This window comes from Hyla sarda, chromosome 1 (assembly GCF_029499605.1).
Source record: "Hyla sarda isolate aHylSar1 chromosome 1, aHylSar1.hap1, whole genome shotgun sequence".
Taxonomy (NCBI): Eukaryota; Metazoa; Chordata; class Amphibia; order Anura; family Hylidae; genus Hyla; species Hyla sarda.
The window spans coordinates 380,148,692-380,220,780 of NC_079189.1; the positions used below are offsets into that span (position 1 = coordinate 380,148,692).

The following is a 72,089-nucleotide window of genomic DNA, read 5'->3' on the forward strand; positions in this document are numbered from 1 at the left end:
CCCGGAGCGCTAGGCGTAACAATATGATTAATCCATCATGCATACATACACTGTACAGCAGTCATATATCCATCATATACACATATACTGTACAAGAGTCATATATCCATAATACATACAAAAACTAAACAGGAGTTATACATCCGCAACACATGCATGCATATACCGTACAGCAGTCATACATCCATCTACCCCTGGGCAACACCATCTGCCCATCTGGCGAGGACAGGTGAGTATGACTTCCTATTCTTTCCATTGCACGGATCCCCCAACACACGATAGTTTCAACAAACGATGGTTCATTTGGAATGGATTACAATCGTATGTTGAGGGACCACTGTACTGTACCGCAGTCATACATCCATCATACATACATATACTGTACAGCAGTCATAAATCCATCATAAATGCATACACTGTACAGCAGTCATATATCCATCATACACACATATACTGTACGAGAGTCATATATCCATAATACATACCGTATTTATCGGGGTATACCACGCACCGGCCTATAACACGCACCCTCATTTTACCAAGGATATTTGCGTAAAAAAAGTTTTTTACCCCAATATCCATGGTAAAATGAAGGTGCGTGTGTGCTCGTGTATACCCCGATACACCCCCAGGAAAGGCAGGGAGAGAGAGTCCGTCGCTGCCCGCTTCTCTCCCCCTGCCTTTCCTGGGGTCTAGAGCCCTGCTGCCGCCACTTCTCTCCCCCTGGCTATCGGCGCCGCTGCCCGTTCTGTCCCCCTGACAATCGGTGCAAGCGCCGATAGCCAGGGGGAGAGAAGCGGCGCTGACAGCCAGGGGGAGAGAAGGGGCAGCGGCACCCATTGCCGGCGCCGCTGCCCCGTTGCCTCCCCCCATCCCCGGTGGCATAATTACCTGTGTGGGGTCCGCGCTGCTGCAGGCCTCCGGCGTGCGTCCCCTGCGTCGTTGCTGTGCACGGCGCACTGACGTCATGCGCCGCGCCGTGCAGCGCATAGCAACGACGCCGGGGACGCAAGCCGGCGGCCTGCAGCAGCGCGGACCCGACCCAGGTAATTATGCCACCGGGGATGGGAGGAGGCAACGGGGCAGCGGCACCGGCAATGGGTGCCGCTGCCCCTTCTCTCCCCCTGGCTGTCGGCGCCGCTTCTCTCCCCCTGGCTATCGGCGCCGGCAATGGGGCGCCGGCACCGATAGTCAGGGGGACAGAACGGGCAGCGGCGCCGATAGCCAGGGGGAGAGAAGGGCCGGCAGCAGCGCTCTAGACCCCAGGAAAGGCAGGGGGAGAGAAGCGGGCAGCGACAGCCTCTCTCCCCCTGCCTTTCCTGGGGGTGTATCGGCGTATAACACGCACATAGACTTTAGGCTAAAAATTTTAGCCTAAAAAGTGCGTATTATACGCCGATAAATACGGTACATAAACTAAACAGGAGTCATACATCCATAACACATGCATGCATATACTGTACAGCAGTCATCCATCCATCATACATACATATACTGTACAGCAGTCATAAATCCATCATAAATACATACACTGTACAGCAGTCATATATCCATCATACACACATATACTGTACGAGAGTCATATATCCATAATACATACATAAACTAAACAGGAGTCATTCATCCATAACACATGCATGCATATACTGTACAGCAGTCATACATCCATCATACATACATATACTGTATAGCAGTCATACATCCATCGTAAATACATACATTGTACAGCAGTCATATATCCATCATACACACATATACTGTACGAGAGTCATATATCCATAATACATACATAAACTAAACAGGAGTCATACATCCATAACACATGCATGCATATACTGTACAGCAGTCATACATCCATCATACATACATATATTGTACAGCAGTCACACATCCATCATAAATACATATATACTGCACAGCAGTCATATGTGGTGTCCCAGCATGGGATATGCTCCTACAGTCCTGTCAAGTTGAGTCCCTGTACGTCCTCAGGGCTCTCCTGCAGTGTTCCCCCATAATGTGAATAGGTTGAATATTAAGTGTAAAGAACATTTGACGTTGGTCACATGATTGTTAGTCACATGATAATGTTTGTCACATGTTTAAGTCATATGTTTGTTACCCAGAGAGCACCAGGTGGCCTGCAAGTAGCCTATGGGCTCCTTGCACAGCCCCCCTTTATAAGATAGGGAGGATCTGCAATCTCTTAGCTCTTGTGATTCTTTCCTGCTGAGGTTCAGTCCAGTCCAGAAGTCTCAGGGTCAGTGTTCAGCACATCTGGAGGCCTCAACCTAAATTGCAGCCACAAGTAAGTAAGTCAAGTCATCTTTATCATCTGTTCTCATCTTCAGTCAAGTCAAGTCAATTGTAGTCAGCGTGGCCTGCACCTATAGTCTGTCAAGTCACGGCAAGCTGCGAGGTCCCCCGTGTTACTGGTCACCTCTCTGGGATCCTGGCCGAACCGTATAGACTGTACCATCTGTCTACCTCAGTAAAAGCTACTGTTAACCTAACCTGGCCTTGGACTATTATTTGCCCCTGCCTAACTTAGGACTAGTGGTACTACCTTCAGGAGATTAAGGTTACATCACGCCCTCGCGTCACAAACACAAAGGGATTCATACCATCTACTCCTGAGCAACACCATCTGCCCCTTACACCTCACCTCACACCCCCGTGGCTCACCCCACATACATCCATTGTACACCCATATACTGTATAGCAGTTATACATCTGCCTTGTAAACACATGCATGTACTGTGCATTATTCATACATTCATTGAGCATACATCACTTATGCAAATGTATGACTGACATCCACGTACGACCCTCGATACACAGTAGCAGTGAGGATGGCAGTCGTGACAACAAGGAGCCCTGTATGGAGGGGCCCTGGAAGCCTTATACACAGCTCCTCAAAGGATAACAGTGCTGTCCCCATACATGCTCTTGCCTCACCTGCTGCCCCCTCACCTTCCCCGGTCTTCTCGCCCCTCAGTACTCTGACTTGCTGCCCCGGGCCGTGCCCCCTGATTGGCCAACTGACCTGTTGAAAACATGTCATTGCTTTATATGCAAAACTATACAGACTCTTCTATAAGCAATCACTGTAAAGATGCATTTCTTGTTTGATTCTTCTTTTACATATCTGACACTCATGTAATGCTTATATTGCTGCTTTTTATTGGTACCATTCTGATGGAACTTTTTGATTGCTTTTATTCATTTTATTATGATATTCAATGACCAAAAATCATCAATTCTGGTGTTTGGTATTTTTTCATGTTTACGCTGTTCACTATGCGGGATCATGAAAATTATATTTTTATATTTTGGACATTTCTGCTTGCAGTGATACCAAATATGTAATTTTTTTATTTTTTTATTTTTTTTTACTTTTTTGCTTTCTTTTTATGGGAAAAGGGGGGTGATTTATATATTTTTGTTAGGTTTTAAAAATATATATATATTTATTTTAAACTTTTTAAGTCCTCATAGGGGACTACTGTTTTCATAGCAATAATTACTATTCAGAACTAGGTAATATCATAGTACAGATCAGTACTATCGACAATCTTCTTGTACAGCCTTGCACAAAAAGATCAGCCATCCTGCAGGCCGAAGGAGGTAGGAGACCTCTGGTGGCTAATTACGCTTACTGGACCCTTGTAATTGCACTGCAGTGGTCTGATGAGCCTAATCAAACCCACCGGTATCTCCATTTTCACTAAAGATGTTGTGATCGGCATTGATCACAATCGATAAACTCTCAGCCATAATCGGTAAATCCCTGGCTGCTGATAGCAGCTAGAACTCACATGCTATGTAGCTAGCACAGCTCCTGCGCTCACTTCAAAGCAGCACAGCAAGTTTTCGTTGCTGTGCGCAGTTACTCGCTACTGCGCCATATGTTTACAGTGTATGTCCTTTTATATATAACATCTATGTAATCTATTTATCTAATCTATTGTCAGTAATAACATAAGGTAGAAAACGCATGCACACATTTCGGACTAAGAAATAATAGTTTAATTGGAAACTTTAGATGTTAAGATAGGCTATTGAACAGGTGAATCAATAACAAAGCCATTTAAGTTACAGTGTATTTCTGGACAGTAGGTAATGACAATAAAGATTTCATTTTGCAGCTTTGCCTATGACCTAGTTTTTGTATGCGATGCCTTCCTCTTAAGGAATAATGCACAAGTAATCTTAAAACACTTCATGTCTACTTATCCTTCTGTTCCAGCCATTAAAAGCATCATTAGGAAAAAGTGCTTCCACTCGGCTGTAATAATGATTGGACTGATCACTGACAACATGTTAGTAGTGGGGGGGGACATGTTACGTCAAACCGCCCACCTGAAGTAAAGTGACTGGTGCCACGCCCCTATTCTGGCAAAGTCTATGTAGGCCATGCCCCTTTATCCATAGCCACACCCCTTTCTCTCACATGCAATGACCATACACACAGGCTGAGGACCTAAATGCTTTATTAATGGAAGTAATCATATATTCAAACACATTTCATAAAATAAGATGTTTATTTTGTACATTTGTAATCTTAAATACATTTAAATGTTTATTTAAACATATAGTGAATCATTTTACTAACAGACATGTATAAATTTGTAAAGTTAAATTCCTTTTTATATATTGGTTAAAACATATAGAGGGAGATTTATCAAGGGATTTAAAGGTTTTTTTTTTGCTTACAAAAGTCGCACAAAAAGTCACATGGGTGCCTAAGCAATTTTTTGTGCGACTTTTGTGGGTAAGCAAAAAATACCAATGAGCCCTACGTAAGCAATTTAAAGTTTTCACTTTGCAGTGGTCGGGAATTTATCAGGTGCGAAAGCCACATGTAAGCAAAAAAAAGGTCGCCAACCCCCTTCAAAAAGTCGCAAGTATCAGCCAGATCAGACCTGGCTTACAAACTTGCCTTTGACAGCATTTTTTTTTTTTTTAAGTCGCAACTGCATGGACAAAGTCCAGCAAGTGTGGGTGGGCTGGCACTTTTTTGTGCTGTCTGATAGGACAGGAGAGAGCACAGAAGAGTACTAACAGAAATGAGAGAGAACAGAGGAGTGCTATTAGACAGGAGAGAGCATAGATGAGCCGATCAGACAGGAGAGAGCACAGAGGAGTACTATCAGACAGGAGAGAGCACAGAGGAGTACTATCAGACAGGAGAGAGCACAGAAGAGTATTATCAGAAATGAAAGAGCACAGAGGAGTGCTGTCAGACAGGAGAGAGGACAGATGAAACCTATCAGACAGGAGAGAGCACATAGGAGTACTATCAGACAGGAGAGAGCAGAGAGGAGTACTATCAGACAGGAGAGAACACAGAGGAGTCCAATCAGACTGGAGAGAGCACAGAGGAATGATATCAGACAGGAAAGAGAGAACAGAGGAGTGCTATCAGACAGGAGAGAACACAGAGGAGTCCTATCAGACAGGAAAGAGCACAGAGGAGTGCTATCAGACAGGAGAGAGCACAAAGGAGTACTATTAAACAGGAGAGAGCACAGAGGAGTACTATCAGAAAGGAGAGAGCACAGAGGAGTCCTATCAGACAGGAGAGAGCACAGAGGAGTGCTATCAGACAGGAGAGAGCACAGAGGAGTCCTATCAGACAGGAGAGAGCCCAGAGGAGTCTTATCAGACAGGAGAGAGCACAGAGGAGTCCTATCAGACAGAAGAGAGCACAGAGGAGTGCTAACAGGCAGGAGAGACCACAGAGGAGTCCTATCAGACAGCAGAGAGCACAGAGAAGTACTATCAGACAGGAGAGAGCACAAAGGAGTGCTATCAAACAGGAGAGAGCACAGAGGAGTACTATCAGAAAGAAGAGAGCACAGAGGAGTCCTATCAGACTGCAGAGAGCACAGAGGAGTGCTATAAGACAGGAGAGAGCACAGAGGAGTGCTATCAGACAGGAGAGAGCGTATAGAGTAGTGCTATCAGACAGGAGAGAGCGCACAGAGGTGTGCTATCAGACAGGAGAGAGCAAAAAGGAGTCCTATCAGACAGGAGAGAGCACAGAGGAGTCCTATCAGACAGTAGAGAGCACAGTGGAGTGCTACCAGACAGGAGAGAGCACAGAGGAGTCCTATCAGACAGGAGAGAGCACAGCGGAGTGCTACCAGACAGGAGAGAGCACAGAATAGTACTATCAGACAGGAGAGAGCACAAAAAAGTGGTATCAGACAGGAGAGATCACAGAGGAGTACTATCAGACAGGAGAGAGCACAAAGGAGTGCTATCAGACAGGAGAGAGCACAGAGGAGTCCTATCAGACAGGAGAGAGCACAGAGGAGTCCTATCAGACAGTAGAGAGCACAGTGGAGTGCTACCAGACAGGAGAGAGCACAGAGGAGTCCTATCAGACAGGAGAGAGCACAGCGGAGTGCTACCAGACAGGAGAGAGCACAGAATAGTACTATCAGACAGGAGAGAGCACAAAAAAGTGGTATCAGACAGGAGAGATAACAGAGGAGTACTATCAGACAGGAGAGAGCACAAAGGAGTGCTATCAGACAGGAGAGAGCACAGAGGAGTGCTATCTGACAGGTGAGAGAGCACAGAGGAGTGCTATCAGACCGGAGAGAGCAAAAAAACAGTCCTATCAGTCAGGAGAGAGCACAGAGGAGTCCTATCAGACAGGAGAGAGCACAGTGGAGTGCTACCAGACAGGAGAGAGCACAGAGGAGTCCTATCAGACAGGAGAGAGCACAGTGGAGTGCTACCAGACAGGAGAGAGCACAGAGAAGTACTATCAGACAGGAGAGAGCACAGAGAAGTGGTATCAGACAGGAGAGATCACAGAGGAGTACTATCAGACAGGAGAGAGCACAGAGGAGTGCTATCAGATAGGAGAGAGCACAGAGGAGTCCTATCAGACAGGAGAGAGCACAGAGGAGTACTATCAAACAGAAGAGAGCACAGAAGAGTACTATCAGACAGGAAAGAGCACAGAGGAGTACTATAAGACAGGAGAGCACAGAGGAGTGCTATCAGACAGGAGAGAGCACAGAGGAGTACTATCAGACAGGAGAGAGCACAGAGGAGTCCTATCAGACAGGAGAGAGCACAGAGGAGTACTATTAGACAGGAGAGAGAACACAGAGGAATGCTACCAGACAGGTGAGGGCACAGAGGAGTACTACCAGTCAGGAGAGAGCACAGAGGAGTACTATCAGACAGGAGAGAGCACAGAGGAGTGCTATCAGACATGTGAGAGCACAGAGGAGTCCTATCAGACAGGAGAGCGCACTGTGGAGTGCTACCAGACAGGAGAGAGCACATAGGAGTATTATCAGACAGGAGAGAGAACAGAGAAGTGGTATCAGACAGGAGAGAGCACAGAGGAGTGCTATCAGACAGGAGAGAGCACAGAGGAGTCCTATCAGACAGGATAGAGCACAGAGGAGTCATATCAGACAGAAGAGAGCACAGCGGAGTCCTATCAGACAGGAGCGAGCACAGAGGAGTAATGTCAGACAGGAGAGAGCACAGAGGAGTCCTATCAGACAGGAGAGAGCACAGAGGAGTCCTATCAGACAGGAGAGAGCACAGAGGAGTAGTAACAGACAGGAGAGAGCACAGAGGAGTGCTATCAGACAGGAGAGAGCACAGAGGAGTGGTATCAGACAGGAGAGAGCACAGAGGAGTCCTATCAGACGGGGAGAGAACAGAGGAGTGCTATCAGACAGGACAGAGCACAGAGGAGTCCTATCAGACAGGAGAGAGCGCAGAGGAGTCCTATCAGACAGAAGAGAGCACAGAGGAGTTCTATCAGACAGGAGAGAGCACAGAGGAGCCCTATCAGACAGGAGAGAGCACAGAGGAGTGCTATCAGACAGGAGAGAGCACAAAGGAGTACTATCAGACAGGAGAGAGCACAGAGGAGCCCTATCAGACAGGAGAGAGCACAGAGGAGTCCTATGAGACAGGAGAGAGCACAGAGGAGTACTTACAGACAGGAGAGAGCACAGAGGAGTACTATCAGACAGGAGAGAGCACAGAGGAGTGCTATCAGACAGGAGAGTGCACAGAGGAGTATTATCAGACAGGAGAGAGCACAGAGGAGTCCTATCAGACAGGAGAGAGCACAGAGGAGTACTATCAGACAGGAGAGAGCACAGAGGAGTGCTATCAGACAGGAGAGAGCACAGATGAGTCCTATCAGACAGGAGAGAGCACAGAGGAGTACTATCAGACAGAAGAGAGCACAGAGGAGTACTATCAGACAGGAGAGAGCACAGAGGAGTACTATAAGACAGGAGAGAGCACAGAGAAGTGGTATCAGAGAGGAGAGATCAGAGAGGAGTACTATCAGACAGGAGAGAGCACAGATGAGTGCTATCAGACAGGAGAGAGCACAGAGGAGTCCTATCAGACAAAAGAGAGAGCAAAGATGAGTACTATCAGACAGGAGAGAGCACAGAGGAGTACTATTAGACAGGAGAGAGCACAGAGAAGCCTTATCAGACAGGAGAGAGCACAGAGGAGTCCTATCAGACATAAGAGAGCACAGAGGAGTACTACCAGACAGGAGAGAGCACAGGGGAGTGCTATCAGACAGGATAGAGCACAGAGGAGTACTACCAGACAGGATAGAGCACAGAGAAGTCCTATCAGACAGGAGAGAGCACAGAGGAGTACTATCAAACAGGAGAGAGCACAGAGGAGTACTATCAAACAGGAGAGAGCACAGAGGAGTCCTATCAGACAAGAGAGAGCACAGAGGAGTACTATCAGACAAGAAAGAGCACAGATGTGTATTATCAGACAGGATAGAGCCCAGAGGAGTACTACCAGACAGGAAAGAGCACAGAGGAGTCCTATCAGACAGGAGAGAGCACAGAGGAGTACTATCAGACAGGAGAGAGCACAGTGGAGTGCTACAAGACAGGAGAGAGCACAGAGGAGTACTATCAGACAAGAGAGAGCACAGAGAAGTAGTATCAGACAGGAGAGATCACAGAGGAGTACAATCAGACAGGAGAGAGCACAGAGGAGTGCTATCAGACAGGAGAGAGCACAGAGGAGTCCTATCAGACAGGAAAGAGCAAAGAGGAGTCCAATCAGACAGAAGAGAGCACAGAGGAGTACTATCAGACAGGAGAGACCACAGAGAAGTGGTATCAAAGAGGATAGATCACAGTGGAGTACTATCAGACAGGAGAGAGCACAGAGGAGTCCTATCAGACAGGAGAGAGCACAGAGGAGTACTATCAGACAGGAGAGAGCACAGAGGAGTGCTATCAGACAGGAGGGAGCACAGAGGAGTCCTATCAGACAGGAGAGAGCACATAGGAGTGCTACCAGACAGGAGAGAGCACAGAGAAGTGGTATCAGACAGCAGAGATCACAGAGGACTACTATCAGACAGGAGAGAGCACAGAGGAGTGCTATCAGACAGGAGAGAGCACAGAGGAGTCCTATCAGACAGGAGAGAGCACAGAGGAGTCCTATCAGACAGAAGAGAGCACAGAGGAGTACTATCAGACAGGAGAGAGCACAGAGGAGTACTATCAGACAGGAGAGAACACAGAGAAGTGGTATCAGAGAGGAGATAGCACAGAGGAGTACTTTCAGACAGGAGAGAGCACAGAGGAGTACTATCAGACAGGAGAGAGCACAGAGGAGCCCTATCAGACAGGAGAGAGCACAGAGGAGTCCTATGAGACAGCAGAGGAGTCCTTACAGACAGGAGAGAGCACAGAGGAGTACTACCAGACAGGATAGAGCACAGGGGAGTGCTATCAGACAGGAGAGTGCACAGAGGATTATTATCAGACAGGAGAGAGCACAGAGGAGTCCTATCAGACAGGAGAGAGCACAGAGGAGTACTATCAAACAGGAGAGAGCACAGAGGAGTACTATCAAACAGGAGAGAGCACAGAGGAGTCCTATCAGACAGGAGAGAGCACAGAGGAGTACTATCAGACAAGAAAGAGCACAGATGTGTATTATCAGACAGGATAGAGCACAGAGGAGTACTACCAGACAGGAAAGAGCACAGAGGAGTCCTATCAGACAGGAGAGAGCACAGAGGAGTACTATCAGACAGGAGAGAGCACAGTGGAGTGCAACAAGACAGGAGAGAGCACAGAGGAGTACTATCAGACAAGAGAGAGCACAGAGAAGTAGTATCAGACAGGAGAGATCACAGAGGAGTACTATCAGACAGGAGAGAGCACAGAGGAGTGCTATCAGACAGGAGAGAGCACAGAGGAGTCCTATCAGACAGGAGAGAGCAAAGAGGAGTCCAATCAGACAGAAGAGAGCACAGAGGAGTACTATCAGACAGGAGAGACCACAGAGAAGTGGTATCAAAGAGGATAGATCACAGAGGAGTACTATCAGACTGGAGAGAGCACAGAGGAGTCCTATCAGACAGGAGAGAGCACAGAGGAGTACTATCAGACAGGAGAGAGCACAGAGGAGTGCTATCAGACAGGAGGGAGCACAGAGAAGTCCTATCAGACAGGAGAGAGCACATAGGAGTGCTACCAGACAGGAGAGAGCACAGAGAAGTGGTATCAGACAGCAGAGATCACAGAGGACTACTATCAGACAGGAGAGAGCACAGAGGAGTGCTATCAGACAGGAGAGAGCACAGAGGAGTCCTATCAGACAGGAGAGAGCACAGAGGAGTCCTATCAGACAGAAGAGAGCACAGAGGAGTACTATCAGACAGGAGAGAGCACAGAGGAGTACTATCAGACAGGAGAGAACACAGAGAAGTGGTATCAGAGAGGAGAGATCACAGAGGAGTACTATCAGACAGGAGAGAGCACGGATGAGTGCTATCAGACAGGAGAGAGCACAGAGGGGTCCTATCAGATAGGAGATAGCACAGAGGAGTACTATCAGACAGGAGAGAGCACAGAGGAGTACTATCAGAAAGGAGAGAGCACAGATGAGTCCTATCAGACAGGAGAGAGCACAGAGGAGTACTATCAGACAGGAGAGAGCACAGAGGAGTCCTATCAGACAGGAGAGAGCACAGAGGAGTCCCATCAGACAGGAGAGAGCACAGAGGAGTCCTGTCAGACAGGAGAGAGCACAGAGGAGTACTATCAGACAGGAGAGAGCACAGAGGAGTGCTATCAGACAGGAGAGAGCACAGTGGAGTGCTACCAGACAGGAGAGAGCACAGAGGAGTACTATCAGACAGGAGAGAGCACAGAGGAGTACTATCAGACAGGAGAGAGCACAGAGGAGTCCTATCAGACAGGAGAGAGCACAGAGGAGTCCCATCAGACAGGAGAGAGCACAGAGGAGTCCTGTCAGACAGGAGAGAGCACAGAGGAGTACTATCAGACAGGAGAGAGCACAGAGGAGTGCTATCAGACAGGAGAGAGCACAGTGGAGTGCTACCAGACAGGAGAGAGCACAGAGGAGTACTATCAGACAGGAGAGAGCACAGAGGAGTGCTATCAGAGAGGAGAGAGCACAGATGAGTATTATGAGACAGGAGAGAGCACAGAGGAGTCCTATCAGACAGGAGAGAGCACAGAGGAGTACTATCAGAAAGGAGAGAGCACAGATGAGTCCTATCAGACAGGAGAGAGCAAAGAGGAGTACTATCAGACAGGAGAGAGCACAGAGGAGTACTATCAGACAGGAGAGAGCACAGAGGAGTGCTATCAGACAGGAGAGAGCACAGAGGAGTATTATCAGACAGGAGAGAGCACAGAGGAGTCCTATCAGACAGGAGAGAGCACAGAGGAGTACTATCAGACAGGAGAGAGCACAGATGAGTCCTATCAGACAGGAGAGAGCAAAGAGGAGTACTATCAGACAGGAGAGAGCACAGAGAAGTGGTATCAGAGAGGAGTGCTATCACACAGGAGAGAGCACAGAGGAGTCCTATCAGACAAAAGAGAGAGCAAAGATGAATACTATCAGACAGGAGAGAGCACAGAGGAGTACTATAAGACAGGAGAGAGCACCGAGGAGCCCTATCAGACAGGAGAGAGCACAGTGGAGTACTACCAGACAGAAGAGAGCACAGAGGAGTGCTATCAGACAGGAGAGAGCACAGAGGAGTATTATCAGACAGGAGAGAGCACAGAGGAGTCCTATCAGACAGGAGAGAGCACAGAGGAGTACTATCAAACAGAAGAGAGCACAGAGGAGTGCTATCAAACAGGAGAGAGCACAGATGAGTCCTATCAGACAGGAGAGAGCACAGAGGAGTACTATCAGACAAGAAAGAGCACAGATGAGTCCTATAAGACAGGAGAGAGCACAGAGGAGTACTATCAGATAGGAAAGAGCACAGAGAAGTCCTATCAGACAGGAGAGAGCACAGAGGAGTACTATCAGACAGGAGAGAGCACAGAAGAGTGCTATCAGACAGAAGAGAGCACAGAGGAGTCCTATCAGACAGGAGAGAGCACAGTGGAGTGCTACCAGACAGGAGAGAGCACAGAGGAGTACTATCAGACAAGAGAGAGCACAGAGAAGTGGTATCAGACAGGAGAGATCACAGAGGAGTACTATCAGACAGGAGAGAGCACAGGGGAGTGCTATCAGACAGGAGTGAGCACAGAGGAGTCCTATCAGACAGGAGAGAGCACAGAGGAGTCCTATCAGACAGAAGAGAGCACAGAGGAGTACTATCAGACAGGAGAGAGCACAGAGAAGTGGTATCAGAGAGGAGAGATCACAGAGGAGTACTATCAGACAGGAGAGAGCACAGAGGAGTCCTATCAGACAGGAGAGAGCACAGAGGAATACTATCAGATAGGAGAGAGCACGGAGGAGTACTATCAGACAGGAGAGAGCACAGAGGAGTACTATCAGACAGGAGAGAGCACAGAGGAGCCCTATCAGACAGGAGAGAGCACAGAGGAGTCCTATCAGACAGGAGAGAGCACAGAGGAGTACTTACAGACAGGAGAGAGCACAGAGGAGTACTATCAGACAGGAGAGAGCACAGAGGAGCCCTATCAGACAGGAGAGAGCACAGAAGAGTACTTACAGAAAGGAGAGAGCACAGAAGAGTGCTATCAGACAGGAGAGAGCACAGAGGAGTCCTATCAGACAGGAGAGAGCACAGTGGAGTGCTACCAGACAGGAGAGAGCACAGAGGAGTACTATCAGACAAGAGAGAGCACAGAGAAGTGGTATCAGACTGGAGAGATCACAGAGGAGTACTATCAGACAGGAGAGAGCACAGGGGAGTGCTATCAGACAGGAGAGAGCACAGAGGAGTCCTATCAGACAGGAGAGAGCACAGAGGAGTCCTATCAGACAGAAGAGAGCACAGAGGAGTACTATCAGACAGGAGAAAGCACAGAGAAGTGGTATCAGAGAGGAGAGATCAGAGAGGAGTACTATCAGACAGGAGAGAGCACAGAGGAGTCCTATCAGACAGGAGAGAGCACAGAGGAGTACTATCAGATAGGAGAGAGCACGGAGGAGTACTATCAGACAGGAGAGAGCACAGAGGAGTACTATCAGACAGGAGAGAGCACAGAGGAGCCCTATCAGACAGGAGAGAGCACAGAGGAGTCCTATCAGACAGGAGAGAGCACAGAGGAGTACTTACAGACAGGAGAGAGCACAGAGGAGTACTATCAGACAGGAGAGAGCACAGAGGAGCCCTATCAGACAGGAGAGAGCACAGAGGAGTCCTATCAGACAGGAGAGAGCACAGAAGAGTACTTACAGACAGGAGAGAGCACAGATGAGTGCTATCAGACAGGAGAGAGCACAGAGGAGTATTATCAGACAGGAGAGAGCACAGAGGAGTACTATTAGAAAGGAGAGAGCACAGAGGATTGCTATCAGACAGGAGAGAGCACAGAGGAGTCCTATCAGACAAGAGAGAGCACAGAGAAGTGGTATCAGACAGGAGAGAGCACAGAGGAATACTATCAGACAGGAGAGAACACAGAGGAGTGCTTTCAGACAGGAGAGAGCACACAGGAGTCCAATCAGACAGGAGAGAGCACAGAGGAGTCCTATCAGACAGGAAAGAGCACAGAGGAGTACTATCAGACAGGAGAGAGCACAGAGGAGTATTATCAGACAGGAGAGAGCACAGAGGAGTCCTATCGGACAGGAGAGAGCACAGAGGAGTACTATCAGACAGGAGAAAGCACAGAGGAGTACTATCTGTCAGGAGAGAGCACAGATGAGTACTATCAGACAGAAGAGAGCACAGAGGAGTACTATCAGACAGGAGAGAGAACAGAGGAGTGCTATCAGACAGGAGAGAGCACAGAGGAGTATTATCAGACAGGAGAGAGCACAGAGGAGTACTATTAGAAAGGAGAGAGCACAGAGGATTGCTATCAGACAGGAGAGAGCACAGAGGAGTCCTATCAGACAAGAGAGAGCACAGAGAAGTGGTATCAGACAGGAGAGAGCACAGAGGAATACTATCAGACAGGAGAGAACACAGAGGAGTGCTTTCAGACAGGAGAGAGAACACAGGAGTCCAATCAGACAGGAGAGAGCACAGAGGAGTCCTATCAGACAGGAGAGAGCACAGAGGAGTACTATCAGACAGGAGAGAGCACAGAGGAGTCCTGTCAGACAGGAGAGATCACAGAGGAGTACTATCAGACAGGAGAGAGCACAGAGGAGTCCTATCAGACAGGAGAGAGCGTAGAGGAGTCCTATCAGACATGAGAGAGCACAGAGGAGTCCTATCAGACAGGAGAGAGCACAGAGGAATACTATTAGACTGGAGAGAGCACAGAGGAGTCCTATCAGACAGGAGAGAGCACAGAGGAGTCCTATCAGACAGGAGAGAGCACAGAGGAGTACTATTAGACAGGAGAGAGAGCAAAGAGGAGCACTATCAGACAGGAGAGAGCACAGAGGAGTGCTATCAGACAGGAGAGAGAACACAGAGGAGTGCTACCAGACAGGAGAGGGCACAGAGGAGTGCTACCAGACAGGAGAGAGCACAGAGGAGTCCTATCAGACAGGAGAGATCACAGAGGAGTACTATCAGACAGGAGAGAGCACAGAGGAGTCCTATCAGACAGGAGAGAGCGCAGAGGAGTCCTATCAGACATGAGAGAGCACAGAGGAGTCCTATCAGACAGGAGAGAGCACAGAGGAATACTATTAGACTGGAGAGAGCACAGAGGAGTCCTATCAGACAGGAGAGAGCACAGAGGAGTCCTATCAGACAGGAGAGAGCACAGAGGAGTACTATTAGACAGGAGAGAGAGCAAAGAGGAGCACTATCAGACAGGAGAGAGCACAGAGGAGTGCTATCAGACAGGAGAGAGAACACAGAGGAGTGCTACCAGACAGGAGAGGGCACAGAGGAGTGCTACCAGACAGGAGAGGGCAAGGAAGTGCTACCAGACAAGAGAGAGCACAGAGGAGTACTATCAGTCAGGAGAGAGCATTGAGGAGTGCTATCAGACAGGAGAGAGCACAGAGAAGTGGTATCAGACAGGAGAGATCACAGAGGAGTACTATCAGACAGGAGAGAGCACAGAGGATTGCTTTCAGACAGGAGAGAGCACAGAGGAGTACTATCAGACAGGAGAGAGCACAGAGGAGTCCTATCAGACAGGAGAGAGCACAGAGGAGTACTATCCGACAGGAGAGAGCACAGAGGAGTTCTATCAGACAGGAGAGAGCACAGAGGAGTCCTATCAGACAGGAGAGAGCACAGAGGAGTCCTATCAGACAGGAGAGAGCACAGAGGAGTACTATCAGACAGGAGAGAGCACAGAGGAGTTCTATCAGACAGGAGAGAGCACAGAGGAGTCCTATCAGACAGGAGAGAGCACAGAGGAGTACTATCAGACAGGAGAGAGCACAGAGGAGTACTATCAGACAGGAGAGAGCACAGAGAAGCACTATCAGACAGTAGCTACTGAAACTACTTTGCAGTGGCCGGGAATTTATCAAGTGCGAAAGTCGTGCGTAGACAAAAAAAAAAGAAGCCACAAATCCCCTTAAAAAGTCACAAGAGTACGCTAGGTCATACCTAGCTTACAAACTTGCCTTTGACAGCATTTTTAAAAAGTTGCACATACCTTACAGAAAGGACATGGCGGGAGTTGTAGTCATGCAGCACAGGCGGGAGATGTGTGGGTGGGTAACCTTACCCCACCGCATAACTACAACTCCCAGCATGCCCTTACAGTAAGGACATGCTGGGAGTTGTAGCCTTGGGGCGGTTGACAAGCACATTTCCCACCCGTGTCGCATGACTACAACTCCCAGCATGTCCTCACTGTAAGGGCATGCTGGGAGTTGTAGTCGTGTGACAGGACAGGTGACAAGGTTGTCACCCACCCCCACATCTTCCTCCCATGCAGCACGACTACAACTACCAGCATGTCCTTACTGTAAGGGCATGCTGGGAGTTGTAGTCGTTCTGTGCGGATGGCGGGAGATTTGCAAGCGGGTGACAAGCTTCCCTGACTTGCTGGTCACCTGCCGGCACATCTCCCACCAGTCCGCCGTTGCATGAATACAACTTCCAGGATGCCCCCTTACATGTGGTGCAGATGGGAGATGTTTGGGCGGGTGACAATAAATGTACGAACCTATATTCCGTTTTTTTTTTTTCTCATTTCAGATCCGTGTATCCTGTGGACTACGTCGATGACCAGTGTTGTTTTTTTTTTTTTTTATGTTAATAAAATGGGTAAGGAAGGCTTGTGGGACAGTGTTTTTTGGAATAAAAGTTTTTAAAATGCGTTGTGCGTGAGCTCGCTATGAGGAATCGTCTGCAGCAGTCTTCACGGCTAGAAGCTCCGAAGCTCTGAAGAGGCCCATCAGAACGGGTGAGCAGGACATAGTCCCACTGTTCTTTCTCCTGCACAGGATATCTGCCTAGAGGCCAGCACCTCTGCTCTTCCCCGTCTCGGTATCACCAACGAATAATCCACTGTTTGCCACGGGCATCTTACCTGACCTAACTTATTTTTTCAGGAGAGTGCACAGCACTCAAGGTACTATTGAGGCACTGCCACTTGCATTTTTGTTCCCCTCACTGCATAGCGATGAAATTGACTATTGAACATCGAGATCTTTGCTTTCTTTATTTACAGGGAGCACGCAGTGCTCAGACTCAATCCCCATGTTGGAAACCATATATAATTGTTATATTACTGCTATAGTATTGTTTGTTATCTTGTAATGAATATTCTCACAGGTTACACAACACTACATGTTATAAACAGCTGCCATTAATACAGGGATAACTATTGAAATTATTTACCCAGTAGTCATATACTACATTTTATTCTTACTACTGATTTTTCCTGGGGGCATTATATATGACTGCAACATTCTCTTAATGATTATTTTTCGGTTTTTTTTATCCCTATTTTTATCTTTCTAATTTTATTTTATTTGGTGTCTTTAGGTAGGAGGTCACTATGACCCAGCATACTTCCTTACTTGACCTCACCCACTTCTGTTTAATAAATTCTGTTAATTTTTTAAATACAGTGGGGATCAAAAGTTTGGGCACCCTAGGTAAAAATTTGTATTAATGTGCATAAAGAAGCCAAGGAAAGATGGAAAAATCTCCAAAAGGCATCAAATTACAGATTAGAGATTCTTATAATATGTCAACAAAAGTTAGATTTTATTTCCATCACTTACACTTTCAAAATAACAGAAAACAAAAAATGGTGTCTGTAAAAGTTTGGGCACCCTGCAGAGTTAATATCTTGTACTGCCCCCTTTGGCAAGTATCACAGCTTGTAATTGCTTTTTGTAGTCAGCCAAGAGTCTTTCAATTCTTGTTTGAGGTATCTTTGCCCATTTTCCTTACAAAAGTCTTCCAGTTCTTTGAGATTTCTGGGCTGTCTGTCACGCACTGCTCTTTTAAGGTCTATCCATAGATTTTCAATTATGTTGAGGTCAGGACATTGTGAAGGCCATGGCAAAACCTTCAGTTTGCGCCTCTTGATGTAATCCCCCGTGGATTTCGAGGTGTGTTTAGGATCATTATCCATTTGTAGAAGCCATCCTCTCTTTAACTTCAGCTTTTTCACAGATGGCATTAAGTTAGCATCCAAAATTTGCTGAAATGTTATTGAATCCATTTTTTCCTTCTACTCGTGAGATGTTCCCTGTGCCACTGGCAGCAATACAACCCTAAAGCATGATTGATCCACCCCCATGCTTAACAGTTGGACAGATGTTCTTTTCATTAAATTCTGTTTCCCTTCTTCTCCAAACGTACCTTTGCTCATTCCGGCCAAAAAGTTCAATTTTAACCTCATCAGTCCACAGAACTTGTTTCCAAAATGCATCAGGCGTGTCTATATGTTCATTTGCAAAGTTCAAACGCTGATTTTTGTGGTGAGGACGTAGAAGAGGTTTTCATCTAATGACTCTTCCATGAAGACCATATTTGTACAAGTATCTCTTAGTGTGGAATAGTGTACCACAACTCCAGTGTCTGCCAGATCTTTCTGGAGGGATTGTGCAGTCAAACGTGGGTTTTAAATAGTTTTTCTCACAATCCTGTGAGCTGTTCTGTCTGATATTTTTCTTTGTCTTCCAGATCTTGCTTTAACTTCCACTATTCCTGATGACTGCCATTTCTTAATAACATTCCGAACAGAGGATATTGACATCTGAAAACGTTTTGCTATCTTCTTATAGCCTTCTCCAGCTTTGTGAGCGTCAACTATTTTCAGTTTCAGATTTCTAGACAACTGCTTAAAAGAAGAAATGGTGCTGATTGTTGAGGCAAGGTCAGATGAGTCTGGGCATTTAAAACCTTTAAATAATGATTGAAAACAATCCATGACACTGGCAGGTCTCAGCTTTGCAAAGGGAGCAGTACATGCTATAAGTTCTGCTGGGTGCCCAAACTTTTGCAGACGCCATTTTTTTGTTTTCTGTTATTTTGAAAGTGTAAATGATGGAAATAAAATCTAACTTTTGTTGACATATAAGAATGTCTAATCTGTAATTTGATGCCTTTTGGACATTTTTCCATCTTTCCTTGGCTTCTTTATGCACATTAATACAAATCTTTTACCTGGGGTGCCCAAACTTTTGATCCCCACTGTATATGGTCTGATCTACCTTTTTATTTCATTCATTTCTGCCCCACTCACACCCTATCCTTCTTTTCTGTACCCTTTTTTTTTCTCTTCTTCCCTCTCCTTCTGTGTCCTTTTGCCAGTACATCAGGAGACGTGGAGGAGGCCGTAGGAGGGCAACAACCCAGCAGCAGGACCACTATCTATACCTTTGTGCAAGGAGGAGCAGGAGGAGCACAGCTAGAGCCCTGCAAAATGATCTATCTCCAGCAGGTGGGGGTTGTGCTTATAGCCCAACACCATGCAGGACGTTTGGCATTTGCCAGAGAACACCAAGATTGGCAAATTCGCCACTGGCACCCTGTGCTCATCACAAATGAAAGCAGGTTCACACTGAGCACATGTGACAGACGTGACAGAGTCTGGAGACGCCGTGGAGAACGTTCTGCTGCCTTCAACATCCTCCAGCATGACCGGTTTTGTGGTGGGTCAGTAATGGTGTGGGGTGGCATTTCTTTGGGGGGCCACACAGCCCTCCATGTGCTTGCCAGAGGTAGCCTGACTGTCATTAGGTACCGAGATCCTCAGACCCCTTGTGAAACCATATGCTGGTGCGATTGGCCCTGGATTCCTCCTAATGCAAGACAATGCTAGACCTCATGTGGCTGGAGTGTGTCAGCAGTTCCTGCAAGAGGAAGGCATTGATGCTATGGACTGGCACGCCCATTCCCCAGACCTGAATCCGATTGAGCACATCTGGGACATCAGGTCTCACTCCATCCACTGCCACATTGCCCCACAGACTGTCCAGGAGTTGGCAGATGCTTTAGTCCAGGTCTGGGAGGACATCCCTAGGAGGCCACCTTATCAGGAGCATGCCCAGGCATTGTAGGGAGGTCATACTGGCACGTGGAGGCCACACACAATACACACAATACTGAGCCTCATTTTGACTTGTTTTAAGGACATTACATCAAAGTTGGATCAGCCTGTAGTTTGGTTTTCCACTTTGATTTTGAGTGTGACTCCATATCCAGACCTCCATGGGTTGATAAATTTGATTTCTATTGATAATTTTTGTGTGATTTTGTTGTCAGCACATTCAACTATGTAAAGACGAAAGTATTTCATATGATTAGTTCATTCATTCAGATCTAGGAAGTGTTATCTTGGTGTTCCTTTATTTTTTTGAGCAGTGTAAAATGAGGAATATGAAGGGGGGGGGGGCAGAAAAACACAGAATTTTCTATCACAGCTTGCATGCATCTTGGTATGCTATCCACCATCTTTCTCTTTATAGAATATACGTTTTCAATGGGGTTTAGGTCTGAAGATTAGGCTGGCCATAACAGGGTCTTGATGTGGTGGTCCTCCACCCAAACTTGGTTTGACCTAGTTGTGTGGTATAGAGCACTGTACTGCTGGAAAAGACAATTCTGGGAAATATGCCCGATTCTAGTCTTGCTGAAGCATCCACAAATCATCACTCCACATTTTACAGTGTGGCTCTAGGCATGTGTATCCCATGTGAAATTTACTGGAAGATCAGTATCTATCTACATATATATCTATATCTACCATATTTATCGGCGTATAACACACACTTTTTAAACTAAAATGTGCAGCTGAAACCCTATCTGCGTGTTATACACCAATAAATCCTTTTGCGTGAATGTGCTTTCTGTTTTTTTGTACACTCCTAGGGGGTGTACAATAAAGTAGTCCTCAGCTTTTAACTGCTGGGACCGCCTGCAATCTTGAGGACGGGGAATAATACATGCTATTCATGCATGAATAAGGGGTGCCACCCCTGAAACGTTGTGCCATCACTGGGGAAGCTACAGCGAATGTTATAACTTCTTGCTGCTAATTTGCTGCTATACCTTGTCCAGAGAGATGATTTCATGTGAAAAATGAAAAAAAATGAAAAAAAGTGAATAAAAGCATGAAGAGCACTTCTACTAAATCGTGAGTTATGTCTTGAATGTGAACTCACTTGTTGTGGTAAAGCTAAGTTGGCGTGCAGCCTGTGTGTAATTTCCCTATGTATGTGTGTTATCCATTGTGCAGAGTGGAGTTGTGTGGAGCTCCGAGAGTACTGGCACAGTTTCCTACGTGATTTTTTAAAAGAAATTTTATTTCAAATTACAAAATTACAATAATGCATTTCAAAATTCGCTTTACAATATAAATAATCCCACCTGCCACTCAACCCAACATGGGCCCTGGGGAGCAAACCATCTCCTAAGAATAATTATTCTAGCTAATCCGAAAGCCTTTATCAGAACACTGTTCTTGCACTGCATCCTAAGTCCTATCCCTAGAATGGCCGTTTTAATATCAAAGCTTATCTTAGTACCCAATTTCGTTTCTACCATCTAGTATACCCCTGTCCAAAAGGAAAGCAGTTTTGGGCAGCTCCACACCATATGTGACAAATCCGCACCTTCCATATTACATTTCGGGCATTTAGAGTCAAGTCTTTTTCCTATCTTATACAAGAACCCCGGCGTATATGGGATCCTATGTATCAGCTTTATCATAGAGGTTTTATGGTTCATATTGAGAGATGATTGGGAAATATTCATAAATACTTCCCTCCATTCTTCCCCATCGATCTGACCTACTACTTGCTTCCATTTATCCCTACTCTTTGGAGGAAATTTTTCAACGGAAAATCTAACTAGGTCCTTATATAAGTTACCAAATACCTTTGTCGAGGAGGACCGAAGCCCAAACATATAGTCAATTAACTCATGTCTATTTATTGCCCATCTAGGGTTGTTCTCCTTCTCAAAAGCGCATTTGATTTGTAAGTATGAAAAGTATTCGCTCTGACTAATACTAAATGCCCTATTGAATGTTTTCCACTCTTTTAACGTGCTATCTATCACAAAATCTTTAACTCTAATAACCCCATTTCTTTCCCAGTTAACATATTCCTTTAGTTTCACCATTTCTGAAAAATCTCCATTACCCCACATTAGTGTGTAGTGCATACTACCCTTAATCCCTAATAAACATCTCGTGAATCTCCATACTTTATTAAACATATTACAAGTGGGGATTTTTCCCCTGTGCATACATCTTCCCCCTTCAATTAATTCCAAAGTGCTATCCCCCCTAATACCTAGTTTAGAAAAAAAACTTTTAAAACATCATCTTCCTTTATCATGTATTCAATTTGTGCCGCTATATAATACAGTTGCATATTTGATATACCCAAGCCACCACTACTCAAAGGAGGACTCAAAAATGTGTGTTTCATCCGTGTTTGTTTACCATCCCATAAAAAAACATTAATCTCACTCTGTATTTTATTAAAATGGTGTTCCCTAACCAAACCGGTGCTGCTCTAATCACATGCAAAACCATAGGGAAAATAATTGTCTTTATCAGAGTAATTCTTTCAGCCATATTCATGCGCAATTTTTTCCATATTTGAATTTTGTTTCTTACTTTCTGTCTCAATGGGGTAATATTCAACTGGGCAAACTCTTCTATATTTCTCGAAATCTTAATTCCTAGGTATTCCAGGGCCTCGTTTTCCTGCAAAACATGTATCACTCTCTGGCAGCCCTGGCTATCACCTGACAACATTAATAATCCTGATTTATTCCAGTTTATCTGAAAGCCAGAATATTTACCAAAATCCTTTATCAAATCAATAATGCTAACAAGCTTTCTTCCTGGATCTGTGACACACAATACATCGTCTGCATAAAGCCGTATTTTCTCCTCCTCTCCCTCGACACCAAACCCATCAAACAAGCTGGAAGATCTAATCAACTACGTGATTTTAATATAGAAACTCAATTGTACTTTTAATAAGTGATCTTGAGAACGGGGACCAGGGTCTCTCATTATATAAGTGCAGCACCAATGCATTCATTCCCAATGGGAGCCGCTGGATATAGCAAAGCGCTGTACTCACTTATTTTTGAACTCCTTGAGTACATGTGCAAGACCGCCACTCCGTTTTAACAAGTGACTCAGGTTCCAGTCTTTGAAATTGCAGGGAACTCAGCAGTCAACTCCTGCAATCAGACTATTATTCCCTATACACAGGATTGGGGATACATAAGATGTTATGGTGGGACAACCTCAATAATGAGGTATATACCCTTGTGTCCTGACCATAAAGGGTGAACTCAAAACATGGCAAAAACTGTTGTGACTGGAAAACCCATTGCATACAGTACATCTAAACGGGGTTGTAACTGAAGACAATCATTAACATCTTCAAGCCTCATTTAGACAAGCCGCACATTCAAACTTTCCATAAACAAATCTGTCCTGCATACCCAAATGCCGTAAGAAACATCTAAATAAAAACCAGAGAAGACACTGGTATAAAAACCAACGCCCATGGTAACCATCACAGGCAAGCTTTCTTTATTCAATAGCACGGCTCCTTTCACACACACACACACACGAGTATTCATTCATTATTAAACATCCGTTTTCTGTATAAAAACGGATGGATAATAAAGGATGAAACAACGGGTGCTAACTGCTGAATAATGTCTATCAAAATAACTGGCATATTCATCTTTAAGACCCATTATAACATCACTTATGTATAGCCGTTTTAACACCTCTGCCTACGGACTTCCCACAGTCGGGACTACTACTACTCCCATCATGGAACAGACTTGTTTCCATGATGGGAGTAGTAATTCCCAGCTGCAGGAGTTTGCCGGTGGCTGGGGAGGCTACATTTGTGTTTGTACTACAACCCCCATCATGGAACAGAGTCTGTTCCATGATGGTGGAGGTTGTAGAACAGGGGCTGAGGGATTGATCGCACCGAGTCTCACTTCTGAGACCCCATGCGATCAGAAGTTATTAAGCAGGGAAGCGGGTGGCATGCTCAGAAACCCTGCGATGTATCGTGTGTTTTTACTTTCATTTTTAAATCCCCCGCGGGGAGCCCTGAATGGCCGGTACCGAGGAGCCATTCAGTGCTTCCAGCGGGGTTTTTAAAATGAACATTGTGAGTGGCAGCAGGGGCTATATGTATATTAAAAGCCCTGTGGGGGGCAAGATATATAGCACTGCGGGGGAGACATATAGCCTATATCTCTACCCCCCCAAGCGCATTTATAATTTGCCCCCCGCAGCGCATTTATAAATATATACCCCCTGCTGGCGCATTTATATGACCCCCGCAGCGCATTAATATATGACCCCTGCCAGCGCATTTATATGCCCCCCCGCAGAGCATTAAGATATGAACCCCATCGGCACATTTATAATATGACCCCCGCAGCGCATTAATAAAGATATGACCCCCCCACCGGCGCATTTATAATGTAGCCCCCCCCCCACCTCGGCGCTTTGGCATACTATGCCCCCACAGAGCTATTTGTGAAAAGCATTCTATCTGCAGCGCATCAGGCCAGTGATGCTGATACAATACTTTTCATACTTAGCGCTGCGGTGGCATATGTATATAGAAGCGCTGGGGGGGGCAGACATATATAGCGTTATCTGCCCCCCACAGCACTTCTATATACATATGCCACCGCAGCGCTATGAATGAAAAGTATTTCTATCAGCATCATCGGGCTGGCCGGCTGCTGGCACTATGCGCTGCGGATACATATACTTTTCACATATAGCGCTGCGGTGCCATATGTATATAGAAGCGCTGGGGGGGGGGGGGGCGCAGACAGATAGCGTTATCTGTCCCCCTCAGCACTTCTATATACATATGCCACCGCAGCGCTATATGGGAAAAGTATATCAGCAGCGCATAGTGCCATAAGCCGGTCGGCCCAATGATGCTGATACAATACTTTCCATACATAGCGCTGCGGTGGCATATGTATACAGAAGTGCTGTGTGTGGGGGGAGTTGAGGGAATATAACGCTATATGTCTGCCCCCCCCCAGCGCTTCTATATACATATGCCATCGCAGCAATATGTATGAAAAGTATTGTATCAGCATCATTGGGACGGGCGGCTGCGCTGCTTATAGAATGCTTTTCACATATAGTGCTGCAGTGGAATAAAATGACCAATACGCTGTGGAGGAACATTATAAATGTGCCGGCGGGGGGTATACATTTATAAATGCTCCGGCAGGGGTCATATCTTTAATAATGCGCTGGGGAGCTATATATATAGCGCTATATGTCAGCCCCCCTGCAGCGCTATATATCTTGCCCCCCACAGTGCTTTTAATATGGATATGGCCCCCACTGCCATTCACAATGTTCATTTTAAAAACCCCGCTGGGAGCACTGAATGGCTCCTCAGTATCGGCCATTCAGGGCTCCCCGTGAGGGATTTAAAAATGAGAGTAAAAACACAATATACATTGCAGGGTTGCGGACCATGCTGCCCGCTCCCCTGCTTAATAACTTCTGATCGCATGGAGTCTCAGAAGTGAGACCCGGTGCGATCAATCCCTCAGCCCTTGTACTACAACCCCCATCATGGAACAGACACTGTTCCATGATGGGGGTAGAAGTACAAACACTAATGTAGACTCGCCAGCCACCGGCAGACTCCTGCAGCTGGGAATTACTACTCCCATCATGTAAACAAGTCTGTTCCATGATGGGAGTAGTAGTAGTCCCTCAGCCCTGCAGGAGTCTGCTGATGTCCCCTCTTCTGAGCATGCTCAGAAGTAATAACGGATATTCTAAACCAGGGGCATGACATAAACCAGGATGACATAAAGGCTCATCCGTTTGCCATAGACTTCAATGTTAAAAATAACGTCCGTTAATTTACCCGTTTCTTGTGACGGAAGAAAAATTAGTGCACATGCAGTTTTTTTCTTCCGTCACAAATAACGTCAGTTATTTATAACGGGCCATAATGGCTAATTAAAAAAAAAATGGTATTTTCGAACAGACGTTTAACATCCGTTTTTAAGGCTTTTCTAACAGAGGTTTATAATTGATCTTTTAACGGAACAACTTTATAGTGTGAAAGGGGCCTTAAAACCGCACTACATGCAGGAATCGAACTGCCCTAGTAATGAAAACATAGAACAATATTGATCAACATATAGTTTGTTTATTTATTTTTTTTAAACCAAAATGTACACAACACAAGACACTGGCTTTTCCAAGCTGTAACGTGTTCCATATTATAAATTACTGTTCAAGTTAAAGAATCTACTTGTGCGTTTTGAGGGTACTTGAACAGAAATACATCAGTGCTTAGATATTATATTACACACACATTTTGCATATCTTAATAATTGAACAAATACAGGTAGTTTGAGACTGAACTACTCATAGGAAGCATCAAACAGGACATTTAAAAGGCGGCCATATACATTGGCAAGAAACAGGTTGTTGGTTGAACAATGACTGATCCTTTTGCAGACACAGCCACACACATTAGTCCATATAAAGTGATCACAGTCATTCAGATTGGTCACACATCAATGACACCAGGCACTCGAATCAGCTTAGCAGATGACAATATTAAATAAGACTGAATTAAAAAAGGGGTTATGCAGGAAAAAAATATTTCTATATATCAACTGGCAGCAGGAAGTTAAACATATTTGTAAATTACTTCTATTAAAAAAATCTTAATCCTTTCAGTACTTATGAGCCATTGAAGTGGAGTTGTTCTTTTCTGTCTAAGTGCTCTCTGAGGACTCCTGTCTCGGGAACTGTCCAGAGTAGAAGCAAATCCCCATAGCAAACCTCTTCTACTCTGTGCAGTTCCTGAGACAAGCAGAGATGTCAGCAGAGAGCACTGTTGCCAGACAGAAAAGAACAACTCAACTTCAGCAGCTGATAATTATTGAAAGGATTAAGATTTTTTAATAGAACTAATTTACAAATCTGTTTAACTTTCTGGAGCCAGTTGATAAAAAAAATAAAAATAAAAGGTTTTTCCTGGAATACCCCTTACATTTTAGAACAGTGTCACAGGTCGGCTAAAACAATCGGTCATTGTTTAACTTGTTTTGATCAAAATTAGCCGCTTACATTAATGTGTATCTTTGTGAGTTTATAGAAGTTTTGAAGGTGTTTAATTTGCACAAAAGCCAAATGGTTTAATAGGGGTGATTGAGACTTAATGAAGAGTTAATAGTGATCCAATCCAAGTGTCAATTTGGTCCCTCAGAAGAGATCCCTGGGACTATAAAAGATTCTAACAACATATTGAGTGAATAGAGATCTTTATACAGAATATTTATCATCTTTGAGGATCATAGTAATATGAAGAGTGGAAAAGTGACATGTCAAAGGAGAAGGGAGCAACTGTAAAATATATTCAACTTTCAAGCAGTTAATGGGCAGTACTGGTGCTAGATATAGAGGGGCGGGGGGTATGTTTTTTTTTGATGCATAACTTCATTGCTTAAAGGTAAAAGTAATTGTGAAAGTCAACTGGTACTAAAGATGTTCCAAAACCTTTTTATATGTTGTTACTGATGAAAGTGAAAGACCTTCTGTAATTTGTTTGCTTAAATGTTTTTAAATATTTAAGAAAATGGCTCCTGAAAATCCCACCATTATGGACACCAATCACCTCCCACTACTTCAAGGAGGGACACACCCCCTTCCCCTGAGAGGATTTCTAACACTATGAGCTGATGAAAAGAGGTATTTAATAATAAATATAGGTGATCGAGGCATAAAAATTAGATATACATGGTCAGGATTAGGTACTGAATAACTTTTTTGGGGGATCGGACAGGTACGCTTTAAAGCACTTAAGTCATTTAAAAATAATTTGTCACACGCACATGAGAAAGTTTTGATCAGTCAGGGTTTCAGTCACAGTGGGAAAGTGAAGTGTACCACTGCCTACATTTCTGGGAGATGCAGGCGGCTGTGGGGGTCTTATTATGGCAATGTTTTACCGAGCGTCCACCAAAAGGAACAGGAAGCAGATCATTTCCCAATTTTATACTTTCCAATTATTGGGCAATGTTTTCTCATGCTATTGTTTCTTCAAACCCCTTTACTTATGGAAATGCATGGTTGTCAACGGCACATTCTGTTTACAGTTAGATGTGCTTCAACAAAATGAAGATACAATACCTCTATAAAAGGGGTCAGCAGCCAGCAAATGTTTGCCCATCCGTCAACAGATCACTGGGATGTTTACACTAGGCATGTTATGTCCGGATCATTGACCAGTGTAAAAGGCCCTTCAATTGTAATTTCTGGATAATACATTTAATTGTAATAAGAACAATTTTAGGTAGAAGCTGTCAGGAAAAAGCAGATATCTAAAAACTGATTTATTATGGGACACCCCATAACCAGATGTTTGTTTTGTCATGCACATTCTATACATTACAAATTCTCCATTTCATTAGGTCCATGGTATGACATAAAAAGGCAAATTTTGTGTTAGTAATACAGCAGGAGAACACAGCATAACTAAAGTGCCCTGTTAATATTTTATGTATACGGTTTCCACCAAAAATTTTCATATAAATGTAGATCAATTATAAAGTTTGACTATATAGGCAAAGATCACTTAACACTTGAAAGCCTTGCTAAAAGCCACACAACCTGTATAAAAGAGAGGGAAAACAAAAGGCACCCATTAATAAGTGATCTGTGCCTAATTTGGACTGACCAACATCATCACCATAAAAACTGCCTGAAATGGCTTTTAGTTTACAAAACAATCCAAACCTTTATTAGGGCAAATTAACTTAGCAACATGTCACAACGCCTGAGATTCAACCAAAGTGCTTTACAATGCTAGAATATGATGGCATTTCCATGAGCTTGAGCGTAGACTTGAGTGCTTTTGAATTAAATGCTGAAGCTTTCTCCACATCCGCAGGTTCCTTTAATGTTTGGGTTATTAAATACAAACTCACTGGAAAGTTTGTCTTCTATATAGTCCATTTCTGTTCCTAAAAGAGTTAGCTGAGCTTTCTTCTCTATGAATACTCTGACCCCTGCCACAAAACAACAAAAGAAAAGTGCTTTAGTGCAAGAAGACAGACTCATGCATTTTAATAAGACAACCCTTTCATGTCATAATGTTACAAAACACATTTTCCACAGAGTATATTGCCCTAAAGCATATGTAAACTCAATGGCACACATTTATCAATCTGCCTGAGACAAGGTCAGTATGAATACAATGATATCATGCAATCATTTGGTTTTGTGTTGCTATATTTTAAGAGCCATGACTATTATATTTTCCATTGGCATAGCTGTGTTAGGGTTTATTTTTATTGCAGAATGACCTTTTCATTGGTAACAAATGGGGCAACATGACATCTTGATATTTATTCTTTTCTTTTGTTCTTCAGGAGGCCGGATGAACAAAAACCAACAATTCTGGTATGTTTTTATGGCATACACCAGGTTATTTTCCTTACATGATATAGCATTTTTGATTGGGGGGGGGGGGGGGGGAGGAGTGTTATTTTGTTAAATTCTTTTAAGAGATTTGACTGTTTCTTCTTAGTTCCTTTTTTCCCTAAATTCTAGGGAGGTTGTGTAAGCATGTTGGCTTACACAATGTACTGCAATGCTTCTTATCAATCTGCATGCTGCAACTGTGTCCTGAAAGGGGGAGAAGGGTATGAGAGGAAGTAATTTCCTCTAACCACTTGGATGCATCAGTTAGTGGTAACAGTAGCATATAAGGGGCTAAAGGCAGGATTGGAGTTCTTTCCCATTTTAGCCGTTGTGACATGACTTCTGTTATATAATACTGATAGCTACTGCCAAATCTTTGCCCTCCTACATACTGTCAAAGCTTTGCCTTCACAACGTTGTTTATGTATAAAAGATTGTGCCAACCACAAAATGGCAGCGCAATATATAAACAATGGATGTTGCCAAGGGGGCTAAACTATATATTTCTGACAGAAGATAACTGCACAAATGACCAGACTATGTTCACAAGCAACAGTTCTGTTGCAAAAATCCAAATGAAAATCAGTTCCATTCATCTAAAAGGGGACAGTGGCAGAAATTACTGCAACAAATCTGCCACATGTGAATATACCTTTTGGTGTGGACAGGGTGTCTCATCCGCATGTAATAGCTGCCCCGTGAAACAAAACCCTTACAGTGACAACACATCGTATCACTTAGATTAATACAGACAATAACAGAAAACAAAAAGCTGTGACTAGTAACTTACCATCTTGAATTACTTCCTCATCTGAAGGGCCCTTAGACTTGGCATATTCTAGATAATAGGACAAGCCATTACAGCCTCTAGTGCGAACAGCTACTTTTAGCCCAATCTGGAAAAGAAAAAAAAAAAAAAAAAAAAAAAAAAAAAAAAAAAAAAACACAATTTCAGCAGCTCTCAGATTATACTTCACTTTAGAGTCCTAATCTATCCTGGCAGTAAAGGTCTTAACATAAGAGTGAATAGGTTGCTATATACTTTATATGCCCTGCATGCAAGTCATATATAAACTTGCTAGAGACCAGACGACTGTTAAAGTGTACCTGTCGTCAACAAAACTTTTTATATAATGTAGATAATACCATTATATGTATATTTGTAATATACATTGGTTACAAATTATTGGGTGAAAAATGCTGTCCCTACAGCTATAGCCTGAGGAGTCCAAATACAGAAAGTGAGGACAGGACAAGCAGGGTTCTGTGCAGCCTCCTGGCTTGTCAATCATCCTGATGTGTGAGCCGGGAGTGTGTCATAGAGCCTCAGTGCACAGAGCCCTGCTTGTTCACCCTCTTTTCCTGTATTTGGACTCCTCACAGAGACACACAGGCAATAGCTGCAGGGACAAAAATATGCACTTTTTTTAAACCAATGTATATTACATTACAAGTATACATATAATTGTATTATTTACATTGGCCCTCATTTACTAAGAGTGGAGTGTAGGTTTCTTTGTGGGTTTTAATTCCCTACAATTTATTTCCGATGGTATTTACTAAGCTTTCCACATTCTGTGGAAACCTTAGTAAACATGTTGTTTTTTTGTGAAATGTCGGGAACACGCCCCTTTTCGGAGACCACACCCCCTTTTCTGACGACCACACCCCTTTTTCAGGGTTTCTTAGCAAAATGGAGAGTTAGTTGTTTTTTTTTTCAATTCTGGTGCAAATTCTGGCGCAAAATCTGGCGCAGACAGAATTTCTGGCGCAACGTGACAGAATCTGGCGCACAACCTGACAAAACATGTCGGGTTTGCAATAGTAAATGAGGGCAAATATATCAAAAAAAATTTTGTTGACAGGAACACTTTAAACCTTAACCCCTTCACGACCCATGACGGATTTGGTCCATCATGATTCCACTCCATACCCAGAGGCTCCTGGCTAATTTAATTTGTGTGACTATTAACCCTCTGGACGCAGCTGTCAAAGCTTATAGCAGTGTCTAAATTGTTGTTGAATACAGTGTTGGTGGTATAGTGGTCTGAATCACAGATGTGCAGCATTGATCTGTATGAGCCATTTAATGATGGCTCATACAAGTCCCTTAGGGGGGGGGTCTAAAAAAAATAAATAAAAAGAGTCAAAAGAAATGCAATAAAGTATTTACAAATATAAAATTAACCCTCCACACTAAAAGTTTAAGTCACCCCCCTTTTCCAATATAAAAAAAAACTTAAAACATTGCGTATCACCAAGGACAGTATTGACCAAATGTTTAACCCCTTAAGGACATAGGACGTAACTGTACGTCCTGATCCGATGGGACTTTGCGCACCAGGACGTACATTTATGTCCTGTACATGACGCAAGCACCAGAGCAGTGCTTGTATCATGCACAGCAGGTCCCGGCTGCTATCAACAGCCATGGACCGGCCGCGAATGGCGGACATCAGCGATCATGCTGATGTCCACCACTAATCCCTCAGATGTCGTGATTAATACGGATGCTGAGTAAAAAAAAAAAAAATAAATAAATAAATAAAAAGGAATGAAAAACACAATTTTAATTAGCCTGATCCTGATGGGATTCAAATACCAGGCTCAATACGTTAACAAGCTGAACGTGTCATATCAAAGTAAATCAATACATATTTTCTTCCAGTGAACAAGTCTTAACTATAAGGAGCATTGATAATGCTAACAGAAGCAGTGTATAAGCTATTTATAGAGCTGCGCACTAATTTGTAAGGCAAATGATAACCTATAGTCTTAAAAGACAGAAGTAAAGTAGAAATAACCAATATAGGACTACTCTGACTTAGAACTCATGGACAAAAAACAAAAACAAAAATTGGCTGTGTCCTTAAAAAGGGGTAACTACCGTGCCCCAGCGTTTCAAACATTTTGATCAGAACGCTTGGAGCGGGCTGCCCGGATCATGACGTCACAACCACGCCCCCGTGCTGCCACTCCCCTACATTTATGTCTAGGGGAGCAGGAGAGTCGGCTGTCACGCCCCCTCCCATATACATGAATAGAGGTGGCGTGATGCCACAACCACTGCTGACGGAATCAGGCAGTGGTCGTGGCACCGGGACCCCAATGATCAGACAGCTTATCCCCTTTGGATAGGGGATAAGATGTCCAGCAGCGGTGTACCCCTTTAAAGGTTTAAGAGCCATAACTCTTCCTTCCATCTCCAGACCTATTTAAGGGCTTGTTTTTAGTGGGATCAATTGTACTTTGTAATGACACCTTTCATTTTACCATAAAATGTGTCACAACTGCGATTTTGGAGAGTTTCTTTTTTTTTATACTATGGGGGAGATTTTTCAAAACCTGTCCAGAGGAAAAGTTGCTGAGTTGCCCATAGCAACCAATCAGATCACTTCTTTCATTTTTGAAAAGGCCTCTGGAAAATTAAATAAGTGAGTGATCTGATTGGTTGCTATGGGCAACTCAGCAACTTTTCCTCTGAACAGGCTTTGATAAATCTCCCCTTTGTACTTACAGTAAAAATTATTCTACAACTCAGTAGGATTACATTGCTACTTAATTTAAATAAAAACACAAATACAAGACAGTACATCTAGTGATATAGTTACTCCATGCAAGGGCTGACATGAAAGGTAATAGCCCAGCACGGATTGCAGGTTCTCCTTTATGGTATGTTTAAAAGCAAAGCACATTTGGGGCATTTATCATTATCTTTAGAGCTGTTTTTGTGTGTAGATTTGTCTCTATTTAGGCGCAGAGCTGCACTTAAACCTATTTCTTGTGCCTTTTTGATTTACACAAAAAAAAAAAAAAGTGCATATAGACCAGTTAAGGGTTAGTCTTATGTAGTGGTAATGAATTTATGAACTGCAACTTTTGCCCAAAACACAAACAAACATAAAACCCACCAAAAAGTTGCAATTACGTGGTTGACCGCGTTTTTGCTTACGGTCGGGAAACCACATACGGCCGAAAACGCAGCCGACCGGAGGCTGCGGTTCACTCCGGTCGGCTCATAGACATGCATTAAATACGGTTCTCCTATACGGCTGAGTGCGGGCGCCGTTATTAAGCCCCGCCCCCCCTCCTCCCAGCCGTATACGGGAACCGTAAGTACTTATATGTCCTTAGATGTCAACAACAAACATAGGATAGGTAATTTAACCCTTACTCCCCCCCATTTGCCAGGGGCGGGGTTTATTTTTAAAGTCTCGTACAAGTCAATGGGAAATATATGTTACTCCATAACTTCCAAACGGCGGGAGATATTTCGATAATACTTGGCCACATGTTGCTTATATGTCCACTTAAAATATAGGATGGTTAATTTAACCCTTAACTACCCCCATTTGTGAGGGTCAGGGTTTTTGTTTAAAGTCGCATGAAAGTTAATGCTAAATGTATGTTCTCACACAACTTCCATATGGCTGGAGATATTTAAATAACTGGTACACATATTACGGGACGGGATATGAGGTCGAGATAGGATGACGGGATAGGAGGTCGAGATAGGATGACGGGATAGGAGGTCGAGATAGGATGACGGGATAGGAGGTCGGGATATGACGACGGGATAGGAGGTCGGGATATGACGACGGGATAGGAGGTCGGGATATGACAACAATATATGAGGATGGGATGTGAAGTCAAAACCCTTGTTTATTTTCCTCCCCAACAAGGATTAGGAAGGAAAAAACGGGCAACGCCGGGTATTAAGCTAGAATATACATATACACACACACACACACAGTGTTTCCCCGAAAATAAGACACGGTCTTATATTTATTTTTCCTCAAGAAGAGACACACTGGATTATTTTCAGGGGAACACCCTGCGTCCTTAAGAGGTTAAAACAACTTTTGACATGTTGCACATCATTTCTGAGGCCCACTGCAATTGTGTGTTATAAGCAGGGGAAGTGCGTGGCGGCATATTTTACCTTTTCTCTGCATAAAAAAAAAAAAAAAAAAAAGGTCGGATTTGATTGACAGCCAGAGAGTGAGGCGTGCACTACCACTTCACACGGCTGTAATCGCAGTGGGTTTTAAGAGAAGAGACCTGTTGTGATCTTAACTATTGAAAGGTCTGGACAAAAAGTCAAAAAGTTGTGTTAAATGACATATCCCCGAGTACTCCTATAAAGCAGTCGGCCACTATATTTGTTGGAATAGTTCCCTGAAAAACTCATCACTGGGTGTCCACACAATCATAACAGCCATTCTGTACATATGCTACTAGAGGAGGGTCCTGAACCTACCTCTATTTACTACAAATTCTCTAATAGGGTATTATAAAATAGGTTTCCTAAACCTGAAGCCCCCCCATCAATAAGCAATCCGATTTTTTTTTCATCACTGTCCTACTTACATTGTCAGGCTTGACTTCTAGTAGTTGCTTCACTTTATTCACAGCAGATGGAGTCTGTAGAAAGATAGAATTTTTTTTTAGTCTTGGGAATAACAGAGGGGTTACCTAGCTTAGGCTGCTTTCACACTATAGAAATGTCCGTTTTAAAGAGCTGTTATAATGACCAGTTAACAAAACCATTAAAAAACTGCCGTTACAAAATCCCATTATAGTCTATGGGATTTTTACATTACCCGTTTTAACCCTTCATAGCCTGTTATTAATGACAGATGTTCTTTTGTGACTGGAGAAAGTAACGGGAGAAATAGTGCATGCATCCGTTCTTAATAGTTATGTTAACGGGTCATTATAATGGATTTTTTTAAAAACTGAGAATTATATATAGTGTAAAAGCAGTCTTAAAATACAGTAGCTTTAAAAAGAAAGTCCAATACCTTCTGCACAGGAATTGAATCTGATATGTATTTCTACAAATGAGACTACACACTACCACCAATTCTCACTGAAAGCCTTTGTGAAAACTAGAATTTACTGCCTTTCCCTTGCTTAAACTAGTTTCAAATGGGCACCGTTAGATCAAAAACATGTAATATGGTTGTTTAAAATTTTTTGAATATTTATCATCTACATTCTCCCTAATCCCCCACCCCATCTGTCCCTGACTGACTAACGCTATTGCTGTATTTATTTTTTACTTCAAACCTCCTAAAAATACCAGCAGGCGCAATGTTATCTGATGCCTGCCAGGGCTTGCTTCCGACCTCGATCAGACTTTGCCAAGGCAGATCATGATAGATCTTTCCTAATAAGAGCAGTGCTCCACTGACTCGGGGCCAGCACGCGCAGGCCGGCCGAGTCAGGAGCACGCACTGCTGAGATACCAGCACTTGTCTGATTAACAGATGGGGAGCTGCGCTGTATGCGTACATGCCATGAGTCCGAAATCAATAGAAATGCTTGCGGCCAGGACTGCTTGGGATACTCCTAGTGGTGAAGTTTTTACAGTTAAAATACACATGCAAGGAGGCACATTTTTTTTTACTAAAAGCAATTAGAAAGTTATTCATTAGGGATTTATCTTTAACAGACTTGCATTGAGGTGGCAGAGCATGATGTCACATGGTGGCGGAGTTGTGATGTCACGATACTCGGACCCTGTGGTTGTCACGCTACACACTGAGCCTCCAGCGCTGCGGAGAGCTCAAAAAGGTGGGTGCTCGATGACAGATTGCAGGGGTCCCCAGCGGCAGGACCCCCGCGATCATACATCTTATCCCCTATCCTTTGGATAGGGGATAAGATATATTAGGGCCAGAGTACCCCTTTAAGTCTTCTAAGTTGTGAAGTAGTGTCCATGGATTGGAGTTGCTCCCCAGCACATCACAGAGATGTTCATTTGGATTGAGTGTTGGGAAATTTGACATCAGCAGCTATTGAAAGAACAAGAAAGTCTCGAAACGCATCTAGCCAAGCTTTCCAGTATGTCACCACATCAGGAGCATACAGTTACCAAGAAACGCATTGATTTACTATACAAGCTGGTGATCTATCACCTGTAACGTCATCATCCACTTCCAGTGACGGACATCCATTACCCGACCATATACATCTATACACAAACAGTAAGGAAAAAAGTATTTAGTCTGCCGCCAATTGTGAAGTTCTCCCACTTAAAAAGATTAGAGAGGCCTGTAATTTTCATCACGGGTATACCTCTAAGTGTGAAAAAACAAGGTAAAAGTCCTCAAGTTGTCTGGTGAGAAAAGGGGCGGGGGGGGGGGGGGGAGAAGAGGAAAGAAGAAATGCAAAGAGAAAGGGAGTCTGATATAAAAGTGGATAAAAAAAGGGAAATTAGACCATTGGGTGAAAAATATAAAATTTTATGAAATGACGACATACAAATAAGGGTAGGTGTGTGCCGGAGGGGGTATCACAGGGCTCTTGCGATTCCCCTCCAAAAATAAAAAATAAATAGGATAAAATCAATAAGTAAAATATGCAAAAATAAAACATAAATTCTAAAATCCCCAGATGGTGAATATTATATCTATAGGTCAGAGTTCATAGATACGTATACACATTCAGGTGCAAAAACTGTAAAAGGCAGATATACGGTTTGCTAAGAGGCACAGGAATTTGTGGCTGCGTTGATCCTATAAAAATAAAATTAAAAAGCCGTTCCAAAATGTACGTTAAATGTAGAAGTGCAGAAGGTATGCATCCAGTGAAAGAAAAACACTGCAATGTGGTGTATCAATATGCACAGTCCTGTAGGCAAAAAGGTATTCTGCAAGTTCCTGTTAGGCAGTTATGTCCATAGGGTCCTGTGGAGAAATAACAGTGGGACTATGTCCCTCTCACCCTGTCCAGCTGGGCAACAGCGTGGCGCAATGTCTTCTCTGCTCGCACTGCTGCCGGCACTCCAGCTGTGCGGAGTGGTTGCTTGTCATGCAGACAATCTCACCCAGAGAGTGCACGGGAGCAGGAGCGCGTTCGCAGTGGAGAGTGGGTTCGGCATCCTCGTTGGTCCGGCTCCGATTCTATGTTCCTATGGGAGGCTGAGTGATGCGGAGTGCGCTCAGGGGAAAGAAAAAAAAAAAAAAAAAAACTAAATTTGAATTCTGGCCAGTGATGTCTGTCTCTATGGTGGTAGATAAGCCGTATTAGACACTAAAGGGCAGTTAGCGATCTGTGGTATTATCCTGGGGGGGGGCGAAATCAGATGAAACACTAGGGCTGGACGCGTTTCAGGAGACTACTCCTCTCTTCAGTAGCTGGTTTGTGATAGGGGTAGTGATCCTTTAATATTCAGTAGTCTGAGGTCTAATTAGGAAGAAGAGGAAAGTGGATTGGAGTACAGAGAGAGGGAAAAGAAAAAAAGAGAAAAGCAGGAGTAAATGGGAGAAAATGGAATTGAGAGTGAGAAACATCTGAGCACAGCAGAAGGTTTGCTGCAATGTGTTATCCATAATTTTGAAAAGCAGAATGGACTTCTATAGAAAACTACTAGTATATTAACATTACAAGTGGGATGTCAATTAGGTTATAAATAATACAAAGGAATTGGATCAGTGATGTTGATCTAAATATAGTTATGATGATAATGATCATTGAAAAGATTTTTCAATATATCCTGATTGTGATACTGACAGAAGAAATGGTCATCAGTAATAGTAATGGTACTAATGATGTCTGATGAATGGATGTAGAACTGTGAAATTGGAAACAAAGGAGTATAAATGAATAAAAAATTAAGGATAATAAGGTAAAAACAAATAATGAATATTAAAAATATATCATGAAATAATGAAATATACATACAACCATAAAAAAAAGTAAGAGGAAAGGTAATAAAAGTTATAAATGTTATATTTGTGGCGGTAGTGATGTCTCTATACTAATATCAGTAATATTAAAAACAACAATGATGGTAAAAGTGTAGAAAAATAATAAAATAATAATAGCTACATATAAAAGTCTAAAATGTCTTTCTTAGAATGACGTGTGGTGGAAATACAAATTATGAACTATAGAAGGTCAAACACATAGGGGCTCAAGTGGGGGCCAATGAGGTTCAAAGTCTGGGCACGTACGGGCGCTGGGGACAGCCTGGCTCTGTACCTGGCGTGACTGGAGAAACCCTTTGGATTTTATAGGTAACCGAAAAGTTCACACCCTGCATTGAGACCTTTGGGCTCGATGCTCTTGAAGTCCTAGATCTTTCTTGTTTCAGCTCTTGACATTCGGGTTGTATAGTTCCCTCCTCTCCAACTGTTTGTATCACTGTGAATGTCAACCCCAATGGATCTTTGTTGTGACATCTTGAGAAATGTGCTGCTAGTGGGTGTTTCATCAATCCCTTGATATTGTAGATATGCTCCGCTATTCTTGATTTCAGGTTTCTTTTGGTCCTGCCAATATACTGTTTTTTGCACGGACACTCTAGTACGTATATGACCCCTTCACTATTACAAGACAGGAACTCAGATTTCCCATTCAAAATCATTTGCTGTGGAAGAAATTTTCAATATCTTGCTGGGGAAGTGCGTGATTTTGCAGTTATTACATACTTCGCAGTGGAAGAAACCTTTCAGGCTCAGACAGTTCTTGGTCTTCTTAACACTCACTAGATTTTTTTAATGGAGGGTGGGCCACTTTTATCCCAAGATTGGGGGCTCTGGTATATATGATTGGAGGTTTCTTTGGGAGAGTGGGTCAAATTACTTTGTTTTTCAAAATTATGGATAACACCACATTGCAGCAAACCTTCTGCTGTGCTCAGATGTTCCTCACTCTCCATTCCATTTTCTCCCATTTACTATTGCTTTTCTCTTTATATTTTCCCTCTCTCTGTACTCCAATCCACTTTCCTCTTCTTCCTAATTAGACCTCAGACCACTGAATATAAAAGGATCACTACCCCCATCACAAACCAGCTACTGAAGAAAGGAGTAGTCTCCTGAAACGCGACTAGCCCTAGTGTGTTTCACCTGAACCCCCAGGATTATACCACAGATCGCTAACTGCCCTTTAGTGTCTGATACGGCTTATTTACCACCAGAGACTGGACATCACTGGCCAGAATTCAAATTTAGCGCTGTTTTCCTTCCCCTGAGCGTGCTCCACATCACTCAGCCTCACACAGGATCGGAGCCGGATTAACGAGGATGGCGAACCCACTCTCCACTGCGAACGCGCTCCTGCTCCTGTGCGCTCCCTGGGTGAGAGAGTCTTCCTGACAAGCAACCACTCCGCACAGCTGGAGTGCCGGCAGCAGTGCGAGCAGAGAAGACATTGCACCAGGCTGTTGCCCAGCTGGACAGGGTGAGAGAGACATAGTCCCACCATTATTTCTCCACAGGACCCTAGGGACCTAACAGGAACTTGCAGAATACCTTTTTGCCTACAGGACTGTGCATATTGCTACACCACATTGCATTGTTTTTCTTTCACAGGATGCATACCTTCTGCACTTATTTAACGTACATTTAAAACTGCATTTTTATACAGGATCAACACAGCCACAAATTACTGTGCCTCTTATGATACTGTATATCTGCCTTTTACAGTTTTTGCACCTGAATGTGTATACATATCTATTAACTCTGACCTATAGGACATTTTATTCACCATCTGGGGATTTCAGAAGTTTTATTTTTGCATATTTTATTTTACTTATTGATTTTATCCTATTTATTTTTCATTTTTGGAGAGGAACCGCAAGGGCGCTGCGTTACCCCCTCCAGCACACACCTACCCATTTGTAGGTCATCATTTCATAAAATTTTATATTTTTCACCCAATCGTCTAATCTCCCTTCTTTCACCATCTTATTTTACTCCCTTTCTCTTTCCATCTCTCCTTCCCACCAGACTACTTGAGAACTTACCTTTTTTTTCTTTCACACTTTGTGTCTTTAGCCAGGCACCTTGGGTATGAAGTGCCATACACAGTTAACCTCGGTAATCTAAGTTTCTACTCCAGTCGTGCTGCACAATCCCCTTGTTACATAGGTATACCTCAACTATGAGAGACATAATGAGAAAAATAATAAAATAAATAAATAAATAAAAAATCTATAAAATGACAATGTCTGATTTTTTAAGAATTTGCTAATTATGGTGGAAAATAAGTAAGTATTTGGTCAATAACAAAAGTTAATCTCAATACTTTGTTATTGGCAATGACAGAGGTCAAACGTTTTCTGTAAGTCTTCACAAGGTTTTCATACACTGTTTCTGGTATTTTGGCCCATAACTCCATGCAGATCTCCTCTAGAGCAGTGATGTTTTGGGGCTGTCGCTGGGCAACATGGACTTTCAACTCCCTCAAAAGGTTTCCTATGGGGTTGAGATCTGGAGACTGGCTAGGCCACTCCAAGACCTTGAAATGCTTCTTACGAAGCCACTCCTTTGCTGCCTGGGTGGTGTGTTTGGGATCATTGTCATGCTCACAGACCCAGCCACGTTTAATCTTCAATGCCCTTGCTGATGGAAGGAGGTTTTCACTCAAAATCTCACAATACATGGCCCCATTCATTCTTTCCTTTACACATATCAGTCGTCCTGGCCCCTTTGCTGAAAAACAGCCCCAAAGCATGATGTTTCCACCCCCATGCTCACAGAAGGTATGGTGTTCTTTGGATGCAACTCAGCATTCTTTCTCCTCCAAACATGACGAGTTGTTTTTACCAAAAAGTTCTACTTTGGTTTCATCTGACCATATGACATTTTCCCAATCCTATTCTGGATCATCCAAATGCACTCTAGCAAACTTCAGACGGGCCAGGACATGTACTGGCTTAAGCAGAGGGACACATCTGGCACTGCGTGATTTGAGTCTGTGACGGCGTAGTATGTTATTGATGGTAGTCTTTGTTACTTTGGTCCCAGCTCTCTGCAGGTCATTCACTAGGTCTCTCCGTGCGGTTCTGGAATTTTTGCTCACCGTTCTTGTGATCATTTTGACACCACGGGGTGAGATCTTGCATGGAGCGCCAGATTGAGGTAGATCATCAGTGGTTTTGTAGGTCTTCCATTTTCTAATAATTGCTGCCACAGTTGATTTCTTCACACCAAGCTGCTTGCCTAATGCAAAGTCAGTCTTCCCAGCCTGGTACAGGTCTACAATTTTGTTTCTGGTGTCCTTCGACAGCTCTTTTGTGTTGGACACAGTAGAGTTTGGAGTGTGACTGTTTGAGGTTGTGGACAGGTGTTTTTTATACTGATAAGTTCAAACAGGTGCCATTAACAAGTGGAGGACAGAGGAGACTCTTAAAGAAGAAGTTACAGGTCTGTGAGAGCCAGAAATCTTCCTTGTTAGTAGATGACCAAATACTTATTTTACGGAGGAATTTACCAATTAATTCATTAGAAATCCTACAATGTGATTTCCTGTATTATTTCCCCCTATTCTGCCTCTCATAGTTGAGGTATACCTATGATAAAAATAAAAGGCCTCTCATGTTTTAAAGTGGGAGAACCTGCACAATTGGTGGCTGACTAAATACTTTTTTGCCCCACTGTGTGTGTGTGTGTACACACACATATTATATTATATTATATTATAATATAATATAAATATATATATATATATATATATATATATATATATATATATATATTATCAGATACTGTGACTGCGTGTCATAAACGTTATCTTGTATGCTGGCAAAACAAGACCTACAGATTGCGAGATGCAAACGTGCAGCGTATAACGGCAACAACGCCGTGCGAATACTTCACTGTAAGCCTCACAAGTATATCCATTGCGGCAAATATATACAGCTCCACATTTTATAGGTTAATAGTATATAGCCAGCGGTGTACAAGTTTTGCACTTCATATTTCTATTTTAGATTTTAATACCTTCTATTATACAGTGCCCTGTGGGTTTTCTTAATGGGCCCTGCAGACACCACAAAAAGCACTAATGTATGTGCATTTTTCTTCAACAATAAATACGATCTATTTTAAATTGTACTTTAGTATTACTCATTCTCTTCTAAACATATATACACATCTCACACACAGGATTTAGCTTGAGAACGGTAATACCCTTCCTTTTATCTTCTAAAGTTTCATATTTGTCGCACAATTTGTCTCAGTTGCCCTTTAGAGACTTTTCCCAACAACTTTTGCTTTAGAAGCTTTTTCTAAAATTGTGTAGCAATGCTGTTGTCTAATGAGTAGAGCCTGGGTTCCTCCAAACATGAAGCTTTGGATTGAACCCAAAGACTTCAAGTCTTTCTACAGACACAGAAAACGGAATTTCCTTGCCAGAAACATCTCTGCTGCAGCGGAATCTCAAATAAAAATATATATATATATATATTTTTTACTTTCAGCAAAAGGTTGCATGTGAAAAAAACAAAAATGTGAAAACTGAAAAAGGTCTCAAAAATTTCCGAATGCATTGTATGTAGTGCTCCAAAAATATTGCACTGTAGGCATAGTTATTTAAAATTAGATATAGTAAAGCACACAAACACACATTGAATTTGTATAGGTCAGGAAAAAGAAAGACCAAACCCACGGGCTTTCAGCATATTGTTTGGCAGAACTTTATCTCCCCTCCCAGCTGAACTAAACAGACCTGCAGATCAGAAGAGATAGCCATCAGCTATATTACATATACAGCCACTATAATAAGTCTCCAACTTGACCCCTCCTAGGCTGGAAACAGGTTTACGCTTGCAAAAGGCTCTAAAATATTCCACCAATTAATTGTATTCCTGACAAGGTTTGTCAAAACGATTTTGTTTCTGACACAACCTATACGATCCCTTCAGACATACTTTGTGTCCTCCAAATGGTTTTGTGGTATTTTTTTCAAAATAATGTAGGTTTTTTTGTGGCTTTTTTAGCCTTTGTTTTACACTCTAAGATTTTTTCATCATGTGATTAAGAATTTATATTTAAAACTTAACAACCGCGGACGTAAATGTACGTCCTGGTGCGGTGGTACTTCGTGCACCAGGACGTACATTTATGTCCTGTACACAACAGCGAGCATCTGAGCGATGATCGGGTCATGTGCGTCATGTCCAGGGACCAGTCGGTAATGGCCGACATCAGCGATCGTACGGATGTCTGCCAGAAGATAGCCGATAACACTGATCAGTGCTATTCCCTATGCAGAACAGTGTACAGTATTAGCAATCAACTAGTTGCTATAAATAGTCCCCTATGGGGACTTATTAAGACCTTAAGGACCAATACAAGTAAACCTGTATGCCCCCTGAAAGACCAGGCCTGTTTTTTCGAATCGGGGATGTCGGAGTAACATTTTGCCAATCACGATAATTCTGACATTGTTTTTTTTTCTCACACGTTGTCCTTCATGTACATAGTAAAGTAAGCCGATATCATTTGTAGTTTAACTGGCTCCGGAAAGTTAAACAGATTTGTAAATTACTTCTATTAAAAAATCTTAATCCTTCCAATAGTTATTAGCTTCTGAAGTTGAGTTGCTGTTTTCTGTCTAACTGCTTTCTGATGACTCACGTCCCGCTCCTATGGGGATATTCTCCCATCATGCACAGCTCCCGTGACGTGACATCATTGAGCAGTTAGACAGAAAACTTCAGAAGCTAATAACTATTGGAAGGATTAAGATTTTTTAATAGAAGTAATTTACAAATTGTTTAACTTTCCGGAGCCAGTTGATATATAAAAAAAAAGTTTTTGCCTGTAATACCCCTTTAACATTTTAAATGAATTAGAAGCCTAACAATTTAACTTGAAATTTTGAAAATGTGGAAAGTACTTTTTTTTTTTTTTTAAATGAGCTATGCAAGGTTTCAGAAATTTGAAGGTGGTGGAACATAGGAACCCCCCCCCCCCAAATGACCCCATTTTAAAAACTAGACCCCTCAAGGTATTCGCTAGGGTGTACAGTGAGTATTTTAACACCATAGTTTTTTGGCAGGAATTACTACAAGGTCAGTGTCAAAAATTTGAAATTAGCTTTTTTTTTGCGCCCACAAATGCATCATTTGTGGGACATATTTTTTGTACATTGCCTCTGATATTGAAAGAATTGCATATTTTATTAAGCTGCTCGGCCCGTGTTTGGAAATACCCCTGCTTAGGCCATATTTGGGTCCTTGGCCGCGTGGTAGGACCCAGAAGGAGAGGAGCGCCATTTGGCTTTCAGGGCATCATTTTAGGCCGGTTGGATTATAGGCCGCACTTCATGCCTGCAAAGGGTTTTAGCTGCCAGAACCATAAAGAACCCCCACAAGTGACGCCATTTTGCAAACTACACCCCCCAAAAGTGAGTACATTGAGTCCTTTTTGTGTGGCTGGAATGGTTACAAAGTCAGTGGAAAAATGTAAATGTTCTTTTTTTTTTTTTCACAAATGCATAATTTGTGGGACATATTTTTTGTACATTGCATCTGAAAAGTAGAAAATGCGCCCCATATTTTATTACGATGTTCGTCCCGTGTTAGGTAATACCCCCGCTTAGGCCATATTTGGTTGCATGGCCACATGGTGGGACCCAAAATGAGAGGCGCCCCATTTGGCTTTCAGGATATCATTATACAAATTTTAGGTCGCACTTCAACTTGAAAAGCATTCTAGCTGTCAGAACAATACTGCACCCCCAGAAGTGACCCCATTTTTTAAACTACAACCCCTAAAGTATTCACCTAGGGCAAAAGTGAGTACGTTGAGCCCTTATTGTGTGGCTAGAATTATTTCAAAGTCAGTGGTAAAAATAGCAATTAGCTTTTTCCCCACAAATTCTTCATTTGTGGGACATCATTTTGGTAAGTCGCTTTTGAAATGGAGGAAATGCCCCATATTTTATCACCCTGTTCGTCCTGGGCTGGGCAGTACCCCTACTTAGGCCATATTTGGTTCGCTGACCGCCTGGTAGGACCAAGAAGGAGAGGAGCCCCCTTTGGCTTTCAGGGCATAATTATATGAATTATAGACCCCACCCCATGCCTGCAAAGGATCAGAGCTGTCAGAATAATACCGCACCCTTACAAGTGTATTGGCTGGACCAGGGACCGCTCTGATCGGTCCTTGGTCGGCTAGCAGTGACGAGCCGCTGTCTGACAGTTAATGTTCCTGATGGATATATCCGTCATGTTTATGGGAATAAGCACCCATTCATGGCCAATATATCCATCACGGGGTGTTTAAAAAAAATAAAATAAATTTTTTTTTTGAAAAAACTAGTTTATTTTGTTGGAGGGGGGTAGGGGGTGGGGTTGGGTGATAGTCCCCATACATACTGCATTTCTGCAGTATAGGTATCCATTGTCATGTCAAAAAAGGGATGCCAATGTATACTGTAGCAGTCTCATTCACAAATGAATGGAGCTGCTACAGTAAATGTCAGCATTAGGGATCGACCGATATTGATTTTTTAGGGCCGATATCGATACCATGTGAACTTTTGAGGCCGATAACTTATACCGATATTCCAGTATAAGTTATCTGTTATTAATCTCCCCCCCCCCCCCCCCCGAAGAAGCCGCTGCAGATCAATGATTTAAAGCGGGCACTTTAAATTAATGAACTGCAGCGGCTTTTGCGGGGCCAGATACCGCTGCCGCCACCCGCTTCTCTCCCCCTGCCAGTCCTGGGGTCCTCCCTAGCCCAACCACCGCTGCTGCCCCATTGCCTCCCCCATCCCCGGTTTTATAATTACCTGTTCCCGGGTCCGCGCTACTTCTGGCTCCGGCGGCGCCCTGAGCTGTCACTGTGCGCACTGAGCCAGAAGTAGCGCGGACCCCGGGAACAGGTAATTATAAAACCAAGGATGGGGGAGGCAATGGGGCATTATCGGCAAGGTAATTGTCGATATGATGTCAAAAATCGTGAATATCGGATAATCGGTCGATCTGCTGAAACGCGTATGACGGGACGCAGTGTAGGGTCACGGAGTGCATATTTCACCCCGCGGATGCCCCCGGCAGTCACAAGGGGGAGATCACTGCTGTGGCTGGGTAGCTCAGTGTGTCCGCTCATGACTGCCGGCGGGAAATCAGCCGCTATAAGTAGACACACAAAGCTACCCAGCCGCAGCAGGGAGCTGATTATCATGACTGCTGGCGGGCATCCGCAGCATGTAATATGCTGCGGATATGCGCCGTGTGATCCTACACATTATGCATTTTTATTTTTCATTATATTTAATAAATGTACTTTTTTTACACTAAAAAAATTTAACACTTTTTCAAATATTTTATTTTTATTTTTTTTTACACTTTTTTTCATGCTTTGGAATAATTAGTATTCCTAAGCATTGCAGTTATATGCTGCCTGCCAGTTTTACACTGGCAGGCAACATGCCTCTGGCACGTCCTGACAGGCAATAACCGGGGCAGACCTGGGGGTCCTTGTAAAGACCTCGGCTGCCCAGGTAACATGCAGCACCCCTCGATCGTAGCGGAATGCTATAGGAGAGAGACAAAGGGAGCCCCCTCCCTCTGTCAAAGCTCCAAAGCATAGGGAATAAGTGCCTGATCGCAGAGGTGTCCCCCTGTGATCTCCTGCCAAGGTGCTGGAAGAGTGCTGTACTCCGGCATCTTCAGCGCTCCTAAAGTAAGGAATGGAGCATGTGCCGTCTATACCACGCGCTCCTCTCAGATAGCTGGGGTGCCGGGAAAAAGATTCCCTCCCAGCAATCAGACACTTATTCCCTTTCCTGTGGATAGGGAAGAAGTTGTTTTTCGTTGAACTATCCCATTAACTTCCCAGCCCCAATCTTTGCCCGCATCCTGGAGCAAGACACGTAACATTGCGCTGAGTTTATTGCCGACCGCAGCGATGTCCCGCCCAGGTCAGTGATACGTTGAGCAGCAGTGTGGCGTAACTGGCCAGGGCTTTCTTTTTGGTGCCCGGACCGTTACATCACACTGCTGCTCAGCACATCACGGCACAAGGCAGGAGGGCCCCAGAATGCAGAAGACGACCAGCGCTGAAGCATGGACGACAGATTTCAGAGTTTTAAACATCATGTAAACATTAAAAAAAAAATTTGAGACATTTGATGCATCTTGCTATGAAAGTGTTCCAGTCCACACAAGCTCATGGGTCGGTTCCTGTATGGTACGTTCACATGGATGGATGTTTAGCAAGTTTCCTGCTGCCAGTTTAAGGTCTGGATCACACGGCCGTCTACCCGTTAATAAATGCCCGTTATCAATCCGTTTAATAATTTTTCAAGTGGGTTGCACACTGCTGTAAAGTAATCCCATTTTTTTTTTTTTTTTTACAATCCTTTATCACCCGGTTGCTTCCTGTTCAGTTTTTTTTGAAGGGGGAAAAGACGTTGGATGCAGTATTTTTTCTCCCAACAAAAGTAACAGAATAGAAATGAATATTAGAAAATCAACATTGAAGTTTATGGCAAACTTTAATGTCATCCGTTTGCACCCAGTTTATAATAGTTGTTATTACTTCTGAGCATGCTCAGAAGAGGTGACATTAGCAGAATCCTGCAGTGCTGAAGGCCAACTACTACTCCCATCATGGAACAGACTTGTTTCAATGATGGGAGTAGTAGTTCCCCCAGCTGCAGGAGTTGGGGGTTGTAGTACAGGGGCCAAGGAATTGATCGCACCGGGTCTCACTTCTGAGACCTGATGCGACCAGAAGTTATTAAGCAGGGGAGTGTGTTTTTACTTTCATTTTTAAATCCCCCGCCGGGTGCCCGGAATGGCCGATACCAAGGTTTTTTTTTTTTAAATGAACATTGTGAGTGGCAGCAGGGGTGATATTCATATTAAAAGCACTGTGGGGGGGGGGGGGCAAGATATATAGTGCTATATATCTAGCCCCCCCCCCAAGCGCATTTATAATATGCCCCCTGCATAGCAGTTTTTAAAGATATGACCCCCACCGGCGCATTTATGATGCTTCCCTGGCAGACTGCGCTGCTGATAGAATACTTTTCACACTTAGCGCTGCGGTGGCATATTATCATAAATGCGCCGGCGGGGGGTATATCTTTACAAATGCACCGGCGGGGGGGTTGTATATCTTTATACATGCGCCGGCAGGGGTATATCTTTATAAATGTGCTGGTGGGGGGGTGGGGTTATATCTTTATAAATGTGCCGGGGGGGGGGGGGGTGGGGGTATATCTTTATAAATGCGCCGGGGGGGGGGGGGGGCGGTATATCTTTATAAATGCGCCGGGGGGGGTGTATATCTTTATAAATGCGCCGGGGGGGGTTATATTTATAAATGCGCCGGGGGGGGTTATATTTATAAATGCGCCGGGGGGGGGGGGGGGTATATCTTTATAAACGCGCCGGCGGGGGGCATATCTTTATAAACGCGCTCGGGGGCTAGATATATAGCACTATATGTCTGTCCCCCTTCAGCACTATATATCTTGCCCCACAGTGCTTTTAATATACATATGGCCCCCGCTCCCACTCCCAATATTCATTTTAAAGAACCCTTGGTACTGGCCATTTAGGGCTCCCGGCGGGGAATTTAAAAATGAAAGTAAAAAACACACTATACATCGCAGAGGAGCAGAGCCTGCTTAATAACTTCTGATTGCATCGGGTCTCAGAAGTGAAACCCGGTAAGATCAACCCCTCAGCCCCTGCACTACTAAATGTATGTTCCATGATGGGGGTAGTAGTACTCCCGGAGTCTGTAGGTGGCTGACTTTTCATACTAATGGATGAAAAACTGATACAAAAGGATTCCACAAAATGTCATCCGTTTGCATCCATTAGTAGTATGGTCCGTTTGGGAGGCAGTGACGGGAGAAAAGCGGGATGGAAGTAAACAGCCGTGTGAACCTAGCCTAAACCGTGGCAGAATTTCCACAGCAGACCCTATTGAAGTCAATGTAATCTGCTGTAGATTTTCTGGAGCGGCTTATACTGGCAGTAGGAAACCTTAAGCCTGCCCATATGAACGTATCCTTAGGAACAAGTCTAGTAGTGACACCTTATAATAACCAGATGTTTCAGGCCCAACACTGGCATAAGGCTGGGCTCACACTGTGTCTATGCCATTCATCACATGCCCACTACTGTCCCCCTAAATATACATAGGCATCTATGTCATACCCAGCCTCACATTATACCCTTGGGTGCAGACAGCCACGCCAGCCTGTGCCCACATAACAACGTCACAAGTGCCAGACCGGGTGATTAAGCAATCATGACATGTGACCAGGACAGTAACATTATCTGATCCACTCTGTCCGGCACCCACATTATAACGTGCCCAGGGTGACCGCCGCTCACTGCCATAAGGTCACCTCCCTCCCCGCGATAAGCAGGCCTCTGTGCACACGCCGCGTTACTCACCAGTGTAAGAGCTGCCCGGGTAGCCTGCAGCTTCCTCTTACTGACAGCCCGGATGGTCGCCCTCACAATGGAGGCTGACATGTTGACTTTCTCGCTCTCTCCCCCATGGACCGGATGGTCCGCTCTATACTAACAACAGTCAGAACGCGCCAGTGACTCCGCCCCCTCGCCGCTGATTGGCTGTAGGTTGTGTTTCCGGCGAGCACTGCGGCTGCGCGGTTAGTATTGGGCATAGAGCGGTGTCCTTGGTTCACAACAAGCTGGGGGCAATGAGGGGGGGGCTTGGTGCCAGTGTAAACAGCAGCTCGTGCCCAATCAGAGTCAGAGGATGGCGATCATGTGATGGACGCTCTATAAAGCGTGACGTGAATGAAGCGAAATTATTGTAATGATTGGGGGAGATTTTTTTTTCCAATATTGTCTCTGGAAAGTGAGTTTTAAAGGGGTACTCTGGTGGAAAACTTTTTTTTTTTTTTTTTTATGAACTGGTGCCAGAAAGCTAAACAGATTTGTAAATTACTTCTATTGAAAAATCTTATTCCTTCCAGTACTTTTTAACAGCAGTATGCTACAGAGGAAAATCTTTTCTTTTTGAATTTCTTTTTTGTCTTGTCCACAGTGCTCTCTGCTGACAGCTGATGCCCGTATGAGGAACTGTCCACAGCAGGAGAAAATCCCCATAGCAAACCTATGCTGCTCTGGACAGTTCCTGACACGGACAGAGGTGTCAGCAGAGAGCACTGTGGACAACACAAAAAAGACATTCAAAAAGTAAAGAATTTCCTCTGTAGCATACAGCTGCTAAAAAGTACTAAAAGGATTAAGCTTTTTAGAAGTAATTTACAAACCTGCTTAACTTCCTGGCACCAGTTCATTTACAAAAAAAAAAAAAGTTTTCCACCGGAGTACCCCTTTAAGGTTTTTTGCACTTTCATTTTTTCCTCATCACCTTCTAAAAATCATAACGCTTTCGATTTTGCACCTACAGACTCATATGAGGGCTTATTTTTTGCATCACCAATTGTACTTTGTAATGACATCAGTCATTTCACCACAAAATCTATGGTGAAAACATAAAAAAAATATTTGTGGGGCAAAAACATAATTTTGTAAGCATTGGGGACTTCCAATTCTATGCAGTACATTTTTCGGTAAATATGACACCATGTCTTTACTCTGTAGGTCCATACAGTTACAAGGATACCTAATTTATATAGATTTTATTTTACTATAAAAAATTATAACTACATGCACCAAATTTAGTATTAGGACTTTTTGTTCACTTTTTATAAATAATTTTGGGGTATAACAAAGTGACCAAAAATACGCAATTATGGACTTTGGAATTTTTTTTACGTGCACACCATTGACCGTTGTCGTGGAAATATTAAGTTGTCACATTGCCTTCATATTGTGTGATATGGCGTAGATTCATGTGTTGTCAACTGGTCACCATAGCTGCAGATGTGGTGGCACATGGAGGTGTCATATCTTCTGTAGGCTGAATCATTACCTTGTAATCTAATGCAGACTGTATGTATGGGCGTGGCTTTGTACTGTATGTGGGAGTGGCTTTGTAAACCCTCCCTTTTGTTAGGGATAAATAAACATAACCCACAGTAGCAGGGGGGATTCTTCCTGAAGCTGGTGGGAGAAACCACGTTGCAGAATCACTGACTCTGTCTGTGTTTTTCCAACTATTGCGAATTCGCTATCCCGGGCAGGCACCACTGAAGCTGAATATTATTACAAGTCTGGTTTTCTACATAATTAACATTATGGGCAAGATTTATAAGAATCTGTCCAGAGGAAAGTTGCCCTGTTGCCTATAGCAACCAATCAGCTCGCTTCTTTCATTATTAACAAAGGCCTCTGCAAAATGAAAGAAGCAATCTGATTGGTTGCTATGGGCAACTTTTCCTTTGCACAGGTTTTGATAAATCTCCCCCAATATATTTTTATAGTTCGGACTTTTATGCACGTGGCGATACCACATATTTTTTTATTTTTGTTCACATATATTTTTTTTTATGGAAAAAGGGGGGTGATTCAAACTTTTATTCAGGAAGGGGTTAAATCACATTTATTCACTTTTTTAAGTGGCCTTATTATTGTAGTCTGGGGGGTTCCAAGTTGGTGACAGTTGTGCTTTAACCCCTTAAGGACCGGGGGTTTTTTCCGTTTTTGCATTTTCGTTTTTTGCTCCTTGCCTTTAAAAAATCATAACTCTTTCAATTTTGCACCTAAAAATCCATATGATGGCTTATTTTTTGCGCCACCAATTCTACTTTGTAATGACGTCAGTCATTGTGCCCAAAAATCTATGGTGAAACGGAAAAAAAATCATTGTGAGAAAAAATTGAAAAAAAAAACGCCATTTTGTAACTTTTGGGGGCTTCCGTTTCTACGTAGTAAATTTTTCGGTAAAAATGACACCTTATCTTTATTCTGTAGGTCCATACGATTAAAATGATACCCTATTTATATAGGTTTGATTTTGTCGTACTTCTGGAAAAAATCATAACTTCATGCAGGAAAATGTATACGTTTAAAATTGTCATCTTCTGACCCCTATAACTTTTTTATTTTACAATGTATGGGGCGGTATGAGGGCTCATTTTTTGCGCCGTGATCTGAAGTTTTTAGCGGTACCATTTTTGCATTGATAGGACTTATTGATCGATATAAAAAGTGACCAAAAATGCACTATTTTGGACTTTGGAATTTTTTTGCGCGCACGCCATTGACCGTACGGTTTAATTAACGATATATTTTTATAATTCGGACATTTCCGCACGCAGTGATACCATATATGTTTATTTTTATTTTTATTTATACTGTGTTTTTTTTTTTTTAATGGGAAAAGGGGGGGGACTCAAACTTTTATTAGGGAAGGGGTTAAATGATCTTTATTCACTTTTTTTTCCCACTTTTTTTGCAGTGTTATAGCTCCCATAGGGACCTATAACACTGCACACACTGATCTTTATCATTGATCACTGGTTTCTCATAACAAACCAGTGATCGATGATTCTGCCGCTTGACTGCTCATGCCTGGATCTCAGGCACTGAGCAGTCATTCGGCGATCGGACAGCGAGGAGGCAGGTAGGGGCCCTCACGCTGTCCTGTAAGCTGTTCGGGATGCCACGATTTCGCCGCGGCTATCCCGAACAGCCCACTGAGCTAGCCGGCATGCTTTCGGTTTCACTTTAGACGCGGCGTTCAACTTTGAATGCCGCGTCTAAAGGGTTAATAGCGCACGGCAAAGCGATCAATGCCGCACGCTATTAGCCACGGGTCCCGGCCGTTGTTAGAGGCCGGGCCCGACCCGCTATGACGCAGGGCCACGCCGTGGCCCCGCGTTATAGATCGGGAGTGGACACATGACGTTCCAGTACGTCATGTGTCCTTAAGGGATTAAACAATGAGATTGGTGTTCTAATGATACCGCCGGGTTCAGAGGCAGGTGTGAACCTTGGGTCATAATTTATGACCACTTTGATGAATCACTTTACCATAAGATTAGAGGAATAATGAACCCCAAATTCAGCAGCTAAAGCTGCTAAATGTACCTTTAGGGTAGGGTCAAAATGACCAAAAATACGCAATTTTGGACTTTGGTATTTTTTTACGTATACGCCATTAACCGTGTGATTTAATTAAAGGGGTTATCCAGGGGAAAAAAACTTTTTATTATATATCAACTGGCTTCAGAATGTTAAACAGATTTGTAAATTACTTCTATTAAAAAAATCTTAATCCTTTCAGTACTTATGAGCTGCTGAAGTTGAGTTATTTTCTGTCTAAGTGCTCTCTGATAACACGTGTCTCGGGAACCGCCCAATTTAGAAGCAAATCCCCATAGCAAACCTATTCTACTCTGTGCAGTTCCTGAGACAAGCAGAGATGTCAGCAGAGAGCACTGTTGCCAGACAGAAAACAAAAACCCAACTTCAGCAGCTGATAAATATTGAAAGGATTAAGATTTTTTAATAGAAGTAATTTAAAAATCTGTTTAACTTTTTGGAACCAGTTGATATGAAAAAAAAAGAAAGGTTTTGCCTGGAATACCCCTTTAACATTATATTTTTATAGTTTGGACATTTACGCACGAGGCGATACCACATATGTTTGTTTATTTTTGTTTAACCCCTTAACGATGCAGGACGTATATTTACGTCCTGCGCCGGCTCCAGCGATATGAAGCAAGATCGCGCCGCGATCCTGCATCATATCGCTTCGGTCCCGGCGCTCATCAACGGCCGGGACCCGCGGCTAATACCACACATCGCCGATCGCGGCGATGTGCGGTATTAACCCTTTAGAAGCGGCGGTCAAAGCTGACCGCCGCTTCTAAAGTGAAACTGAAAGTGACCCGGCTGCTCAGTCGGGCTGTTCGGGACCGCCGCGGTGAAATCGCGGCGTCCCAAACAGCTGATCGGACACCGGGAGGGCCCTTACCTGCCTCCTCGGTGTCCGATCGACGAATGACTGCTCCGTGCCTGAGATCCAGGCAGGAGCAGTTAAGCGCTGATAATGCTGATCACAGGCGTGTTAATACATGCCAGTGATCAGCATAGGAGATCAGTGTGTGCAGTGTTATAGGTCCCTATGGGACCTATAACACTGCAAAAAAAATGTTAAAAAAAGTGTTAATAAAGGTCATTTAACCCCTTCCCTAATAAAAGTTTGAATCACCCCCCTTTTCCCATAAAAAAATAAAACAGTGGAAAAAAATAAAAATAAACATATGTGGTATCGCCGCGTGCGTAAATGTCCGAACTATAAAAATATATCATTAATTAAACCGCACGGTCAATGGCGTATGCGCAAAAAAATTCCAAAGTCCAAAAAAGCGTATTTTGGTCACTTTTTATACCATTAAAAAAATGAATAAAAAGTGATCAAAAAGTCCGATCAAAACAAAAATCATACCAATAAAAACTTCAGATCACGGCGCAAAAAATGAGTCCTCATACCGCCCTGTACATGGAAAAATAAAAAAGTTATAGGGGTCAGAAGATGACATTTTTAAACGTATAAATTTTCCTGCATGTAGTTATGATTTTTTCCAGAAGTGCGACAAAATCAAACCTATATAAGTAGGGTATCATTTTAACCGTATGGACCTACAGAATAATGATAAGGTGTAATTTTTACCGAAATATGCACTGCGTAGAAACGGAAGCCCCCAAAAGTTACAAAATGGCGGGTTTTTTTTCGATTTTGTCGCACAATGATTTTTTTTTCCGTTTCGCCGTGCATTTTTGGGTAAAATTACTAATGTCACTGCAAAGTAGAATTGGCGATGCAAAAAATAAGCCATAATATGGATTTTTAGGTGGAAAATTGAAAGGGTTATGATTTTTAAAAGGTAAGGAGGAAAAAACGAAAGTGCAAAGACGGAAAAACCCTGAGTCCTTAAGGGGTTAAAAAATGTTTTTTAATGGGAAAAGGGGGGTTATTCAAACTTTTATTAGGGAAAGGGTTAATTCACATATTATTAACTTTTTATTTCTTTTACTTTTTTATCGCCATTTTATAGTCCCAATGGATTGCATACACTGTTCAATGCTATGCCATAGCATAGATCAGTGTTATCGGTGCTTGATTACTCCAGGCTGCTGAGGCCTCCTGGAGCATTAGAGCACCGATCGGATCGCGAGGAGGCAGGTAAGGTCCCTCCTGCCATCCTCTTAGCTGATTGGGACACCGCGCTGTGCTGCCGGCAATGACTTTTTTTTTCATTTTAGATGCCACAATCAACTTTGATTGCAACTTCTAAGGGGTTACTGGTGGGTATCAACGGGATCGGTGATGTCCGGCATTTGACACGGGTGACTATGAGGCAGGGTCAGCTCGTAAGCCCTTGTCATAGCAGGGGAGCGGGCGCAGGGCATACAGGTACTCCCTACATCTTTCAGGGATTAAAGGGGTTATAGTACATACCTGCCAGACAGTAATAGACATGCTTAGAAAGCATCCGTGCTTGTCTTGGGGCTAAATGGCTATGTTGTGAGATTAGCATAACGCTGTAGCTATATTTTTATGAACTGGGCATTTCCTGTTGGAGTTCGCTCTCTTAAATCCCGTCATTCCTTGTTTGAAAGTGTGAGGTCATTTTCCTCCCTTCTAGACGTCAGCCACCCCACCCATTGAAACACAAAAGAGCTGCATTCCATTCAAAAGACCAGTGTTTTCTAACCAGGGTGCTTACAGCTGTTGCAAAATTATCTCTCTTCCACCCAGCGGTCGCTCCACCCATTAAAGCAGGACTGGCTTCATTTGCACACCTGACTAGTGATGTCACGTCTCGACGCCCCTAACATTAGTGTGTATGGGTCTACCGTAGACCTGTTCACACTGCGGAATTTCAGCAATGAAATTGTTCCACGCAAAGAAAGAACATGTTCATTCTTTGCGCAGAAGTCCACGAGCACTGCATTGCCGTCAATGGTGACGGCTCAGGGCAGCGCGGTGACACACTGTAACAAGCCCCCTCCTCATGTAATTAGCATACTACTGGGTTGAAGAGGTCTTTTCTTTTCCACCTCTTTTTTTTTTTTTTTTTTCCCTCCATGTAATTTTTTTATACTTTTTTTATGTTTTAATTTTTTTTACCTTTTAGACACTGGCACTTAAAATGGTCACTCTCATTAAAACTAATTGTTGCTATTGCACTCCTTATGGTAAATAAAATATATTTCTAATATACTTTGTTTAAAAAATGAAGTTTTCTATGTTTTATTTGTACTTAAAAAAGCTCAATAGCACATTTTCCCCCATCTTATACACAGACTTTGGACCGAAGTGCAGCCTGGAGTGCTGAGGGGTGTGTCCAGCCTCATCCAAACATAGCTCGTCTCACACTTAAAGGACAACTGCAGCAGAATTACACTTATCCCCTATCCACAGGATAGGGGATAAGTGTTTGATCGCGGGGGGTCCGACCGCTGGGACCCCCCTCGATCTCCCTAACGGGGCACCGGCATTAGCGCCCATGGTGACGTAGCGTCAACCTAGAGGTCGACGGTGACACCCCGTCTCCTGCCCGTCCACATATAGTTCTATGGGGGAGACGGGGAGGCACGAACGCTGCCTCCCCGCCTCTCCCATAGAGATGTATGGAGGAGGCGTGCCAGCCGCAACGTCATGCTGCGGCTGGCACGCCCCCTGCACGGGAGAGCCGCAGCCCCGTACAGGAGATCGCCGGGGGCCCCAGCGTTCGGACCCCCCGCGATCAAACACTTATCCCCTATCTTGAGGATAGGGGATAAGTGTTTGTACCGCTGCAGATTTCCTTTAACTGCCATATGCTGTTGGTTGGACACACCTCCCTCAGCACTCCAGGCTGCACTTCCTGTGTTTGGGCTTCAGTCCAAAGTCTGTGTATAAGATGGGGGAAAATGTGCTCTTGAGCTTTTTTAAGCACAAATAAAACAGAAAGCTTCCTTTTTTTAAACAAAGTATATTAGAAATATTTTTTATTTACTATAAGGAGTGCAATAGCAAAAATTTATTATAATGAGTTACCATTTAAAGGGGGTTATCCAGGAAAAAACTTTTTTTTTATATATATTAACTGGCTCCAGAAAGTTAAACAAATTTGTAAATTACTTCTATTTAAAAAATCTTAATCCTTTCAGTACTTATGAGCTGCTGAAGTTGAGTTGTTCTTTTCTGTCTAAGTGCTCTCTGATGACACGTGTCTCGGATATGTTTACATTTTGCAATATTCTTGCGGCTGGTGGGTTTTCCCTGCGACATGTCATGAATGGCTTGGCCAGCAGGATCGCTACTCCCACTTGACAGTAATATGCGGCGACTAGGTACGTCACGCATGCACACAGCAGAGCTGAGACTAACTTCTGGTGAGGGCTGGCACTGCTGTACTAGCGGTTACAACTGGCGTGTGACGTCAGCATGCCAAGTGCAGGTGCACCAAGTTTGTTTACAAATGATATATGGATAGGTAATCTAACTGCACCGATTTACATACAGTATTTAAGATGATTTATGTGACAATATGGTATGGTGGATCCCCTATTCTCAGCTCCCAGTATATATATATATATATATATATATATATATATATATATATATATATATAAATATATATTATAGTATATATATTGAAACAGGAGGCAGCACATCCAAAAACACAGTAATAGGTGCAGGCAGGTCTATGGGGGGCCCCAGTCCAAGAGCATATCCAAAAAAGAAGGCAACCGCAGCCCACTGAGATATCCAAGTAAAAAGTGGTTTATTACATGAACAAAACAAAGAAAAGGGCAAGTGCAACATTTCGGTGTTCACACAACACCATTCCATGAACAAAAAAAAGTGCAAGTGTGACGTTTCGGTGTTCTCGCAACACCATTCTCAAGTGGCTGAGAATGGTGTTGTGAGAACACCGAAATGTTGCACTTGCACTTTTTTTTTGTTTTGTTCATGGAATAAACCACTTTTTACTTGGATATCTCAGTGTGCTGCGGTCGCCTTCTTTTTTGTGTGTGTATATATATATATATATATATATATATATATATATATATATATATATTGACACTTTATTTGATGTAATTTATAAAGCCATTATTGATTTGTTTATAACTGTGACAGTTGCTGATCACATTATATACACATTTGGACCTATCATGATATGTGCTCTCCAAAGGAAACAGCAACAATCGCCAGGTCCAGTATAGTAGAAAACTGATATTTATTGCATCAATAACAGCAACGTTTCGGCTAAAAGTGAGCCTTTCTCAAGCATTTCTCACTTTTAGCCGAAACATTGCTGTTATTGATGCAATAAATATCAGTTTGCTACTATACTGGACCTGGCGATTGTTGCTGTTTCCTTTGGAGAGAGTGTGAAGTGTACCCGCCTTTGGCGTTCGGGTGGATTACGGGCACATCCCCAGTGGTCATCCAGTGCTTGCTCCCTTTGTGTTTTTACTTTATCATGATATGTGAGCGGTATCCCTGTTGTAATTATAGTGATTTACACTTAAGTTTTAACCAATCACAGCTTTTTCATATGTATTTAACCCCTTAAGTACTCAGGGTTTTTCCGTTTTTGCACTTTCGTTTTTTCCTCCTTACCTTTTAAAAATCATAACCCTTTCAATTTTCCACCTAAAAATCCATATTATGGCTTATTTTTTGCGTCGCCAATTCTACTTTGCAGTGACATTAGTCATTTTACCCAAAAATGCACGGCGAAACGGAAAAAAAAATCATTGTGCGACAAAATCGAAAAAAAAACGACCATTTTGTAACTTTTGGGGGCTTTCGTTTCTACGCAGTGCATATTTCGGTAAAAATTACACCTTATCTTTATTCTGTAGGTCCATACGGTTAAAATGATACCCTACTTATATAGGTTTGTTTTGTCGCACTTCTGGAAAAAATCATAACTACATGCAGGAAAATTTATACGTTTAAAAATGTCATCTTCCGACCCCTATAACTTTTTTATTTTTCCACGTATGGGGTGGTATGAGGACTCATTTTTTGCGCCGTGATCTGAAGTTTTTATCGGTATGATTTTTGTTTTGATCGGACTTTTTGATCACTTTTTATTCATTTTTTAATGATATAAAAAGTGACCAAAATACGCTTTTTTGGACTTTGGAATTTTTTTGCGCGTACGCCATTGACCGTACGGCTTAATTAATGATATATTTTTATAGTTCGGACATTTACGCACGCAGCGATACCACATATGTTTATTTTTTATTTTTTTTACACTGTTTTATTTTTTTTATGGGAAAAGGGGGGTGATTCAAACTTTTATTAGGGAAGGGGTTAAATGACCTTTAGTAACACTTTTTTTTTACATTTTTTTTGCAGTGTTATAGGTCCCATAGGGACCTATAACACTGCACACACTGATCTCTAATGCTGATCACTGGCGTGCATTAACACGCCTGTGATCAGCATTATCGGCGCTTGACTGCTCCTGCCTGGATCTCAGGCACGGAGCAGTCATTCGTCGATCGGACACCGGGGAGGCAGGTAAGAGCCCTCCCGGTGTCCGATCAGCTGTTCGGGACGCCGCGATTTCACCGCGGCGGTCCCGAACAGCCCGACTGAGCAGCCGGGTCACTTTCACTTTCACTTTCACTAAAGGGTTAATACCGCACATCGCCGCGATCGGCGATGTGTGGTATTAGCCGCGGGTCCCGGCCGTTGATTAGCGCCGGGACCGACGCAATATGATGCGGGATCGCGGCGCGATCCCGCTTCATATCGTGGGATCCGGCGCAGGACGTAAATATACGTCCTGCGTCGTTAAGGGGTTAATAAGGTAGATCACTTTCATTGTTATGCTTGAAACATTGCATGTACTATTCAATGCAAGTGGAATAAATATTCAGCCATTGCTTCCACCCTGAACCTTGCTATTAGTGCTGTGTCTTGTCTTGGGTTTTGGATTTGTCATTTCCAGCATTGGCACGCTGGTTAGACACCTGCATATGTGTTGGGAAGATTGAGTGCTGGCTCTTTGCTACTGGTCATGAGGCAGGTGTCCCAGGGCCTGAGCGATCATTCTTGTCTGCCTAGGAAGATTATGGCGCCGCCAATAAAAGTAGTACTCCTCCGAGGCTGACAGACATGATCGTTTAGGAACAGCATCACTGAATGTTATCACCATACATATTACCGTCATACTGTACCTAACCAAATCCTGTACACTGATACCAATAAAATCAGTATACAGGGTGGAATATTGTTACCCTATATATTACCATCAAACTGTTACTGACACCAATATTACCCATAATACCAGTATACAAGAAATAAATATTCCCCTCATACAGTGCCACCTGGAAGTAGGTCCCCATGTAGATAGCTTCCCCTGTAGGTTACTCCCTGTAGGCAGTAGCAGCGTCCTATAAGTAGGGGTTACTCCCTGTAGGTAGGTCCCATTGTAGATAGTAGCCCCCCTTTATATGGTTGAAATCCCCTGTATATAGTTGCAGCCCCCGTATAAATTTTATTAGCAGCCCCCTTTAGGCAGTAGTAGCAATATCTACCATACACACGTTATACATGCACCCATGTCTGTCAGTGGAGTTCAAGCAGCACTCCTGCAGTATGATGAGGTGTGTGCGACCAGCAGGGGTGCTATCAGGGCTACGCTGGCTGGTCAAGTTTGTTTTGCGCCGGCTGCCTATTTTGCCTATAGGCAGAGTCGGCCCTGGGCCCAGGCTAATGCCTAGATCCTACCTGAGGGGAAGAGTCAGATACTGACCTTTGCTCATCTGAAACCAAGAAACGGGACCAATACAGTTGTAGGTGTCTGTTGCTTCTGTACTTTATACAGATCAAATGACCAAATCCTGTATACTGAGGCTAATATTACCCATAATACCAGTTTACAAGGAGGAAATATTCCCCTCATACAGTGACCATATAGTGGTAGATGCCAGCTCTACACAGGCTATGTAGACCATATAAGTGATTACATACAGTTACAGGTTACTTACAGATGATGTCTTCTCTAATCGTAGTAGTTCATTTTCCTTTTTCTTTTCCATCCGGCCTAGACCGTCATGATGACTTCTAGTCACAACTAAACTCCACAGAACCTGCCAGACAAACCTTTTAGGCTCCGCATTTTTTCAGCACCTATAGCACCAGTGCTGTGGAGTCGGAGTCGAGGAGTCGGACGAAATTTTGGGTACCTGGAGTCGGAGTCGGCAAACAATGCACCGACTCCGACTCCTACTAAATTTAGATTGGAATAAAAAAGAAAAGCAAGTTTAAATGTCCCAATTCACAAAAAGTTATAATTAATGACTGTAAGAATAAAGACCAATGCATGTAGTGCCTCATGTAACCGCAAAATGAACACATTAAGTGACCGTGAAGAAGCATGCTTTTCAGGTGCTTCACTATATGGCACGCAACGCACAATTAGGAGCAGCAATACTTATACTTTCCATAGTGTTGTGTTCTGCTGTTACAGGGAACCCATGGGTAACCTAGCCTCTCACTGATAAGAGATTAAGTAAATTTTTTTTTTTTGCAGGACTAGAGACACTTGTATAAGTGAAGGGAATGGGGGGTCAATAGTTCATGACTGAAGCTGTAAACCATTGGAAAAACTGCTGCCATTCAGCTAAGGCTATAAAAACTTGTAAACTCTGACTGTTAGCTTAAACTTTAAACATGACTATGGGATTCTACTAGGGAAATCATGTTTTATAATAAATGCCCCTTCCTGGATCCTCCCACTGCCCTATCTTCAGCAGCAGATCAGCACACAAAAAGGAGAAGGCAGCAGCTTCTGCCCAACTACCTCTCTCTGCTAGAAGAGCTTAGAAGAACTTGGTGGAACAGCTTCTTGGCTTCAACTGTAAGTGTTAATAAATACATTTGCATATTAATACAGAGGAGTCAGGGAGTCGGAAGTACAAAAAACTTTGGAGTCGGAAGTACAAAAAACTTTGGAGTCGGAACATTTATCTACCGACTCCACAGCCCTGTATAGCACTCCATGCAGTAATAATAACCCCTTGTTGGGTAGATAAGTGGGTTGGGGAAGAGTAGGTAGGTCCCTCCCATTAAGTAGGTAGGACACTCCAATAGGTGACAGGTCCCTTCACATGGATTCCCCCATTATGGCGGTGCCACGTGTAGGCAGGTGCAGACTTCTGCTTGCTGCCACAAACAGCTAGCTGTGCTAGCATGATGAGAATGGGAGGGATGGGGGCGCTATCAGGGCTGTGCTAGCTTATCAAGTTTGTTTTGTAGCGGGCAGAGCTGCACCCTTCTTGACAGGCCACTCTGGGCGGCTGCCTATTTTGCCTATAGGCAGGGCCGACCCTGGGCTCAGTCTAAGACCCCAGATCCTACCTGAGGGGAAGAGGCAGATACTGACCTTTGCTCATCAGAAACAAAAGAACAGGACCAATGCAACTGTAGGTGTCTGTTCCTGCTGTACTTTATACAGCACCATCTGAATCATTTCAGTTGGAAAAAATGTAAGCCAGACTGAAATCCCATGGGATTGAAAGGGCATTCACCACCAGGGGATTATGCTTTCTATAAAGGTAATAGAAGACAGGATACTTTGCATTTGCTTTTGTTGCCATCAAGCACACCTTTGGCATAAAGACTTGTTAGGGTCTGGAAAACCTTCAGATTTTGGGACCATATCCTTGGCACTGTCAAGCCTCTGCTCAACCAATGAGCCACAATGTTGAGGCTCCAGCGATCTATGTTGCTGATGGCAAAGATTGCATTAAGCCAGTTGACACCTTTCATTTCACCATAAAAATATTTATATAAAAAAAATATTACTTTGTGGGAAAATGTAAAAGAAAACCCACATTTTTGAACTTTTGGAGGGATTTCTTTTTACGCATTACACTTTACAGAAAAAAGGCGATTTTTATGCTTACTGTAAAATCTCTTTCTCAAAGGATCGATTGGGGGACACAGACCATGGGTGTATGCTGCTCTCTCTAGGAGGCTTGACACTATGGCAACAGAAAAGTCGGCTCCTCCCAGCAGGGTATACCCGCCCACAGGCACCTGAGGTAGTCAGTTTTAGTCCCAGAGCAATAGGAGAAGACCGACAGGTCAAGAGAAAAACGACAAACTATCCGAGCAACCAGAAGAAAAGGTAACTGAACACACCCTCGGACAGATAACTGAAATAGGAACACCAGAAAAAGGGTGGGAGCTGTGTCCCCCATTGGATCCTTCGAGAAAGAGATTTTACGGTAAGCATAAAAATCTCCTTTTCTCTATCGGCTCCATTAGGGGACACAGACCATGGGACGTACCAAAGCCGTCCCTTGGGTGGGCAAGGAAATCAGTCTGGTGGATGGCTGAACCACCGCCGCCTGCAACACCTTACAGCCCAGAGGAGCATCAGCTGATGCAAAGGTATGAATCTTGTAGGACCTTGTGAAAGTGTGCAAAGATGACCACGTGGACGCTTTACAGAACTGCGAGGCCGAAGCCATGTAGCAGAGTGCCCAGGATGCCCCGAAAAACGGGTGGAATGAGCCAAAACCCTGAAGGGTGGGACCTTCCCCTTGTAGCGGTGAGCTTACAAAATAGCAGACCGGATCCACCGAAAAATGGTGGCCGTAGAAGCAGGTTGTCCTGTACGACGACCTTCCGGAAATAGGGAGTCACACTGCCGAAAGGAAAGAGTGACTGAGAGGCAAGTCTGAACAGCCCTCACCACAACCAAGTGGTGGAGCAAACGCTCCCAGGGATGAGAAGGGGCCGGACAAAAGGACGGTAGGACGATGTCCTCATTGAGATGAAAAAGTCAAAACCATATCAGGTACGAAGGACGGACCTGGACGGAAAACAAACAACTTGTCCTGGTATACCACCAGAAAGGGAGAAGGGCAGGAGAGAGCTGCCAGCTCTGACACCCTCCTAAAAGAGGGAAGAGCAATAAGGAACGCCACCTTCCGGGGAAGGAGGCGAAGAGAAATGTCCCTGAGAGGTTCAAAAGGGGGGCCTTGCAGGGCATCTAGTACCAAGTGCAAGTCCCAAGGGAAAAAAGGGGGCCGATAAGGAGGGGCAGCTTGTGCCACTCCCTGAACTAGGTTCGGACATGACAATTGAACGCCAGAGGAGGTTGAAAAAGAATGGAAACGGCCGAACATTTGACCCCTAAGGGAGCTGAAAGCCAACCACAACCGGAGAAAAAGGCTGCGTTTCACACCAACAGAAATAAGACCGCCAGATATGGTGGTAAATCTTTGCAGAGGAAGGCTTGTGAGCCCTCAGCATGGTGCGAACCACTTGAGAAGAGAAACTGCAGGTCCTTAGAACCGCTGTCTCAACCGCCACGCCGTCAAAAGCAGAGACGGTAAATAGGGGTGACACCGGAGACCTGATATAGGAGGTCTGGACGATAGGGAAGGCGTAGCGGTAAGTCGTTCAGGAGCCTGACCACAACGACGTACCACACCCGCCAGGGCCAGTCTGGGCCACGAAAATGGCGGGAGCGCCCTCTGCTGTGAGTTTCCTCAGGACCCCGAAAAGAGAGGAAGGGGAGGAAACAGATAGGGCAAAGCCCGACCAATGAACAGATAAGGTAGGGCAAAGCCTGACCAAGAGAGAGGAACGCTTTGGTTGTGGCGGGACGTGCAGAGGTCCACGTCTGGAGCGCCCCAGAGGTTGCAAACACCTCCGGATGTAGGGACGACTCGCCTTGGACGGCTGAGGACCGGCTGAGAAAGACCACATCCCAGAGACGCCCGGAATGAAGATCGCTGAGATGTCCGGAAACCTGAGTTCCGCCCAGAAGGGAATTTCCCAAGAAGCAAGCAAAGAAAGAATTGCCTTAGGCCCCAACATGTTGCGGGGGAAAAGGGCTTCTCGGGGGGCCAAGGCCCCAGACCGGCTGGTCCTTGAAAAAACCTCCCCAGCCCGACAGACTGGCAGGGAGGGGAAGGAAGGAGCGCCCCGAAAAAGACAGGGGGGAAACGAAGCCACCATAGAAGGGACCGATAAGACTGTCAAGAGAGAACGATCTTGCGGTCGAGAGACAATGGAGACCTGTCCCACCGGAAGAGAATCACCAGTTGAAGAGGTCGGTGATGAAGCTGGGCAAAAGGCACGGCCCCCACGGCCTCCGCTAACTGACCCAGGACATCCATGCAAAAGTGAATGGAAACTGGAGCAGGGTGTCAGATAGAGAGAGTCAGCCGATTGGTTGGCAGAGTCGAAAACGGGCAGAGGCCGCGTCGAACTGGAGCCCCAGGAGAGTGGTTGGACATGACCCGATTGACCATCCAACTGAAGTGAGACAAGGTCTGGAGGTTGAGACCAAGACTTTCCAGGATCTGGGCCCTGGCTGGAGCTCTGATCAGGAGGTCGTCCAAGTAAGGAATCACGGAAACAACTGTTGTCCGTAAAAGGGCTATCACAGGCGCTAGGACTTTGGTAAAGATCCACGGAGAAGTGGTCAGACCGGAATGGAGAGCCACAATAGAAAATGACCGTCCGGAACTGCAAAGCGGAGGTACCGCTGATGACCGGGAAACAATAAAATGTGGAGGCAGGCATCCTTGATGTCCACCGAGGAACGAAAAACTCCCCGTGAACCATGGACGCCAGCACCGAACGGAGAGACTCCATTCGGGATGGAAAAGCAGAAGATGCTGGCTGAGATACTCGAGAACCAAGATTGGGCAAACAGAAACGCCTTTCTTGGGGACCACAAAGAGGTTGGAATAAACCTCAAAAACGTTCCCCTGAAGGAACCGGGAGAATTACTCCCTTGATAAAAAAAGGAGCTGGAGCACACCCCGAACTGCCTTCGCTAGAGAGGGGAACCGGAGGGTCCAGGAAAGAAAAAAGGCAATCCCATGGAAGGGAAGCAAATTCGATCCTGTATCCGTTGACTACCACATCCGTGACCCAGGAATCCTGAATGTGCGTGGTCCAGGCATCCCAGAAGAGTAAGAGGCGACCAACCACCCGAAAAAGGTGGCGGGTGGGGGGCGACCCATCAGACCGAGGAAGGCCTACGGGTGCCTGATGGGGCCGCAAAACGTCCAGAACGAATAGCCGACCTCCGGAAGGGAGATGTCCGGAAGGAGGGAGCCCTCTTCCCGTGAAGGCGCCTGGCTGGACCCTTTGTTGGTACCCTTTGTTGGTACCAAAGGTCCGCATAACCGGAAGGAGGACTTACGACGGAAAGCGGTTCTGTGAGCCTTATCCAGAGGTAATAAAGAACTCTTTTCTGCCTGTCGCCTCACTTCCTGAAGGCGGCGTCCGCATTCCAGGCTTTAAGCCACATGGAGGGACAGTGGCTACCAGGTAGCTTGTGGCAAATGCAGCAAAGAGGCTGCGCATGGAAGCAGAACACAGAAAATCTCCAGCTGCGGAGCATCGGAGAGCTAGATTAAATAAATCCTCCAGAGGGATCTTGAAGACTACCCTGGTAGAGTTGGGAGACCATACTGAAAGGGCCTTTGACACCCAGGCCGAAGCAAAAGCAGGAAGAACCTGCTGTCTCAAAGGCAAAGTTTGCCAAAGTCTCCACCTTCATGTCCGCTGAATCCTTGAAGGCAGCCGCATCAGCCAACAGCTGGGTAGGTGCCTTAGAGAGGCGGGAGACCGGTGGATCCACAGTTGGAGAGGAGGTCCACCGAGCAATGAGGTCCTTGGCGAAGGGATACCGCGCTTGAACCTTCTTCGTTTCCTGAAACTTCTTGTCAGGGTGCCTCCAGGCGTTATACCAGCAGGGCGTCAAATTCAACGTGAGAGCTGAAAGTCTTGGGTGCCGGTCGGGCACGAATCAAGGAGACTTCTGGAGCCAAGTCTGAAGTTCATGAGTCCTTTAGATGAAAGGTGTCTCTTATGGCCGAAACCAATGAGTACACCACATCAGGCATAGCCGTGCGGTCCTCTGAGTCGGAGGCCGAATCAGAAACCTCATCCACAAGTTCTCGCACATCACCTGGGTATCCATGGTCACTAACACAACATGGTCCTCTGCCGTCTACACCTAGCCATAGCAGTGGCATTGAATGGCCTTTTAAAAGTGCTAAGGGTCCTGGTGCAATGATCCTCCCATGAGGACCAGCCTCAACGGCTTTGTAAATTGCACTCATGTCTGCAACTCCACATACATTTTTTTTTCTTCATGCTTCTTTCTTCAACCTTTTTTCTTTCTGACATTCAGACTTTCATTCATTCGTTCTCACTCACTCACTTGCTTTAATTCATTTGTTCTCACTCACTCAATCACTTACTCATTCACTCTCACTAACTCCCACTCTCTCACTCACTCAGTCAGTCTCTCTCTCTTTTTTTAATATATTTTTTTTCGTCTTCTTCTTCTTCAGACCCTTTCATAGCACGAATGCCTATCCAATACCACCAGCAGATGGAGACACTCCATTGCAACATTGGTTGTGAGCAGCAGTTTCTAAAAACAAATGCCTCATGGCGGATTTCCCATCCATCAATGGATGGTAAATTTTGTTTTTATCATGCACTGACCACAGAAACCAATGTATGGTCAAGCAACAGCAATGACGCACCCTTGTGTATAGGCATGAGACCCTCACGTCATTTAACAGGATTCAGCACTACCCACAAGACAGCTACCTGTCATGTCATGTCAAACCTGCACAGGTGTGCTAGATTATTATAATTTTTTTTTTTTTACACCAATCAGTGTGCAAACATGGTCATTAAAACGCTAAATGAATAGACGTTCATAAATCAGTCAGTGCATCTCATCATTTTGGTCTCCAATTCTCAAACTCAAATTCTCACCCACAGAGGATTAAATGAGAATCTTTCTTGTTTAACACTGGAATGGGGTGGTGCACTGTTCACTACCCGAAGATATTGCCACATCGGGTCAATGCATAGGGCCACGGAAGCAAGCGTCCAAATCGGCTCCCGTTCTCAAAAAGCCATTTAATTTATGGTCCCCAGATAGGGAACGTATCAGATATTAAAGTGACAAGAACAGATTTTTGATTGAATATACCTTTACTACCAATCAAATGTCAATCAATCACGTACACAATAAATAATACATTCCTTATAACAGATGTTTTATATATATATATATATATATATATATATTAATATATACACACACACACGTTATTTTATTAATGAGTTGAGGTATGTGCTCACAAGTCACCCAGGTGCAAGTATTCACACAAACAAAACGTGCCTGACGATGCGATTTATCGCAAGCCCTTTTTTTTTTACACTTGATCTAAGCCAAAAGGCCCAGAGGAGATAACCGGGAAGGGGGTGGAACCAACCATGTCCCCTTCATGAGCACTCACATTACTCATAGGAATGGAAGGAAGGCTGGCAGACAGTCAGTCTCCCATACACTCATACAGCAGAGGCTAAACCCACATGATTATTTAAAAGGAGGACAGGAGCCCATTCCACTCTGATGGAGCATTTAGCAATGCAATCCATAGCCTGGGTTTTGCCAGAACCCCCATCACTCCTCCTCTTGCATATAAGACAATGTTTAAGATCTGCATATAAAAACAACACGCCCACCTTTGTTGCACATAGCTGCCTCCCTGGCTGTAGTTACCACACTGGCTGTAGCTTCGTCCCTCTGGCTGTTCCGACATGGAATAACACCAACTGTAACGATAAACTGAAAATTAACATTATAAACCTGCATCATTTTGGACCCTGGTATTTGCTGAATCCGGGTAATCTGACAACCGATGGTGGTGCCGCCGGAGATTCTGGTCTTCTTGTAATCTGTTGGGCCTATGTGTTAGCTCGCACATCACCTGGGTATTCATGGTAGCTAACTCAACATGGTCATCTGCCGTCTACACCTAGCCATAGCAGTGGCATTGAATGGCATTTTAAAAGTGCTAAGGGTCCTGGTGCAATAATCCTCCCATGAGGACCAGCCTCAACGGCTTTGTAAATTGCACTCATGTCTGCAACTCCATATACATTTTTTTTCTGCAAGCTTCTTTCTTCATCCTTTTTTCTTTCTGACATTCAGACTTTCATTCATTCGTTCTCACTCACTCACTTGCTTTAATTCATTTGTTCTCACTCACTCAATCACTCACTCATTCACTCTCACTCACTCCCACTCTCTCGCTCTCTCGCTCACTCACTCACTCACTCACTCAAGTGGCTCAAAAGTACATTACTTATCTAGTTATTAAATCAGGCCGCACTCCGCTTTCCCTATATAAACTGAACTATCCCCCTTTGTTCACTAAGATTGAGGGAGAATTGAACAGATGGCAAAATTTGAAGTAGACGACCTAGAAAATCGGCTGCGGAGAAACAACCTCCGGATTATTGGCCTTCCGGAGCGCTCGGAGGGCCAGAACCCCGGGTCCTTTGTGGAAAAATGGCTATGGGAGCTCTTGCAAGACGCTCCGTTCACTACAACCTTCGCGGTGGAGAGGGCGCATCGCGTCCCAACTTGCCCCCTCCCGCCCGGGGCCCCGGCGTGACCGCTCCTAGCCAGGATGTTGAATTGTAGCGACAGGGATATTGCCTTGCGGCTGCTGCGTCGCTTACCCAAAATCTCCTTCAACGGCTCTCCGGTGTCCATATTCCCCGACTTCTCCCCGGACCTCCAGAAGAAGCGGGCCACCTTCCAAGCAGTCAAGCGGAAGCTAAGGGCCATGGAGGTCTCATACTCTATGGTGTACCCGGCGCGGCTGAGGGTAGTGGATGGTGAGAGGGCCATCTTCTTCATAACCCCGCAGGAGGCTGAGGAGTGGGCCCCGCGTAGGCGCAATGCGAGGCGCTGAGGCGTATGGTTCCCGGGCTCGGCTGGGCCCTGTCGATTTTTGCTCTACCTTGACTTCCTGGTTTTCCTTGTCCTTCTGAGATAGCTGTTGGACTGTGAGTACTGTTGCCCCATGTGACTTTGCTTATATGCTGCCCAGTGTGCCCCCCCCCATACCCATCTCCCTGTCTTCCTCTGGACTACCCTTCTGTGGTCGTGCCTCCCGCTCCGTGCCTGCCTGAGGCCCTCACCCGTGGTCTTTCTTTCCACCATGCCTGCCCATCGGAGATCATGCTGGGTTTTCGGCCTGGCTGTTGCCCAGAGGGCAGCTGACTTCACGAGGCCCCGATGTGTCCCTCCAGTGCCCCTTTTCCTCCCTCCCCATGGACTGCCCCACTGTGACCGCATTTCCCACTTCATACTGAATTCTAGCCTGATGTTCTTGTTCCCCTTGCCCCTTATACCCCCATGGACTTCCTTCCCCTGTTTACCTATGCATCATGGACCCTACATCCCCCCTATGTCGTTCACCCTTTCCCCCACACTGGACTCCACCTTGTTGGGACTAGTACTCTCCCATCGATCAGTGCCTTCCACCTGTGTTCCTGTTGCCCCTGATGGACCGTTGCTGCTTTCACCGATGTGACTTGTCCATTTTGGTCCCCTGAGATTGCATGCTGCACCTCATCACCTATACTTGCTTTGATGCCAGCCGGCCTACCCGGGGTGTAGCCCCCCACATATTGTTCTTTGTTCTTGATCCCTGGTTCTCTGATAGTTATGCTGTCTGTCTCTGATGGCTGATTGTGGGGTCTCGTTTTCCCCCTTGTTTGTATTAACAAGGTTCTCCCCGTATAGAACACCTTTACTAGGCCTTAGGCTAATGGCCTTGTTCATTTTGCATTTTTTTTATTGCTCCTTTGTTTTGTCTTTGTCTGGTGTCTAGTGTCTGTTTTGTTCTGTGTCCATCTCGGTTGGGTTACCCGTTCTTTACCCCTCTCCCCCATCCCCTTTCAGTTGTTTTCCTCCCCTCCAGTCCACCTCTGTTCCTCTTCCTCCCTTCCCCTCTTCTCTCATTTTGGCTGCTTGCTTTAATCCCGTCTCTTTTCACCCACTGTTCCTTTGATCCCAGATTTCCGCTTTTCACATGGCGACTGTTAAGTTCTTATCGTGGAATGTTAGGGGTCTTGGATGTCCACGCAAGCGCTCTATGGTGTATGCCACTATTTGTAAGTACCAACCCTCTGTAGTCTGTTTGCAGGAAACGCATCTAGTTGCTTCTAATACCCGTTAGTTGTCTCGCCCCTGGGTCCAATGGACGCTACATTCATGTCACACCTCACACTCCAGGGGGGTCTCCTTTATGGTACACAAATCCCTGAGGTGGGAGGTGAGGCATACTCAGGTTGATTCTGAAGGCAAGTATGTGTTTATTTTTTCACTCATTGATAACTCCCCCTACGTCCTTTTAGGTATCTATGTCCCTCCTCCTGGAGCCCTGTCGGTTCTGCACCAAGCTGCAGTTTTCGCTGCCTCCTTTCCTGGGGTTAGAGTTCTCTGCATGGGTGACTTTAACCCCTTAAGGACTCAGGGTTTTTCCGTTTTTGCACTTTCGTTTTTTCCTCCTTACCTTTTAAAAATCATAACCCTTTCAATTTTCCACCTAAAAATCCATATTATGGCTTATTTTTCGCGTCGCCAATTCTACTTTGCAGTGAAATTAGTAATTTTACCCAAAAATGCACGGCGAAACGGAAAAAAAAATCATTGTGCGACAAAATAAAAATAAAAAAACGCCATTTTTTAAATTTTGGGGGCTTCCGTTTCTACGCAGTGCATATTTCGGTAAAAATTACACCTTATCATTATTCTGTAGGTCCATACGGTTAAAATGATACCCTACTTGATTTTGTCGCACTTCTGGAAAAAATCATAACTACATGCAGGAAAATTTATACGTTTAAAAATGTCATCTTCTGACCCCTATAACTTTTTTATTTTTCCACGTACGGGGCGGTATGAGGACTCATTTTTTGCGCCGTGATCTGAAGTTTTTATAGGTATGATTTTTGTTTTGATCGGACTTTTTGATCACTTTTTATTCATTTTTTAATGATATAAAAAGTGACCAAAATACGCTTTTTTGGACTTTGGAATTTTTTTTGCGCGTACGCCATTGACCGTACGGCTTAATTAATGATATATTTTTATAGTTCGGACATTTACGCACGCGGTGATACCACATATGTTTATTTATTTATTTTTTTACACTGTTTTATTTTTTTATGGTAAAAGGGGGGTGATTCAAACTTTTATTAGGGAAGGGGTTAA

The 72,089-nt window shown here is 44.1% G+C and overlaps 1 protein-coding gene and 1 pseudogene across 1 annotated transcript; both read right to left on the reverse strand.

The window, feature by feature from the left end:
- Nucleotides 1-26,030: 26,030 nt before the first annotated feature.
- ISCA1 (iron-sulfur cluster assembly 1) lies at nt 26,031-49,684 on the reverse strand. The gene is made up of 4 exons (XM_056524525.1): nt 49,504-49,684; nt 34,704-34,757; nt 30,124-30,229; nt 26,031-28,918 (listed from the first exon to the last, which is right to left on the reverse strand). Exons 1-4 carry the CDS (start codon nt 49,582-49,584, stop codon nt 28,770-28,772), a joined length of 390 nt encoding a protein of 129 aa, XP_056380500.1. The 5' UTR covers nt 49,585-49,684; the 3' UTR covers nt 26,031-28,769.
- Nucleotides 49,685-67,828: 18,144 nt separating this feature from the next.
- On the reverse strand, nt 67,829-68,001 carry LOC130342159 (U2 spliceosomal RNA; annotated as a pseudogene).
- Between the last annotated feature and the right edge of the window lie 4,088 nt (nt 68,002-72,089).

What these genes read in the sequence shown, in the direction of transcription:
- ISCA1 (XM_056524525.1), bottom strand. Translation starts at nt 49,584, where the DNA reads ATGTCAGCCTCCATTGTGAGGGCGACCATCCGGGCTGTCAGTAAGAGG. An exon ending in CCCGGGCAGCTCTTACACTG is followed by an intron (nt 34,758 to 49,503) that starts GTGAGTAACGCG and finishes ATCTTTCTACAG; the next exon opens with ACTCCATCTGCTGTGAATAA. An exon ending in TAGAAGTCAAGCCTGACAAT is followed by an intron (nt 30,230 to 34,703) that starts GTAAGTAGGACA and finishes TTTCTTTTCCAG; the next exon opens with ATTGGGCTAAAAGTAGCTGT.